We start from the raw sequence: 72,089 nt of genomic DNA, 5'->3' as shown, positions 1-72,089 counted from the left end.
TGACCCGAGAGAAGCTTTGAGCCCAGTGGCCTGTCCACAAGCAAAAGTATACTCCTTGTGGACATCCCCGTGTTTACCCCTATCATGTCCACCATCCCATTTCCAAGTTTGTTGGATGAAGGAACTATAGAACCCATTTAGAATTTATTTCACATTTAGCATAGTATTATTTAAACAACAACACAATTCAAAACAAAAATTACCAGTCACACATGGGGCACGTGAGCCATAGGTGTATGCTCTGTACAGACATCTACTGATGCCTCTGGACACATCTTCAGTGATGTTCCTGGAATCATCGGGTGTTTCGGGTCTTTCAACATCATACACCCTCCTCCAGGTGACCCAGCCGGGGCTGATCAGACCCTAGCTTGCATCCAGATGGCTAGCTACTTATGACTCCATGGCTCCCCTCTTTTGAGCCACAGCCATCTTGAACACTTCGAGACAAGACCCTTCAACTGGACAAACAACAGTATACCACACAGTTTGATGCTTAATTGAGAAAAAGCTTTTCCTTCCTCCACCATTGTGGCTGCTCTCATTGCATCTCCTCAGTTTCATGGACGTTGACGTTCACCGCATCTTTATTCTGTCTTAACAGTGATAAAGTTCCTCTTGTTGTTAGCTACCACCCCATGAACTTTTGTACCCAACGCAACATTCTCCACAACTTCGACCATCTCCAAAGGGATCCTGCCCCCAAACACATCTTTACCTCCTCCACACTCTCTCCCTCTGCTTTCCATAGGGAAAGCCCCTTCCATGGCTCCCTTGTTGATTCGCCCCTCCCTACTAATCTCCCTCCCGGCACTTATCCCTGCAAGTGGCCAAAGTGCTACACTTACTTATTCACCTCCTCCCTCACCGCCATTCAACGCCCCAAATAGTCCTTCAAGGTGAGGCAACACTTCACCAGCGAATCTGCTGGAGTCGTCTATTGTGTCCATTGCTCCCAATTTGGCCTCCTCTACATTGGCGGGACCTGTTAGAAATTGAGGACTGCTTTGTTGAGCACCTCTGCTTAAAGTAGAACTTCCTGGAAGTTAAAGTTTTTAATTCCAAATTCCATTCCCATTCTGAGATGTGGAATTTATTGTCACAGGTGGCTGTGGAGGTGAAATCATTGGGTATATATATATTTTTTAAGCATGTCGCACCAGACATTCAGCCATTCTTGTCTGGCACGTGGTGTCAGGATTAACTGGGTCACGTTATGAATGACCCTGACTCGACCCTTGTATTTTTTATGAGGCCGAGTGGCTAGCTCGACACTCAACCCGGCACGGATGGAAAGCGTGCTTGGGCATGGTCAAACTCGGGAACCTTTGCTCCGGAGTCCGGCGCTGATCTCACTGTGCCAGCAGCCGGCCTGTTGGGTATGTATAATGTTAAGGGTTTGTTGATTAGTCAGGGCATGAAGGGTTATGGGGAGAAGGCAGAATAATGGGGCTGAAAGGAAAAATCAATCAGCCATGATGAAATGACGGAACAGTCTCAAAGGGCCAAATAGCCTAAACCTGCTGCTATATCCTATGGTCTTATGTCAGTCCATGGCATTCTCTTGTGCAGCGATGAGGACCCCCTCACAGTAGAGAAGCAGCACCTTATATTCCATCAGGATGGCTACCCGATGACATAAATATCAATTTCTCCTTCCTGTAAAAAAATTCCCTTCCCTTCCCCTCTTCTTCTATTCCCTACTATGACCTCTTACCTCTTCTCACCTGTCTTTCACCTCCCCCGGTGCCTTTCCTCCTTCCCTTTCTCCTACGGTCTACTCCCCTCTCCTATCAGATACCTTCCTCTCCAGCCCTTTACCTTTCCTACCTGCCTGACTTCAACTATCACTGCTAGCTTTCTTGTTTCCCCTCCTCTATCTTTTTATTCTGGCGTTTTCCCTCTTCCCTTCCTGCACTGAAGAAAGGTCTTGGCATGAAACGTTGACTATTTCTTTATTTCTATGGATGCTGCCAAACCTGCTGGGTTCTTCCAGCATCTTGTGCGAGATACATTTCACATTGTCTGTCAGGAAGCACACCAGCCTTGAGGAATGCTTCGGGCACAGGGAACCAAATACCTTCCTAGTGCAATTTAGCAACGCGGTTCTACGTGATTTTATATCCTTCACATATTTTTTGTAAGTTTAGATTAGATTTATTTATTAATCACATGTACATTGAAACGTATAGTTGGGTTAACAACTAGCACATCCTAAGGATGTGCCGTGGAAGCCCACAAGTGTCGCCATGTATTCCAGAGCCAACATAGCACGCTCACAACGTTCAACAAAGCATCATGCAGCCAACATTCAACAAGCAAAGACAGCAAGAGAAACCCCTTCCCACTCCCACAACCCACACACAAACACAGGTGGGCCTCCAACCACAGGGCAGGCTGTCTCAGGGCCTTTGACTTCCAGATTATGGCCTCTGACTCGCAGACATCAGGCCTCAGACCCAGTGGTTTCGATCTTCAGACTCATCAACCTCTGGGCTTTGAATTGAGGACTTGCTGATCACTGGCCTCTGACCTCAGGACTTACCGAATGAATTCAGGCTTCTAATCCCAGGATTCAGGATTTGTTGAATTCTAACATGGTTGAAATGTTTGGAAACATTTGTTATCCCTAACTCAAGATACATTGGGTTCATCCCTGTTGTCATGTCAATGACCCACCCACCTCTCTTGGTTGTCAGGAGTCTCACCTCTCCATTAGACAGATTTTTTTTTTGTTGGAACAGTACTACTTTGTAAGATACTGACTATTGATGAGACCAGACCACTGCCAAGTAAAGACATTTTCATGACAGTGTTATATTCCTCTAATTTTGTCACATGTACAGAAATTGAAAATATGCATGCAAATAATAACAAATTATAAGTCTAGACTTTGACTTAAAAATAAGCATGTTTTATTATAACGTGTCAAATTTTCCTCTTATTCATTAAGTGACATAAATTGAGGAACATATATCATCTATGACAGTTTTGACCAGTATTAATACAGAGTAAACTACAATTAGCAGCTATGCAGCTATTCAGAAATGCTGCTTGTTTAGTAAGATAATGTTTCCAGTGCTGTTTTAAATTTTCCAGGGCTCTGGTGTCTACATTCCTTTAACCACATGCCCTGGTTTCTCTGCTGTCTTTAAACTCACCAGCGTCCCAATTCCCAGGTTCTCTTCCATCCTACTGATTTCACTTAAAAATATAATATAGTACTGTGAAATAGTAATGTGTGTGTGTTGGGGGTAATAATAGGAGTAATGATCAATTGCCCAGAAAATCTACCAGTTGGGCTTCACTAAAGTCTTGAGCATGCTGATTATTGTCATAGTCATAGTCATACTTTATTGATCCCGGGGGAAATTGATTTTCGTTACAGTTGCACCATAAATAATTAAATAGTAATAAAACCATAAATAATTAAATAGTAATATGTAAATTATGCCAGGAAATAAGTCCAGGACCAGCCTATTGGCTCTGGGTGACTGACCCTCCAAGGGAGGAGTTGTAAAGTTTGATGGCCACAGGCAGGAATGACTTCCTATGACGCTCTGTGTTGCATCTCGGTGGAATGAGTCTCTGGCTGAATGTACTGTGCCCAACCAGTACATTATGTAGTGGCTGGGAGACATTGTCCAAGATGGCATGCAACTTGGACAGCATCCTTTGGAGTTTTATTGTACTAATCATCATCATTATCAGGTGCTATGCCCAGTTTGAGCTTTGACTGCCATGGCCCACACACTCCTGTTTCGGGTCAAGTGGATCAATTCATTGGTATTCATTTCCAATTCTCTGGCTGCTTCTCCATATTGTACTAACATTGATAATAAAACTGAAAAAGCCTCTTAAATTGGCAACTCTGTTCAATCCACAAAACGACCAGTTCACCCTTTGGTGTACTCTAATAAAAGATGCATATCGATATTTAGAACTTATTTCAGAAAAGAATCATTAAAGAATCGAAGTATAGGATAATAAGAACCAGGGCAGTGAGAAATGGTTGAGATATGGAGCATTCAGCAATTCATGTGTCTTATCGCCAGAACAAAGGCACTTGGCTCCAGTCTGGACATGTGTAGTTGAATTGAGGTCAAACAGTAAAACCATGGTCCTACCAAATTATGAATTCGCTTGCAAATGTAAGATTAAAAAATAAACACCCGTTGTTGTGTTTATTGTTTAAAATTGTCAGGAAATTCAAGCGTGGTCATGCAATCTAAATGTGCTACTCTTAATATTAAAGACATGGGCTGAGATTTTAGGCAAATACGTTTGCTTTATGTCTCATATAAAGTTAAGTTAGTAGGCACATTGTGCCTGCTGGCATCTGGAAATTTATTCCCAAGCAGTAGCAGTGAGCATGCCAAATGATAACATTAGCCTATTGTATTCTGCTTCTGAAATTCATTCCACGGGCTTCAATAAAGGCAAAGTGCAACATGCTTATGCTACAACATAACAGGTCTTTAATCTCATTTTCTATGCACTTTACAATCGGTTTGATCTGGATCATGTCACAAACTGAAAGAATAACTGCTGATCACTACCCTACCACTGCTTTATACTCAAAGCAGTAATTTCTGGTCTGGAAGGTGCAGAGCAAGCAGGGAAACCCTAATGCAGTCGGCTGCACAGATGTTCAAAGTTCCAAGTAAATTCATTATCAAAGTCCGGATTAAGATGGTGCTGCTGAAGTCCAGTAACTACTTACTGGCAGTTAACAATACAAGGAATACGACAAAGTTCCTTATTCATAACACGTTTCTGTAAAAAAATATGATAAATGATCACTGCAAACAACGAAGAGGTGAGCAAAGGCGAGGCTGACTCGAGGGTTGAAGCATGTGGGTGCAAGGCGAAGTCAGGGTGAGGTCGAGGCACATTCAAGGCGAAGTTGAAGCATTTTGGAAGTGAGTGGAGTAGAGCAAAGTCGCGGCAGAGTAGAGGTCCATCCACCTAAACCGTGAGTGAGGTTTGATCGATCTAAATGCCAGGTCGGTTAGGGAAGGTCGGGTTTGGGCTGGAACATGGTGGCAGGGTACAAGCCCAGAGCGTGTTGATGTGTCAGGGCCCAGGTCTTAGAATGAGGAACAACCCGAAGTTTGGATAGTTTAAACTCTGGGCCAGATGGATTGAAAAGGCAGGGTGTCTGGAGAAGGGTCAAGGGTTGGGCCAGTACTGCTCACTGCTCCACTGAACTGTGCTGAACTGAGGCTGAGGATATGGCCCGCTTGACTGCTCCGGGTCTCATGTCTGCAGGTATCGCAAAGTTTACTTCGCTCTACACTGAGCTGAGGTTGAGGCTCTGGCCTGCTCTGGCTTTGTGTCTGAGGGCTCACTTTCATTCTAAATGCCATCTGCTTATTTTTATTGCTTGTATCATTTTTTTCCCTCTCTGCAAATTGTGTGTTTGACGGTCTTTTTTAACATTTTCTTTTTGAGTTTCTTTGTTTTGTGCTTTCTTGTTAGGAGACGAATCTCAAGGTTGTATAATGCATACATGGTCAGATAATAAATGTACATTGAACTTCAATCTTTGTACATAAATGTCATCATATACAACCCTGAAATTCATTTTCTTGAGAGCATACTCAATAAATCTGTGATAGATTAATAACCATAATAGAATCAATGAAAGATTATGCCATCTTGGGCATTCAGCCAGTGTGCAAAAGACAACAAACTACACAAATACAAAAAATGAAGTAATAATAATAAATAAATAAGCAATAAATATCAAGCACATGTGATGAAGAGTCTTTGAAAGTGAGTCCATAGGTTGTGGAAACGTTTCAATGATTAGACAAGTGGAGTTTCATGAAGTTATACCATTTGGTTCAAGAGCCTGATGTCTGAAGAGTTTTAATTTCCTGCACCTGGTGGTGTAAGTCCTGAGACTCCTGTACCTTCTTCCTGATGAGAGCAGTGAGAAGAAAGCATGACCTGGGTGGTAGATTCCTTGATGATGGATGCTGCTTTCCTGCGATAGTGTTTCATGCAGATGTGCTCAATGATGGAGAGGGGTTTACCTGTGATGGACGGGCTGTATCTTCTACTTATTGCAGGATCTTCCATTCAGGGACATTGGTGCTTCCTCATCAGGCTGTGTTGCGGCTAGTCAATATACTCTCCACTACACATCTATAGAGATTTGTTGAAGTTTTAAATGTCATGCTGAATCTTCACAAACTCCTAAGGAAGTAGAGGCCCTGCCGAGCCTTCTTCATGGTTCCACTTACGCTCTGGGGCCAGGACAGGTCCTAGGAAATCATAAAACTGAGGAATTTAAAGTTGCTGAATCTCTCCGCCTCTGATCCTCTGATGAGGACTTGCTCATAGTCTTCTGGTTTCGCCCTCCTGAAGTCTTGCTGACATTGTGTAAGAGGTTGTTGTTTTGACACCAGTCAGCCAGATTTTAGGTCTCCCTCCTATATGCTGATTTGTCACCACCTTTGTTTCAGCCTATGCCAGTGGTGTTATCAGCAGCCTTGAATATGGCATTGGAGCTGTGCTTAGCCACACAGTTATAAGTGTAAAGCAAGTAGAGCAGGGGGCTAAGAACACAGCCTTGTGCTGCACCCGTGGGAATTAGCTTTGGGAGTTCATAATGATTCCTCCAAGTTTTGACATTCAAAGCAAGCATAAAAGATATTGATCTTATCTGGAAGTGAAGGCCCATTGTTGCATATTTCACTTGATTTTACTTTACAAGAGGCAGTAGCATTCAAGTTGAGCATCCTTGTACTTACTATACACACAATTAACTTAGAATACTCAGTGTGCATCCAAGGAATTTGCCCAAAACTGCAACCAAATTTGCAGATTAGGGAAGAGATTAATTAACTATGTAAGAATATGTAACATATTGATCAAAATTGAAAATCTTTTGATAAATTCTAAAAGAGGTGATCTTCTACAATAGTTATTACTTTGGACAACATACTCTTGTATTTTGAAACAGGATATACAAAATGAACTGCAGCTATGAATCAGCCAATCTTCCCCAAAACTGAGGCCTCTTATATCAGTGTGGTGTAACTGGGTGGTTGATGGTTTCTGTGAATTTGTTGATACCGAAGGATCTGTTTCTATGTGATAATTCTTTAAGATTCAATAGCATTGTGGTTAGTGCAACACTATCACTGTTCAGGGTGTCAGAGTTCAGAGTTCAACTCCGGCATCCTCTATAAAGAGTTTGTAGATACTTTGATTTATGAAGGCAAGTGTGCCAAAAGCTTTTTTATGATCCTATCTACCTATGATGCCACTTTTTACAAGAAATTACGAATCTGTATTCTCAGATCCCTCTGTTCTATTGTATTCCTAATGCGCTACCACTCACAGTGTAAGTCCTACCCTGAATTTATATAATGATGAACTTCATAAGGAAGAGACACAGAAGTTTGGTTCTTTACACCTTTCTCTGGTGTAGAGAGAATGAACAAGGTCATTAGTTATGCACAGTGACCAACACCAAAGCGATATCTTCAAAGGCTACATCCACATAGACTCTAAACTTTTCTCAATTTATTTTCTTTCAATGTTGTTATAGCTCATAATGAATTCCTTCTTAAATGTTATTTGTAAATTTTGTAGTTCCATAAAGATGTATTCATAAGGCAATGTGACTGTTACTGCCAAATAAATTTATATCAAATATATTTAAGTTTGCAGTGAATTTGGGGAATGCAAAAGAGAATGATTGATTCCTATGAATAAATAAATAGATTCTTTGGTACAAAGTAATAACACATTAAATAATCTCTGTGCCCTCAGCCAAACTAATGTGCAATACCATGTTGTGCCTGGTACAGTATTTAAACAGGATTGATACAACTATAAATCTTATTAATATAAGGTGTGAGGGATTACGACAGCCACTTAGCTATAGAGGAAGGGTCTGTGAATGCACTGAAGGCAGTGGTCGGCAAAGAGACAGTTATTATGATAGGAATAAGGCAGTTGGAACAGACCTTGTGTAATTACCTTTGCTCCAGGGATATCCCTTTACCTTCCAGCTTGTTTACACCATGTCTTGGAATAAAATTTTTGGGCTTATTCCCATCCAGGTAGATATTTTCTCAGAAGAGGGTGGAGTTTTCTTGGTATACCAGCAAAAAAGTTCCTTCACCCATTATTTTTATAATCTGCATTTGTTGTTAGAGAAATGTAAATAAACATTAAGATTACCTCACTCCTGCTGCAGGAAGTTGCCTTTATATGTGAGTTGCTAGTATATGTAAAAATAGCATTTTATTTTCTGTAAGAGCCTATTGATAGGAAATTGTTATTAATCATGACACCAAATAGCAATAGTCCCACATAATTAATCCTACATATCTCCACCATTGTGGAGAGTGGAGTCTGGGAGGAAATTGGTTCTAATAAAGGATTGGAGGAAGATTTGCAGAGATAGAAGATAATGTAAAGATGGGAGATCAAGGTGTGGAGTATATGGAGCGACTCAGATGTGGAGTGTTTGGTTGAATGAAGAGATTGAAATGGGGTGCAAGGATGATTGTGGTAGAGGTAAATCAGGGAGTCAGAGTCAGAATCATGTTCATTATCACTGATGTATATGATATGTAATTTGTTGTTTACGGCAGCAGTAATGTGTGCAGAGATAAAAATTATTATAAATCACAAAAAGAAATAAATAAATGAATAATATTTTTAAAGGAATAACAAGGTCGTGTTCATGGGTACGTAGGCCATTCAAAACCCTGGAAATAATGGGCAAGAGGATTGAAGTGGCTTAGCTAGTCTTGAAAGCAATGGATGCAGTTGCTTTGCCAAGAAAATAGATGGGTGGAGCTAAGATGGTGCCAGACAGTGACTCCTTCGAGCTCATCCACAGAAACAGCTTATTTCTATCTTTAGTATCTCTCTTTTTTCCTTTTCAAGGTGGATGGGGTTCTGTCAAAGACCCTGATCTGGAGCTACACTCAAACTTCAATCCGTTCCGGCGATTGAACCAGCCCCCAGGGCTCACCAACCGGCCGCTTCGTCGATGTCCCAAGGACACAGCCTAGACAAGCGTGCCTGTGGGGTTCAGAGGCTTTGCGGCCTTGGAGACGAACTGATTCTATGCTGGTGCTGCTGACTGAAAGTTGCGGAAGAAAACAGAATATCGGGAACAGCGGATTTGCTGTTGGAAGCTCTGTACTTGGATCGCATGCTCCCTCCTTCTTTCTCTCCTTGGTTAGGGAGAGATTGTTGCCGATTCTCAAGTAGGAGAACTCGGAAAAAAGCGATGCAGTAGATTTTAATATCGTAAATCAATGAGTTGTTCTGCTTATATCTCCCCTCTCACTGATTGATGCCTCTCTGCCCCTTTATTAGGGAGAGGGAGAGAGAGAGCCTATGGTATGCCAAATTCTCCAGTGAATGATTAGTTTTTGTTGTACTGCAGATCATGGTGTTTCTTGGGGGCTTTGCTATAGCTTGCTTGGTGGGTGGAAGGTGCTGATGCTTTTTGCGTAATAAGTGGGGAGGGGGAGGGTTGATGCTGGCTGCTGTTTGTGCGTGGGAGGGGGAGAAAGAGGCTATGAGGTTCTATTGTGTTTTACCACCACTCATTCCTTGGGGCACTCTCATGATTTCGAGCATGTCTGCAAAGAACAAGAATTTCAGGTTGTATATTATATACTATTGATGTATTGAACTATTGGTTGGTTGAGAAGATCCAGGGGAAAGGAGGGATCAGGAAGTCATTTGGGGTACTTGAGGAGGTTAGTGGTAAGGGTTAATCGCAATAATCAAACACACACATCAGAACATCCACATTAGGAGCAGGATAGACACTCATCCTTTTAGACTGCTCTCTCCATTCTACTCCACCATTCAATTTGCTTACAGATTAGAACCTCAAATCCACATTCCTGTCTACCTCTGATAACCTTTCACCCCTTTGCTTATCAAGGATCTATGTGACTTTGCCTTCAGAGGTGTTCCCACCACAGCCCTTTGAGGAACAAAGTTCCAAAGATTGACAATCCTGACTCGAATGGCTGATCTTATTTCAAACTGTGTCCCTGGTTCTACCTTCTCCATTAAGGCAAGAATCTTCTCCACATCAGCACAGTCAAGAGCTGTCAGGAACACATGATTCAAGAAACTGCTGGGAAGGTGATGGACACCACAAGCGCAGTGGCTGTGGCCAAGAAACGATGAACCTTCTTCAACAAATGTCAGAAGAGGCCTCTTCAACCCCTCATTCAAGGCCTATGTCATTTGCTCTATTCCATAGTCTACACTATATGCTTCTCATATACACAGAGCAGTTTTGCACAAGTGACAACAAACAATCTTTTGCATTCTGTTGGATGTTACTGTCCATGTGCTTGAGTGCACAGAGGGAATCTGAAACATTGCTGTTGAAGTCCATTAATGCAGCACTTTTGGGACAAGCAGTTTTTCCGAACTGTCCAATGTTATTTTATTAACTTTCTAACACACTTTTAATTTTAAAAAGAGATGATATACTGTACTATCTCAGTGAGCCCAATAAGCTTAACAAAAGAGCAGGAAGCAAAACCAGGGAATAGAGAAAATTGCGCCCCATTGAATGGAAACTGAGCCCAGAAGCCAAGACCTTGGTGAGTGGAAAAGCATGCAGGAGTTGGAGAACTGGTCAGTGAATGGGAAGTACAGAAACTGGGGACCTGAGGAGTGAAAGGGAAGTGCAGGAAGAGGGAATGGAAGGCAGCGCAGAAACCAGAGACATGAGGAATGAATGGGGATGCAGGAATCAGGGACCTGGGGAATGAATGGGTGCAGGAATCAGGGATCTGGGGAATGAATGGGGATGCAGGAATCAGGGATCTGGGGAATGAATGAGAGTGCAGGAATCAGGGACTTGGGGAATGTATAGGGAGTACAGGAATCAGAAACTTGGAGAATGAATACAGAGTGCAGAATCTTGGACCTGGGAAATGAATGGGGATGCAGGAATCAGGGACCTGTGGAATGAATGGGAATGCAGGAATTAGGGACCTGTGGAATGAATGGGTGCAGAAACCAGGGATCTGGGGTATGAATGGGTGCAGAATCAGGGACCTGGGGAATGAATGTGGATGCCAGAATCAGGACCTGGGGAATGAATGGGGATGCAGGAATCAGGACCTGGGGAATGATTGGGGATGCAGGAATCAGGAACTTGCGGAATGAATGGGGTTGCTGGAACTGGGAAGCTGGGGAGTGAATGAGCAGTGCAGGAACCAGGGATGTGGGGAGTAAATGTTTGTATGAAAAAGGCAGGGAGTTAAGTTCTTTCTTGTTTGATTGAGGTGATTATCACCTGACACCTGCATGGAGCAATTACAGTATCCCTTAACCACTACTTAGAATAACTTATCTGACTATATAATGCTGTTGTATGCAAGACTGCATGCTGTGATACTACATTATGATCATAACTATATTTTAAAAAATATTTTGTTTGCAGGTATATCCTGAGGTTGTGACAAAGGTACCAGTAATGCAGACCTGATTTTAGATCAGCTTCAAGAAGCTGTAAATAGACATAAGCTGTATATATACATTGATAAAAATTCAGCTTTAAGTGGTTATATTAATTACATCTTCTGTATGGGAGATTGACAAAAGCAGAAACAAAAAAGGTTTAATTCTTTACAGTATTTTTTTAGAAAGACTGAGGCACTGAGTTATTGAAATTCTTTCATTGCAGTTGTGCTGATGGTAGGGTGCCATTAGTTTGACCATACATCAATTTGATGGCTTAGTTGCACATTTTGAAAGCAGCAGGTGTTTGCCTTAGAGTACTTATAAATCTTGACTTGTCCGTATTACATGTCTGATAGTGGCTGTTGTCACCAGCCATGGTTTTTACTTCTGGTCTGTTGATAAGTACCAGAGTCGTGGATATTTAAACAAGTCCAGCAGATTATTTGCAGGGTACCTTGCAGCTGGATGATGTGTTTTTTTATTACAAGGCCACCAAGTATTATACCAAATTCACCTATAACTAGGAAGCTCTCTATATCTTAAAAGTGGTAGCAAGTTTACCTAAAATACGACAGCTCAGATTTGGCGACAGTAATGAAATAACTGCAGAGAGATATACTCAGTATGTACACTTAGTACCTCCTGTACCTAATAAAGTGGCCACTGAGTTTATGATCGTTGTCTGCTGCTGCTAAAGCCTATTCACTGTGATATTATTGAGTTTTCCGACAGCGAAGTTCAAATCTCAAATGAAGACTATAAGCTCTATCCCGATATAGACAGCTGCAGGTACCCTCAATAAAAGGAGGTTATACTGTAACCACCCAATCTTCAAAGATTAGTTCATTTCCCTGCTTATCCTCCACTGCGAGTTTAGCTCCCAATACTCACTATTTGAGCAGTGAGACAACCCTCCCTGACAAAGAGGAGATACTTTCAGCTAACAAAGTGCTTTAAGCACAGTTCACTTATTTTCAGTGAACCACATTTAAATCCAAACAACATCTTTAAAACACATTTAAAACTCAGAGGATTTCTAACTGATAAAAGATTTCCAAATTACAAACCATTTCTAAAACACAAAGGATTTCCAAAACACAGGTACATTTCCTATGTAACGCTCAGGGCTATCAGCTCGTGTTTGTCTAGGGGAAACCCTGTCCGCCCGCCAAACCGTGTCTCACGTTTGCATAGTTGCTGCGTAATGCACCCTAGTACAAACTCACACATTAAATATCAGGCAGCACACATGGTACGATTTACAGATTACAACTTTATAAATCTTACTGGAACTATGTAATTAATAGAGACACAATATAAAAGGAAGGTAAAAGGTGCCAAACTTATCAGAGTTCAACCACTTCATGCACAACAGTTGGAGCTCAATTAGCGGGGTCTTCTTTCCACCGTTCGATCCCCTCCGACCTCCTCGACCCGCTGCCTGGGACCAACTACGGTGGTCAACCAGAGCGCATCCAGCACGTCCTTCCTCTTCAGTTCTCCTCCCGAAAAACCCGCGCACTGACATTCTCCAGGTCCCGCACATACAGATAGAATAACGTAGCTTCCATTGGTTAGTTCCTCCGTTATCTATAACTATAACACAAACATTTCAGATACAGAGAACACTACCTCATGGTTAACGTTACGAAGAAGCCATTTCATTATGACACTTCAGAGAAGCCATTTTATAATTAGCAGTTAACAGTTAACATTATAGCTAATATTACTGAGAACCCTACATCCTCCCCCCACCATCGAATTAAGTCGTGCCCTAGCGACATTCAGATAATTCGCCAACCCTTCCTGCAGAACTCACAGCCCAATCCAAGTGCAGAAAGCAGTGACATAACTCCCCAAAGCAGTAGAGATCACACGCTGCTACCCAGGGGCTACATAGGCCAGTCTCTCTGGGGGAATTCCTAATCCTCTGAGACCTCTGTACTCCCTCTTCTAACTCCTCTGGCTCAGCCACTACTGGGGACACTTTGGGGCTACCTGGCGAAACCTCCCACGATCTGTCACTCAAACCCCTCTGCAACTCGGAGCCCCCTGCCTCGGGTTCGGGCCTCCCTCCCTCTCCTCCAGAGTCCGGATGCACTTCCTGTAGCCCCCCTCACCTCCCCTGACGTAGTGGGAGAAGGACCTGGAGTCTCTTCCTCTGTCACGGGGGAGTTAGCGAATGGCAGCATGTACCATATATTCGAATCCTCATGCTCCGAATCAGTATCCCTTTCCGGGGCTGAGCTCAGCCCCGTCTCTTTCGCGGTGGGCTCTTCGCTCGCCCGCGCCTCCGCAGAGTCCTCGTACTAGACGTAAACTCCAATTTGGGTTCTTGGTCCACTTGCACCTCTTGGCCCAGGGGTAATAGGTGGCTCCAATGGAATATCTTGACAGGCCCCTTCCTGTCCTCCGGCCTCACCCGGAAAACCGGCAGATTTGGCATCTGACTTTCCACCACATACGGTGTGGCTGCCCAGTAGTCAGCCAACTTGTGCTTTCCAGGTGATCCCAAGTTCCTTATGAGGACTCGGTCTCCCAGCAGGAGTTGGGAGAACTTCACTTTCTGGTCATACCTCTTCTTATTTCCCTGATTCTGCCTGGTGGCTGCCACCCCAACCAATTTGTAAGCCCGTTTCAGCTCTCCTCATATCAGGCACATACTTCAGATAAGGCTTTGGCTGTACGTCACCCTTGTCAGTCATAAAAACAGATGTCAATGGGCAACTTCGCCTCGCGCCCAAACATCAGATAATAGGGCGAATACCCAGTAGCTTCATTGCGTGTATAGTTGTAACAGTGAACCAGGTGCCCAATATGTTGGCTCCATCTGCTCTTTTTGCTGATCTCCAAGGTCCCGAGCATGTCTAGCAAGGTCCGATTAAACCTCTCTGGCTGGGGATCGCCCTGCAGATGATAAGGAGTGGTCCTCGATTTCTCAACCCCCAGCATGCCCAGTAACTCATAGATGAGCTTACTCTCAAAGTCCCATCCCTAATCACTATGTATCCGCCGGGGAAGGCCATAATGCACAAAATACTTCTCCCATAACACTTTTGCCACTGTAGTCGCCCTCTGGTCCTTGATTGGAAATGCCTGAGCATACCTAGTGTAGTGCTCCGTGGTGACTAAGACATTTGCCGTGTTGCTGGCATTGGGTTCTATAGACAGAAAATCCATACACATCAAGTCCGGATGCCCTGCACTTTGAAGGTGTGACAAAGGAGCAGCCTACACAGGCAGTGTCTTCCGGCATATGCAGCGAATGCACGACTTGCAGTACTCTTCAACCTCTGACTTCATTTGAGGCCAGTAAAACTTGTCTTTGAGCAATCCATAGGTCTTCTCCACCCCCAAATGTCCAGAATCATTGCGCAGTGACTTCAGCGTAATCTTCCCATACTTCTCAGGCAGGACCAGCTGCCAACACCAAGTTCGATCCAGGGGGTGACGTGACCCCGTATAAAATTTGTTTCCTCAACTTCAGCCGAGGCCATTCCCTCAGTAACGGAGGCACCGAAGCGTGTTTCGTCTTCTCCACCCACGCTATATCCCCCTTTTCCACCACATACTAAACGGTGCCAATGCCCGGGTCATCTTGCTGAGCAGCTGCTACTTCCCCCGGACTCAATTCCAGCAGCCGCTTGGTCTTCAGAGCAAGAGTTGGGTCAGCAACTCCTTCAGCGATTTAAAAGCATCCCACCTCTGTCGAAAGGGCTCCAAGGGGTTGAGATAGTCTCCAGTCTCCCGTCCCCTTTTACTTTTCTGCCCTGGGGGGGGTAACCATGCAGAAGCTGGTTCAAGGGGTTACTCACTTTGATGTAGCCCTTCACGAATCTCCGATAATAACCACAGAACCTAAGGAACGAGCGCAGAGCGCTCACAGTCTGGGTCCTCGGCCATGTTGTCACCGCTTCTATTTTAGTCGGATCTGTAGCTACTCCATCCCGCAAAATTATGTGCCCAACATAGCTAACTGACGTCTTGCAGAACTGGCATTTGTCCGGGGAGAGTTTTAACCCTTCCTCCTTCAGTCTGCTTAGCCTTCCTTCATGCTCTTCCAAGGTGGATCCAAATACTATCAAGTCATCCAAATACACTGACACTTCAAGCAAATTCATATCCCCCACCGTCTTCTCCATGACCCTCTGGAAGGTGGCAGGGGCTCCCGATACACCCTGGGGCATCCTTTTGAACTGGAAAAATCCCAGAGGGCATATAAATGCCGTCTTCTCTTTATTGGCATCACTCATTGGGATCTGGTAGTATCCACTCCTCAGGTCCAGCACACTAAACCACTTCGCCCCACTCAGACAGGCCAGCGCGTCTTCGACCCTTGGGACTGTATACTGGTCGAGGACAGTGCACCGATTCAGAGTACACACATGCGTACCTTTCTGTTCTTCTTCCGGGCGAATACTATTGGGGACGCATAAGACCTTCAGGATTCAGAGATGATCCCAGCCTCCTTTAACTTACGCAGGCGCTGGTGCACATCTTCCACATCTGCAGGGGCCAGTCGCGCAACCTCTCTCTGAACGTAGTGTCCTCAGTCACCCGGAGGGGGTGGTGAGTGCTCTTGGAAAAACCCACATCGAACTCGCCAAGGGAAAAAACATCTTCCAGCATCAACATCTTCTCCACCAGCCTTTGCTTCCAACCCGGGAGCACTGGCGAGTCCCCAAAGTTAGAGGCCTCAGCAGTCAGCTTCCCTCTGTTTTCCAATCGTCACCCCCCAGCAGGCCTCATGGGGGCGCTAGACATTACCGTTGCTGGGAACAAATGCGCTAGCGGCATCTCTCCCTTAAAGGTGATTTCTCTCGTCGTGGTGTTCCTGATGATCAGAGCCATCCTGTTCGCCTGTACCACCAAGGGCCTCTGCAATTCGGGCATCACCAACACCCCAGCTGTAAGTCGTGACTGTACCTCGAGGTCTTCCTGGGCGTCCACTAAAAGGGCCTCGCCATCAAGCACGCTGGGAAATCTGGAGGTTCCCATCACTCTCGCTACTTCCTTGGGCCTTATTACCTGAGGCTTCGACTGGGTGCACCACACAGTCCCTCGCTTACATTCAGTATCCGGCCCAGGGCGGCTTCGCACTGCCTCAGAAGCAACTCGAAACATTAGGTGCACAGCCCGGGTCTCCAAAAAGCTCTCACCCGCCCTTTCCTGGCAGGCCCCCATGAGCCTCCGCACCACAGGGGTGCTGGTCCCCACCAGAATTGAAGCACAACCTCCCCCTCCCATCTCAGCCGGGTCCAAATAAACCAGCACTAGCGTCTCCAGAACTTTGGACACTCCCACATCGGATTCTGAAAACTCCAGTCTCACTGACAAATACCCATCATATGGATAATCACCGGCACTGACACCCCAAATCTCCAGTGCACTGAATGGGGTCAAGGGCAAATGCTTTAAATACCGGTTCTAAAATGAACGGTATAGCAATGTGAACTGCTACCCGGTGTCAAGTATGGCTTTAGCATAGATTCCCTCTATCTGTAGCAACACGCAGGATCGGGGTCCCACTAATCCTTCCGGAATCGAATCTTTTGCTTTCGGGGGTTCCTTGGTATGTCGCTGGGAACACGTTCCCCCAGAGACACCAGGCTGTTCCCCCACTGGGTCTCCTCTAAGTTTCCCGGCACCTCTCCCTGCTTGGATACCCGCGGACTATACCTCTGAGGGGCTCCCTGCTGCCCACATTCCCACTGGAGGTGGCCCTGTGCCCCACAGTTATAGCACACCCCCTGCCCCTCACGTTCTCTCCAAAAATGTCCCCCTTTCCCGCAGCTATAACACAAGCTACTGGCCACCCCTCTTCTCGCAGACCGCCACCACTCACAGCCCTCTGCGCTGTCCGTCCCCTGGGAGGGGGGCCCTGCCTGCCGACCCCTCAGTTCTCAGCTCGGCCACCACCTCCTTTCTCAATTTCCGGGTGGAGCCGGCTCCGCTCACTTCACCACCAGGGGCTACACCTGAGGATTCCACCTCACTGACAGAGTCCTCCTGCGGCCTCAACATGTTCTCATTCCCCCTCACGGCTCTGATCAACTGAACAAACATTGGAGGAGGGTGTGTTTTATAGGACACTCCAAGCAATCTTGTCCTCAGCCTGGGCACCCCTAACTACCTGATCTATGCTTAACTGATCCACCTGTTCAGCCCGAATGACGCCCCCCCCCCCCAGCCCCCCAAGCCGTCTCTCTGGCCGAAAGAGGTACGCGGAGAGCTTCTCACCCTGCTCCTGATGCATGTTTGGAAACTCCCCGAGGAGCTCCCAGGAGCTCCGGGTCAACCCAAAAGCACTTTCCAAGGCCTCCAGATAATCCTTTAGAGAGACAGTGGGCTGGTTATCCCTCACCCCGCACACTACCCCAGCTGCCACTCCCCACAAACTTTCAACCAATCGATGTCATTTTTCCTCATCCGAGCACTGCCACTCACTTAACAACTGTGTCGCTTGCTCTATCCACGTCTCATAAACTTCTTCCCCTTCAGGGGTGGGTGTTATCCCAGAGAAAATTCCTATCCTCTGGTGGGGCCCCCTCTGCCTTTCTCGCCAAGGAGGTAATGGCAGATGCCAATTCGAGACCTTCACCTTTCGCTAAGGCGTGGGAACTAACCAATATTTCCAAATCTGACCAATCCTTCCCTTCATCCTCCAGTACCGAAAGAATTTGTTCCCTAAGATTTCCTCCCCACTCTGCTGGTGATGCAGCTCGCTGAGCTTTGACCCCTCCCTCCCCGACAATTTGCAGATGCCATGGACCCGCCTCCCCTGGGACACCAATCTCCTCTGGCAACTCTGCCCCTCATAACTCTTCGCTTGTCTGCATCAATACCAGGCCTGTGCCTGTCTCTAAATCAAAGTTCCGTGATACAATTTCCACTTAACTGTACTGAAATCTCGTAGTATCACTTCATCTGATACATTAGCCTCCACCCCCCTCAACATGTACGCATTGCTTACTGGTACCCCCGCAGCCGCACACCATCGTTGAAAGGCTGTCTCCATGACAACTGTACTTTAAACAGAGTGATAACACAGCATCTACAGAATTCAACCCCGGACGATGGCCCCCACAAATGTAACGCTCAGGGCTATTAGCTCGTGTTTGTCTAGGGGAACCCCCGTCCACCCGCCACACCATGTCTCACGTTTGCGTAATTGCTGTGTAATGCACCCTAGTACAAACTCACACATCAAATATCAGACAGCACACATTGTACGATTTACAGATTACACTTTATAAATCTTACTGGAACTATGTAATTAATAGAGATACAATATAAAAGGAAAGTAAAAGGCACCAAACTTATCAGAGTTCAACCACTTCGTGCACAGCCGTTGGAGCTCAATTAGCGGGATCTTCTTTCCTCATTCAATCTCTGACCTCCTCGACCCGCCGCTTGGGACCAACCATGGTGGTCAACCAGAGCGTGTCCAGCACATCCTCCCTCTTCGGTTTTCCTCTCAAAAAACCCGTGCACTGACATTCCCCAGGTCTCACACATACAGATAGAATAACATAGCTTCCATTGGTTAGTTCCTCCACTATCTATAACTGTGTAGGCGCGTGGCCAAGTGGTTAAGGCGTTCGTCTAGTGATTTGAAGGTCGCTAGTTCAAACCTTGGCTGAGGCAGCGCGTGTGTCCTTGATCAAGGCACTTAACCACATATTGCTCTGTGACGACACCAGTGCCAAGCTGTATGGGTCCTCGGACAACATCGGTGGCGTGGAGAGGGGAGACTTGCAGCATGGGCAACTACTGGTCTTCCATACAACCTTGCCCAGGCCTGCACCCTGGAAACCTTCCAAGGCGCAAATCCATGGTCTCATGAGACTAACGGATGCCTATATATATCTATAACTATAACCCAAACATTTCAGCTACAGAGAACATTACCTCATAGTTAACATTACAAAGAAGCCATTTCAATATAACACTTCAGAGAAGCCATTTTATAATTAGCAGTTAACAGTTAACATTACGGTTAATATTACTGAGAACCCTACACCTATAGACTAAAAAGAATTGAAGATGAATGAATCATCTGCTGCAGAAATAAATGAAGAGAGTGGAACATATTCTAGTTCACCCCATTTTTTTGTCATTCTGCTTGACATTTCTGGACCATTCCTAAAACGCCTGGATTAATACTGGTTCTGTGCCACTTGAGTGACTTCACATGCATGTGATACTTTTTCAGATATCCTTTAACGCAAGTGGTCTAAAGGTTTCTGGATACAGGGTTCCCAGGTATGATGTGAAGCTGAATCCTGAGCACACAAATCTTCCAACTACTAACAGATCAGCTGTTTGATATGCTAAGTGATAATATCAATCTGATCTGTAAGGTTCCTTGAACTAAATATCTGAGCCAGTGTTGCCTCGTCTGAAACAAGACAATCAACATAACCCATTTATTTTTATTTATTTATTGAGACGCAGTGTGGAATAGCCCCTTCTGATGTTTCATATCAGACTTCTTGAGCAATAAGACTGAAGCACTGGGTTATTTATATTCTTTCATTGCTGTAGGCCTGCAAGTCTGCTTGGTTGCAAAACTGTCCTTTTAACTACAAACTAATTATTGCTTGCCATTTACTTTCAGGACTGAAGACCGGATCCCATTTATGACAAAAAGCTAAACAGAGAATATCGGTGGGAAGCTTAACCTAACTCTTAACAAAACTATGATCTTTAGAAGCTCACAGCTTCTGTGTCTAGAAAGCTGAGTTTGGCTAAAAAGAAAGGACCCCTGGCTCTGGACAAAGAATATCCATCACAATACTTCAAGGTTTGCATGTTGAACGTTCAGAGATGCTCTTCTGCACACCTCTATTGTAATTTGTGGTTATATGAGTTACTGTCGCATTCCTGTCAGATTGAGCAATTCTGGCCATTCTCCTCTGATCTCCCTCATTAACAGGGCATTTTCACTCACAGAACTGTTGCTCACTGGATTTTTTTTTGTCATAGTCACTTAGATCACATTTCTTCACCATTCTGTTGTTTGGTATTCATAAATGAACCTCTTTACCATGCCTGTATGCTTTATGCATTACTGCTTTCACATTGTTAGCTAATTAGATATTTGCATTGTTACATACCGCATGGATATCTTGCAACTGTCTTATGAGGATGATGTAATGGTCTTGAGGAGGTCACATGATGTAAATTTTCCCTCCGATGTGAGCTCACGTGATAACCTGTTCTCAACTGGTATATATAAGGGTAGACCCCTGGTGATGCAGTTAGTTTTCCCAGTTGAGTTTTAAGTTTAGTTCCTCAGTTACTCCATATTGCTGCATATTTTTTTATGACGCAGTTTCATTTTAAAATGGAGTTTTACTTTCTATTGTAAGGTACAGAAGTGTTGGGCTGGTAGTTTCACCAATCGCTGCCAGGTTTGTTGATGTATCTTTTCAGTAGTATTGGAGAGTGAAGAGAGGAACCTGAAGGAGTCGTTCGCGGTTTTGGAAAGGATCGACCATTATTGAATTTGTTCAAGTAGAGTGATCTGCATGAGGTAACCTCTACTAAAAGCAGCAGAAAAGATTGTGCAGTATCTAGTCTATGGAGGAAAAAGGTCAGTGCCTTTAAACTGTTTTATTTCCATCGTCGTGTGTCCTCCAGACAAGGCAGGTTCCGGCTGGGATCGGCAGTAACGTCGAGTCTTCGAGGAATTCTTTACTTCAGGAAAGTCTCTCCTAATTGACTGTATAAATCTCTTGGACTTTCAAATTTACCATTCTAAGAACTGTGTTCTAATTTACCACTTTAAGACTGTGTTCACATTTACCGCTTTAAGAACTAGTACTGAGTTTGGCCGTTTGTTAAATGGCCACATAGCAGGTTACTTCCGGTTAAGGTTTTCGTTTATTTACCTTTTTACTAATTTTGAACAGAGTTTAATAAATGTTTATTTGTTTATAAAACCTGACTCATTTCTATATTCATTGTTGCCGGTCACGTGACAGCATTAATTAGCTTCTATACAGGTTTACCTAATAAAGTAGCCACTAAGTGTACATTGCATGAAAAGTAGACACCATGGTGCCTACATTGTAAAGAGATTCCAATGTGAGCTATTGCAGCATGAAAATTATAGTGTAAGACACATACAGTGTGCTTAGTTTAGAGTGTGAGGAGTCTGGAGCGTGGAGCTATTTGCAGTATCAGCTGAATGCAGTGAGGTGCCTGCATTGTGAAATAACAGCAGTGTAAATTTTCTTTAGTGAGATCTATCTGTAATGTGCGATGTCTGGAATGAGATGTGTATGAAATCTGATCTGTATGGAGTGTGATCTGTCCATTGTGTGATCTGTCTGCAGTATGATCTTTCCATAGTATGATCCGTCCATAGAGTAATCTGTATGGAGTCTGATTTGTCCATAGTGTGAGCTGTATAGAGGGATAAATGAGGTTAGAATTTTCATCCAGTGACAAGAAGCAGATAATGAAGGTAGAATGTGACCTTAAAAGTAAGCTTAAGGACGTAGAGATTAAATAGGATTTTCATATATTTTTCCTTAGAGAAGAAGGGTGAACTGGGAGAAGTATGTACAGTAAGTTTATGAGAGAAATAACTTGATAGTCAAAATATTTTTCCTATGATTAGAGTATCAATGTTAGATGGTTTGAGATGGTGCTGGTGATACCCAGCGACATATTGGCAGCAAAAAAACAAAATAAAGAAAACTGCAAAAATACCTTCTTAATAACTCTTTATAAATAATGATTGACACTAACAATTGAGAAGCTGGCGGTGGCATTGGCGCAGAGAAGGCACGGTCGAGGTATGCGAAAGTGGAGGCGAGGTCCAAGTAGAGTCAAGGCAGGGTTGTGGTGACCCCGAGAGCACGGAAAGTCCCAATATCTGATTGATTTACATGCCGGGCCGAACCGGAAAGGTCGGGTACAGGCCAATTCGTAGCAGCAGGATCCAGGTCCCAGAGCGGCCCGAGAGTGAGGAATGACCGATGTTTGGATGATTTAAGCACTGCAGTGACACCTGGCTTTGTGTGTTTCATAAAATTTCAAGTCTGAAGCTATTTGCATACTTTTATTGTTTGCACAATGTGTGTGTGTTTGACGGTCTTTTTCAAAATTAGTTCGTTTGAGGTTTGTTTTGTGGCTGCCTTTAAGGAGACAGATGTCAAGTTGTATAATGTATAGGGTTAGGGTTAATGTATACATGCTTTGATAATGAATGTACTTTGAACTTTGAAAATGGTGGCGTTTTAAAGAAGATTTGAGATATGCTTTATACACAAGGGGTGGTTGACATGGGAGCATTGTCAGAGGAGGAGGTGTAAGTAGTTACAACTGCTACTCCTAACAGGCATTTAGATGGACATTTAAACAGAAAAAGCATAAAAGGATTTCAGGATTCAAGATTCAAGATTGTTTAATATCATTTGCAGTACACAAGTGCAAAGGAGAACAAAATGATTGTTACTCAAGATCCAAAGCAGCACAAGAAAACACAATAAAGTAAAAAGCACAATAATTTAAAAATATTGTCAAGTTAAGTTGAGTAACTTGACAACTTGGTCTAATGCAGGCAAATGGGTTAAGTGTAGATGGCCGAAAAGGTTCTGTTTCTGTGTTGTACACCTCTGACTCTAAGAAGCTGCTGCCTCTGTTGTTCAATGAGGTGGACTTTTTTTGCTTGGGTAATGGTGCTGGATGTTTCTTTGATTTTAATGATTGGCAGCTCATAATGCTGAATGAGCCAAAAGTTACCATAAAGTAGTTCAAACCAAATCTCTTCATAGACATTTGCAAGTGTTGTTTTTATCCTGTGGTAAGAAGGAGAAACCTCTTTGTATTTCAGAGTTCAGCCACATCAGTATAAGGGTACATTTTTATTTGCATCAGCATATTAATGCAACTTGTTGATGGTAAACTTACGATCAATATTGGAAACTATGAGTGTTTAAGTTAGCAGATCGATAGCTTTGTCCTGGATGACATTGAGTTCCTTAAGTGATGTTGGAGCTACATGCATCAAGAATATTTCATTCCACTCCTGATTTACTTTTTCGCTGGTAGGGGAAATGCATTTGGAAGTGACTTCACGGTGGATGAGCTGTTTTCACTAAATCGTGAGACTGCTGACTGAAACATGACAGCCATCCCAGGCAGGATCAGTATATGATTGGGTGGAACTGTACTGGTATAATGTAAATCAGTCTCAGTAACTTGGAGGATTCATTTTCAATTGGTAAACTGCCATGTTGGCAGAATTCCACCTAGAGTTACACTAAATAACTTAATAAGCCATTCCTTATGCCTCTTTTGAATTCTCATTCTTTCTTTCTTTATTGTTTTAGGGCACATTCCATTTATTAATGGTGTCTTGGTTCTGGTCCATTAAGAGCACAATTTAACTTGTCAGTATAAAATAACAGTTCAAAGTCAAAGCAAATATTAATCAAACAGTGCAAGTGGATTGCAGGAAAACTTCTGAATTAGCAGCACTGTAACCTGGAGAGATGCCATGACCCATATTTCAGCTGAAGATCTCCATTAACATGTAGAGGAGCAGAAAACAGCATTTTTATGGTTGGGAGGTAACTTTGCTTAAATAATTTCAGTTTCTGCAAAGAAAATTACATTTATATTGTTTTAATCCAGCTGATAATTCAGAGATGCTTTCTGATTGTCTCCTTCTTATATATAGCCGGAATAACTTGAGGCTTGTCACCCTCTGTATGGCCTTCACAGATTGTCACAGAAGCATTTCCACTGAATTTGTATCGAGATCAGGCTGTGACAAAATGGTCCAATGCTAGATTGGAATTACTAGGTACACAGACTTTCACTGGCTCTTTAAAGATTAAATTGGTATACTGGTCATATCTTATGAAGACACAGAACGAAGAGCCACTACCTCAGAGCTTCCAAGACCCAGATTCAATTCTGACCTCTGCACTGTCTGTCTGGAGTTTGCACATTTTCTCTTTCACCATGTGGGTTTCCTCCTACATCCCAAGGATTGGTAGGTTAATTGGTAAGTGAATTGTCTCTAGATTGAGGAGATGAGTAGCAGAATTTGGGTGGAATTAGTAGCGATGTGGGTGGATTAAAATGAGTGAGGGTAGGATCAGTGTAAAGGTGGCAATCAGCATGGACTCAGCTTGTCAAAGAGCTTGTTTCCGTGCTGTAGCTTTCAGTAACATTATGAGTATTTTTTATGGGGAGGGTGAATCCCAGAGAGTCTTGCCTTTGGATCTCGGGTTCCTTTTTCTGACACCGGTCCTCTAGATTTTAGCCACATCATTAAAAGTATTTATAATGTACGAGCCCCAGTGGTTTTCTAATCTATAGTGGGGTATCATGTAAAGTATTGATCGTACTAGCTAATGGAGCTGGACTTAGTACTGACTGTGATGCTGCCTGCGGCAAAGAGGTGTTGGCGTGCGAAGGAGGTGTGCAGTCCAACAGCGAGTGCTCATCTTAGTCACTTTTCTTGTGATCGCAAGACCCTGTTGGACATTGGTGGTGTGGAGTGTTGCAAGTCCAATTCACTGGTTTATTGGTGAGAAGCGGGTGGATGGTGGGGGAGCTATCTGGCCTCAGTCATAGCGAAGACTAGGCCTCAAACTACAGTGTCGCTAGTTTGCAGCCACCCAGAGGGAGGCATCGGAGTCAGGTGCTTCATCGGAGCACCAGATTGCTGGAGTTGGTGCTGCACCCCTCCTAATGTTCGCTTGGCAGAAAACAAGCTGTATTGTGTTCGACTGCAGATTGCTGCAACATTCATGGAGTCATTGACTTTTTATTATGTATATTTTTATGTGACTGTATTTCACTGCTCTCTTATATGTGCCTTATGCTGTGTATGATTGTTGGTACCATATTTTGCACCTTGATCCCAGAGTAATGTTATTTCATTTGGCTGCATTCCCTGGTATTCATGTATAGTTCAATGACAATTAAACTTGAACTTGAACTTGAAATTGAGTACTGCGAAGACAATATGGATCTGTAATGGACGTTTCTGGTTTGTTCAAGGTTCTCCTTAGGCAATAAACACAGGAGTAAATGCAACATGCAGTGACAACCAGTAGCACACAGCTTTCTTCCTGTTAAACAGTTAAAGGAACTTTGACTACATGCATCTATTTTCTTTTTTTAACTGAGTAAATGAATATTAAGGACTCTCTAATCCTTGTAACTGAACTCGTTGTTGTTGCTTGTTTTGACACAGCATCCATCTCTGGATTTATTGGTCACTCCTTAATTCTCTTTGATCATATTCTGTACCAATGTTTCTTCAGGAAGGAATGTATTCAAACTCACAATCTCCCTTGCTAATGTTTAGGTATTTTCTGCTGGGATCAAGAGACCTACATGAACTTTTCTGAAACTCTTACATAAAATTTCCTGAAGTTAATACAACTCCATTCTCTACAGTTTCCTAACTTACCTGGTAGTCTCAGTCACAGACGTGATCTGAACCTCTTCTCCATATAGCCTAGGTCATATTGTTAGTATTGAATTAACTTCCTGTAGAAAGGCAGACACTGAAGAGCAAGACACCACAGGTAAGGACAACAAAAAGGTTGTCACAGGAGACAGAGGAGTGGCTATGGGACTGCTTCGTGTATGTGGACCGGGCCAGGTTCAAGGTCTCATAAGGTGACCTGAGTGAATATGCCAAGGTTGTCATGAACTTTATAAAGTCAGTTGCAATGAGCATGCCCCCCTCAAAATCATTCAGAGTCTTTCATAACCAGAAGCCTTGGATGAACCAAGAGGTTCAAAATCTGATGAGGGCTAGGTTGGTGGTGTTCAGGACTGGTGATCCAGGAAAGTACAAGAGCTCCTTAGGAAAGCTGTCTCACTTGCAAAGTGGCAGTTACAGGCTAAACTTGAATCACAGAGGGATGCTCCACAACAGCATCAGGGCTTGAATGCCTGTACCCTTTACAAAGCAAAACAAACATATTGTAAGTGACAACAAGGTTTGGTTCACAGATGAGGTCAATACATTTTATGTTCACTTTAACCAACTGAACATGGAGGCAGTCCCTGATAACCCCATGATCTCAGTCTCTGAGGCTGATGTTAGATCATCCTTCCAGAGGGCGAATCCATGGAAAGCATCTGTCCCTGACAGTGTACCTGGCCAAGTACCTGTGCTAACCAACAGGTTCGAGTACTTATCGACTTCTTCAACCTCAAGCTTTGGCAGTCTGAGATACCTAACGTCAGCAGGCTTCCATTATATTGGTGCTTAACATGACTATCAACCTCTGGCACTTACATCCACAGAGACGAAGTGCTTTGAGAGGTTGGTCATGAATCATATAAATTCATGCCCAAGGAGTGACCTGGATCCACTCCAATTTGCTACTAACACAAGGGATCAATAACAGATACTATTTCATTAGCCCTTCACTCAGCTCTGGAATACCTGCACAATGAAGTGAGTCAGTCCTCATTACAGGATCAGAGGTGGGGAGGCTCAGTAGATTTAAATTCCTTGGTGTTAGCATATCAGTGAATTGGTCCTGAGACCATCACATGAGTGCCCTCATATAGAAGGCACAACAGCACTTCTACTTTTTTAGATGTTTGCATAGATTCTGCATGTCACCAAAAACATTGACAAACTTCTGTAGACACACAGTGGAAAGTGTCCTAACTGGCTGATTTAGAGCCTGGAATAGAAAAACCAATTCCCAGAAACTGAATAGACTATAGAAAATGGTGGATGCAGCCCAGTCATCACAGGCACAACCCTCCACATCACTGAGCACACTTACATGGAATACTACCACCAGAAAGCAGCATTCATCATGAGTGAGGCCTTAGGTCCCTCACCTCCAGGTTCAGGAACAGTTATTGGCCTACAACCATCAGGTTCTTGAACTCGGATGGATAAAATCACTCACCACATCTCTATCGTGATTCTACAGCCTACAGACTCACTTTCAAGGACTCTTTACAACTCATGTTCTCAGTATTATTTTCTATTTGCAGATTGTCTTCTTTGGCACGTTGATTGTTTGTCAGTCTTTGCCAGTTTATGTATAGTTTTTCTAAAATTCTATGATATTTCTTTACTTTTCTGTAAATGCCTGTAAGATAATTTCGTGATCTATATGTATTTTGAAAATAAATTTGACTTTGACTTTGACTTCTCCTACGTTCCCTTCCAGATTCAGGTGAACCAGATTGCTGAGTATTTTGTGTATCAGCATTTTTATAGGAGTCATTTTGCTCTGGAGCCAATCAGCAACTCCATCATTCATAGTAAAACGTGTCTGACCTTGCATTACTTGTTTTATTAGTGTCCCTTTCACTACACATACTGATCTCTCAGCTTCTCCATTTGATACTGGATAATATTTGATCCTATTTCACTTCACAAACTGTTCAGAATGAAACAATTAAAATGAAGTGATGAATTTTTTTTGAGTAGACTATACATTAAAAAATTGAATCTGAATTCTCTCTCAAGGTAGTGCTGACCCCACATGCTTTACCTCAATCCATTTTGAATGGCAGTTCAACACCAGGATTCACCCGCGTTCGTTCATAGAGAAACAATGAAATGGGCTTGTGGACCACTTCCATATGCTCTTGTTGGCCATTGTCTACCGTCATGACAGGTGGTGAGCCCACGTGTACCGATCCCTGTTTACGCTGGGCTAATTGGCAAAGTTTTCATCTACTGACTTCATGGAGACTTTGCTCAAATACGTTAATCATTGTCTTTAATTTTTTGAAAACATTCTACTTTTTATGGTTATCAATAGTGCATCCCTGCTAAGTAAGCTTCTGCTGTCACACTTTACAGGCTGAAGCTTCAAAGTATGATCATACATGTCCTCTGGTTTCTGGTTCCAAACTTGTTGGTTCCTATGATGCCTACAGTATGATGGTTAAGACTATAAGACAATAAGACATTGGAAGCATTCAGCCCATTCAGCTCTTCTATTCTATCATGGTCAATTAATTATTCCCCCTCCACTCTATTGTCCTGCCTTCTCCCTGTCACCTTTAATAATCTTACCATTTAGGAACCTATCAATATTCTCTTTAAATAGACTGTTGTGTATTTAATATTTCAGTAACCTATGAGTAGGTGTCAAAATGGTTGTTGTGATGTGTCTACTGTGGTAGTGTAGTGGGTAGTGCTTGTCGCTCTGATTTTCAGCTTCTACCCCTGACTAGCAGTTTTGTAAAAAGAGGAGCTGAATGTGTAAGTCTTTCCCTGTCAGCACGTAGCCTGTCTAGCGGCAAGCTTCGTGTGGTGCCTCCTTGCTGGCGACACATGGAAGCTGAGCTCCTTCAGACTCGGACTGAGCTACAGAGGACGGGGAGCAGGTCTGGTCCCTGCACACGTAGCACACAGGCCCACCAGTGTGAATCACATCCCCAGCTATGGGTAAATTGCCCCTCTGCCTCGTGAGAAGCCTCAAAAGGGACAAAGGCTACGGGAGTAAACCCAGACAGCAAATCTGGAGTGGAGTCTCTAATGTGGCTAAATGTCATTGAAAATCCTTCTGGCAGCTCCTGCAGCCAAACTGGTGCCAAACGTATTGCTTCATAAGCTTTCTTTGGACTACACTGGTGAGGCCAAGAGGGGCATCTTGATGACTGGGCATTTCAGAATCTCTATACCTTCTGCCCAGGCTTGCGATAATAATCATTATCACCTATGGTCCTTCGAGGCAGACAGATGCCAACAACCAATATATGAGTAATATCATAAATATGTTGTTTGATTAAACTTTCTTGTTCATTTAAATTAGTCATTGTGGGTTATATTTAAAAATACATGAAATGCATACATCATGATGCAATTAAGGATAAGCGCGCGACTCGCTCAAAGTTAAAACGAACTAAGAACCGTTTTCTTGGACTCCCATCATTCTTTCCAATTAGCTTTATGTTTTAGAGTTACAAAACCTAACTGTAGTGGCGATGAGGTATTTTTATAATGTACCCGAGACGACTACCTATCTGTTGAAGTGTAGCAAATCATTTTAGTTAAAAAAAAGAGCAGCGAGAAGCAGTCTAGTTTTAAAAAAAAAATGGGCAGCACATTTTCTTCACAGAAGGAAAGATGACTGAGTAAAATTAAGGCAGAAAATGGAAGAATTCATAGGTTAATAAACAGAGAGTCTGGTATCAGGCTGTCTTTCAGGAGGGTGAACCTTTGCAAGGCAGTAGGCCCTGATGGAGTGGCTTGTGCCAACCAAATTGCAGGTGTATTGACTATAGCTCAGCATTTAACACTATCATTCCCACAGTCCTGATTGATAAGCTATAGAACCTAAGCCTCTGTACCTCCCTCTGCAGTTGGATCCTCGACTTCCGAACCTCAAGACCACAATCCGTGCAGATTGTTATTAATATCTGACGATCAACACTGGTCCACTTCAGGGATATGTGCTTAGCCCACCACTCCTACTCTCTTTATACCAATGATTGGGTGGCTGAGCATGGTTCAAATGCCATCTATAAACTTACAGGTTGGCAGAATCTCAGATGAAGAAGAGAGAGTGTACAGGAGTGAGATATACCAGCTAGTTGAGTGGTGTCACAGCTACAACCTTGCACTCAATGTTAGGAAGATGAAAGAGCTGACTGTGGACTTCAGAAACAGTAGGACAAGGGAACATGAACCATCTTCATCGAGGGATCAGAAGTGGCTAAGGGTCGAAACACGCTGTGAAAGTTGGGAACCACCTGATGACATCTGCTCCTGGCTGAAGGCTACGGTTACCTTATAAGGTAATGGGAGAATGCACTCTAACAGGTGTATATAACAAGCAGTTTTAAGTCTCTGGATGTCAAAATTGCTGAGGATCTAACCTGGTCCCAACATATCGATGCACTCATAAAGAAGGCAAGACAGTAGCTATATTTCATTAGGAGCTTGAGGAGATTTAGTTTGTCACCTAAGATACTCAAAAACTTCTACAGATCTACCATGGAGAGCATTCTGACAGGCTGTATCCCTGTCTGGTACGGGGGTGCTACTGCACAGGATCGAAAAAAGCTATGGAAAGTTGTAAAATTAGTTCTCTTCATCTTGGGCGCTAGCCTCCATAGTATCTAAGATATCTTCAAGGAATAGTGCCTCAGAAAGGTGGCGTCCATCATTAAGGACACCCATCACCCAGGACATGCCCTCTTCTCTTTGTTACCTTGAGGAAGGATATACAGAAGCCTGAAGGCACACACTCAGTGATTCAGGAACAGCTTCTTCCCCCCCCCCCCGCAATAGATATTGAACCCATGAATGCTACCTCACTTTTATTATTCCTGTTTTTGCACTATTTTTAATTTAACTATTCAATATACATATATATATATATATTACTGTAATTGATTTACTTATTTAATTATTCTTTTCTATATTATCATGTATTGCAATGTACTGCTGCCACTAAGTTAACAAATTTCACAACAAGTGCTGGTGATATTAAATTTGATTCTGATTCTGATTTTGAGTGAGTGATAAAAATCATAATAAAAGGAGCATAAATCGCTGGCTACATTAGAAAGATTGACAAGTCCGATTACAGAAAAGATAACTGAAATGTGTATATGAAATGGATTGTGCAGTATTTTAAAGCAAATAAAACAGCCAATGAGAAGCAAATAACAGTTTTGCTGAGTGTATTGGGTTTAAAGGCATACTGTTACTTCAGAGTTTAACTGCTCTAACCAAACCAGCTGAAATGAGATTTGCTGAATTCATGAAAGTAATGCAGGAACATTTAAAACCAAAACCATTGTTGATTGCAGAATGTTTTAGGTTTCATAAGCAGAAGCAAAGGGAAGGTGTTACCAGGTTCGGATATGGCCCGAGTGCGGAGTGAGAGACACTGAAGCAGGTCGATAGTTCACAGACTTTAATACGAACAGTGTTAAAGGGAAAATAAAACCATAAATGCTAGGCCAAACCGGGCTGTTAACTAAAACTCTCAAAAGGAAAATGAAGCCTACACTGCGGCTGAAAAGAACATATGAACATTAAACGAATACCGTTGGACTTCAGAGTCAGTTGACTTGACAGTGCAATATCTCAGGGAAGGCCGAAAGCAAAACAGCAGAGAAGTGTTGCTATGCTCTGTCCAAGTCTTGACAAGCACTACTACGACAAGCATGGAGTTAAATACTATCATGATTAAATAATAATTAGCTGACATGTGCAAATTCACAAGCACAATTGTGCAGCTGAATCCGTGGTTGTGACAGAAGGGGAGTCCACCCAGTGTACATGACTGAATTGAACAGATTGTCTGAGCATTCTTAACGATGCACTGAAAGATCATTTAGTTGGTGGAATCTTGCAATAAAGCATTCAAAATGGCTCCGAAGTGAATCGCAGCGTACATTTAAAAGAGAAAGTGAAATAGCTGTATCAGTGGAAACAGCAGACAGAAACGCAATCAATTTGCAATCAGAAATGGAAGTGAGCGAGAACAAAATTGCAACCTGTAACAGAAACCTGTCTGGCTGAACAAATTTTGTTACCGTTATGGTAAGGGCTCATATACACCACACAAGTGCAAGTTTAAAGGTGAAACTTGCAGAAAATACAACAAAGTAGGACACCTACAAAGAGCATGTCAAGGCAGACAAAAATAAAAGGACTACACAGGAAAGAGAAATAGATAAAATGTCAAGTTGCAGTTTCAAAAAGAGCACAAATCTGCATGTTGTTGATGAAAAATTTGATAACAATGAGAGTGACACAGGACTGAGTAGCCTTGAGATATACAATGTGAAAACTATCAGGGGTTAAGCAATGCGGCTTACACCAGAAATGAAAGACAATTTAATTCAAATGTTCAAAGTTTAATTTATCATCACCATCTGTATGCAGTATACAACTCTGAGATTCTTCTCCAGGTAGCCATGAAACAAAGAAAAGCCATGGAAGTCAGGTTAAAAAGAAAAAGCCAACCCATAGCTCCCACATAAAAAATGAATGGCAACACAATCATCAACCTCATCACCACCCCAAATACCTTCCATTTGCACAAAAAGCACAAGAACATTGGCCCCCCCCAAACCCTTTCCCTTGCACAAAACGCAACAAAAACATCAGCCCCAAATCCCCTCCCCCTGCATAAAAACCTAACACAAACAAAATAACATCAACTCCCAAACCCCCTCCTGCTGCACAACAAAAAAGAGAAAGAATGGGCAAAAAACATGTAAAGACTGAAAAGTTGGTCTACAGTCCGAATCCATAAGTGCAGAATCTTGGTGACAACCTCTGTCATCATCAAAAGAGCGAGGCCCATCCCTAGGTCACAGCAAGCAATAGGATGCTCACAGGCTCCTTCCCTGGCAGCAATCAAAAAGCATTCGCATTCTGCATTCACCTCTATGTTTCAATCGGATTCGGTGCTTTAATTGGCGAAATGGAGTCAAGCATCAGCTCGCACGCATTCTCGTAGTTTCTATGCCCCGAGGCTTGTACTCACTTCCCAGAATGTAAATAGAATTGGACACTGGCTCAGCTGTTCCAGTCATTCCACAAAATGAGTTTGAACGGCATCTTAAAGAAACTAAACTGAAAGCCTGCAGATATCCAGCAGAACTTATACTGGAGAGAAGATAACACTTGTAGGAATGATGTTTGGAACAGTAAGATTAAACAACCAAAAGCCACTTTGGGTTTTGTATATGGTAAAAACAGGAAGTCCAGCTATGTGGGGATGGGATTGGCTGAGGCAACTACAACTTGATTGGAGATCCATCCACTAATTACATGCCACATCCCCTGTAAAAGAGTCAACTGAAAGTGAATTATGAAATATACTGCACGATGCCAAACTGTCTTCATGCTGGATACCATGAAATGTTGCCAAACAGAGGGCAAACAAATGTTGATGCCAACCTCTGTGCCTCTGGTTAGGAAGCATATTGAACCAATGAAGGACCATGCGGCTTAGAGCAATTGTGAAAGTGACAAAAACAGTGGTCCAACTACAGCAGTTTTTGTAGGCAACATGTCTGAGAAAGCTTCTGATATGTTAATCAGGAAATTACTGGCAACATCTGGCTTGGTTTTAAGCTGGAAGAGAGTTCCAGAAGCTTCAGGGAAATTGCCAGCATTTGGCTTTTGTGAGTTTAAAGAACAAGAATCGATTCTGCATGTATTAAGGTTATGAAACGAACTTCAAGTGGGAGACAAAAAGCTGCTTGTGAAAATAGATACAAAGACCAAAGCCCTGCTGGATGAATGGAAGGTAGAAAGGAAGGGAATCAATGGAAATACGAAAACAGAGGATCTGTCGGATGATGTTGTGGGATGAGGAAACCAAGAAGAGAGATCACTTCATAAAGGGAGCAACAGAAAGATTAAGAAGAGAATACTCCAATGAACTAAATGCACCTTCCCGAGATCAAGATGCACAAACTTGAAAGACGATAAAGGAGAAGAAAGAGAAGGACGACATAAGTGCCATTGAAATAGGAGAGGATTAATGAGACCTAGTTTTTCAAGAAATTAGTAAGTTTAGAGATACAAGAAGTTAGAAGAAGGAAAACAAAGGTGATAAAAAGAAAGACGAGTTAAAAAGAAGAGGTGATAGAGAGGAAGTACATCAGCAAGAGAAAGGTATGAGAGAGAGAAGTAATGTGAAAAAGAAAAAGAGCTGGATAAAGAGAGAGAAAGAAGCCAGGACTGGATCACAGTAGATTCAGAGAGAAAAGCCAAGAAAAAGAAAAGAAAGGTGGAGAAATCTGTCAGAACCATTTCCTGCAGTCTCAGAATCAGCTCCTACAACCATCATGGAGGAGGCTCCCAGAACCTGAGATTATTTTACAGCCACAAGTCTCACTTTCTTAGGAGTAATCCCCCTTGTCAGGAAAGTTATTATCCCACATGAGTAAGGAATCCTCCACAATGATTAAATCTATAGGCCTGAAATGGACAATTAAAAATTTACTATGCTGTGAATGTAGTAGTTGTATTATATTGTATAGTGCGTATATAGTTGACTTGCATTTTATATTGATTTGGAGTTTATACTGAGCAGGGAGTAGAGCTATGTATTTAATATTTTAGTAATCGTTGAGTAATCTTGTTCATTTAAATAATTCATAACAGTTTATATGTAAAAATGCGTGAATTTCATACGTCACGGCGCTACCACATGATAAACACGTGCCTCGCTTAAAGTAAAAATAAACTAAGGTCTGTTCTCTTCGACTTCTGTATTTTCCTTTCAATTGGCTTTATGCTTTATAGTAAGAAAACATAACATATACCAAATGACTTGGCCTCCACAGCCCTCTGTGGCAATGTTTTCTACAGATTCACTCCCTTCTGGTTAAAGAAATCCTCAACTGTTATAAAGGCATGTCTTTTTATTCTGAGGCTATGCCCTCTAGTAAAAGAGTCTCTCACCACTGGAAACATGCTCTCTACATCCAATCTATACATGATTTTCAATATTCAATAGTTTTCAATGAGATTCCACACCCCCCAATCTTTCTAAACTGCAGTGATTACAGGCCCAGAATCAAAAAACGCTACTCATACGTATACATTAACTTCCCAGCAAACAGATTTTCTTTAGCATGCATTGCCAATTCAACATATGTATTACTTTCTCAACAGCCAGAGTTACCGCAGCATGTATTATGTTTACAACAGTCAGCGTCACTACAGCAGGCATTAAGTTAACATCCACCAGATTTATTAGAGCGTGCATTACCTTCTTGTTCTCAGTTCTGAAATCAAGTCCCATCATCTTGTCTGCATATTGATGTGGTAATATCTGATGGTGAACGTCAGATTACACCACTGCCTTGAACATGCATTACCTACTGTTTTTGATGACATCATTAGTCAAGCAGCTTCAGTTCTTGTCCATCCTTATTGCTGTGTAGTGCATAAGTCTTTGTGGTTTCCAATTCTATAATTAAGTAACGTGTAGATCATAAAGGCTATTATGGAGAAGACATGGGGAGCTCTAAAGGTGCTTTTGATTTTCATCTCACAATGTACACGTGCTCACTGATACATAATTGATCGAATATATCATGAAATAATGTCAAACTTTAAAAAGCCAGCAGGATTTATCTGCAAATTTGCCATCAGGTGATTTATATCTGTTCCACACTTTGAAGCAGTACTGCATTGTCAGATTAAACTGTGCACTCAGTGGGGAGAAGAAGCAGATTATTAGTAAATCCAGAAAAGGATATCGTGCACAGTAAGACTAAGATTTGCATGACAATGCGAGTGAGTCAGAGAGGAAAAGAATGAGAAGAAAGAAGAAGGAAGAACAGAAACTAGAAAGGAAGAGAATTGGTACAATTCCATAGGCATGTTGGGCCAAGTTCACCTTTTATTTATTCCTAAATCTACTCACTTTCAAACCTAACACGAAAACATTCTGGTAAAGACAACAATTGAAGTGGACAGGGAAACCCTGAGGCTGAGGCTCAGAGAAACAGCAGAGAGAATAGCATATTGAAGCCGAAATTGCAAATGCAGTGGTGTTCAAATCAAGCCCTGGTAATTTTCAATAATAAAAAAAAACACAGGAAAAACATCGGGTCAAGCAGCATGTATGGAAAGAAAAAAAAGAGGTAACAATCCATTATGGGTTGAGATCTTTATCACTGGCAACTTCCATGTCATTGAATGATAAAAGTGGTGGGCAAGTGCTTTGATGTTGGAAAAGGCCACGGTTTGTTTGGTTTGGCGTAATTCACTTATTCTCAATTTATCAATACTTTACATAACACCAATGAAGATTTGGGGCACAGATCTTCCAAGCTATTTTTCACCATTATTTAAAGCATAACATTACACCATAACAAAATCCCCATAGTACATTTCACCCAGCATTTCTGATTTAAGGAATTCCGTATAACAAAAGATTTTGCAGGATTCATGTCAGTGATTGGTTGAAAAGAAAACTTGTCAGTCATTACCCAAACCCTAGAGTTCAGCTCAGAATAATTGTGGTGTCTGTTCCACTTTGGGACCTACATCACCTGAAATGCAAACATCTTGCACTCCCCACCCCCAACTACTCATCTACTAGTACCACTGATACAACCACTGAATTCCCAAAGCCTTTCCACTAGTTAAAGTGTAAAATATAATTGTGAGGTGGTATCCAGAGAAGTTAAGGTAGCAAGTCCCTACAGCATGACCTGTTACATGAAGTTGAATGGATTGTCTTGTCTTCATTTCCGAATTTTCCTCTATGTGACATTATCCTGTCCTGGGGCTTTATTTCTTCGCCTTCGTCAATACTGAGCTAAGCTCTTGCCTTGACAGCTGTTTCACTGCTTGGACCACGGTAGTTCATGAGGTTCAATCATCAGCAGATCCACTACAACCAAGGACATTCTCTCAAGGATAATGTTTTATATCAACTGTACCTGACCATGATACAAATGAAGAATAGGTTAATATTGACCCAAGAGAAAGGCCACAGAAACCTGTATTTGTAAAAGCCATGTTGTACAAAATGTCTTTCATTAAAGCATCAAGATTTATTTACAACGTAAGGGTTAAACGGTCATCCCATCATTGTTTCACAGTGCTAGATTTAACTGAGGTCACTGCAGGATTGCAATGGATGAACTCTGTCTGTATTAAATTTGTTAGCTCTGGTACCTGTGTATTATTAATGTTATATTGATAAAGTGTCACCCACTTGGGAATTGATCAATACTGGATGACTTACTCATTCTCTCTCCCCAAGTTTAACGTATTAATGACCTCAAGGGGCACTGAGTGAACACAAACAAGTGAAAGAATTGAATTCTCTAGCTATCTGATTACAGCTTATTCAAACAATCAATAATCCTGATGTTTAAAAAGATCAAGGGCTCCCACAAGTCTAACAGTTTTTTTCTCTCTCTTTCTCCTTTAGCGTATATATTTCAAAACCTGAATTGCTTTCCAGCGTTGAACATTTAGTAGATTTCATCATCAGATGGGTAACAGCGGCAGATACAGATCTTAGTTTGGATGCACTGACAAATATTTCCAATCAGGAACTGTGGAATGATCCAACAAATCTGTCAGTGGAGTAGTGTATTTAATATTTCAGTAATATTTGAGTAATGTTGTAAATACATTGTTTGATTAAGCACCACACACAAAATGCCAGAGGAACTCAGCAGGCCTGGCAGCATCTATGGAAAAAGGTACAGTCGACTGTACTTTTTTCCATAGATGCTGCCAGGCCTGCTGAGTTCCTCCAGCATTTTGTGTGTGGTGCTTGGATTTCCAGCATCTGCAGATTTTCTCTTGTTTGTGCTTGATTAGCATTCTTTCTTTGTTTCTATTATTCATTGTGGGCTATATGTAAGGAGTACATGAAAGGCATTCTTCATTGTACCACCACTTCATATGTGAGTGCCTCACGAAAGAAAAGGAAAATAAAACTAAATTGACCCATTTCCTGGCTCCTGTGTTTTTTTCTTTTGATTACTTTCTGGAGTTTCAAAACTTAACAGTGGTGACGAGGTTAAAACAAACCTGAGACAACCACCTGCCTGTTGAAGCACAGCATGCATTTTTTTTTGGAAGGGGAGAGAGACAGTCAAGTTAAAAAAAAAGGCAGAATAGGAACGAAATTCATGAATCCATAAACAATGAGTACTGGGTGATAATGATAAAAACAAGCAGAAAAGGCTGGCTGCATCAGAAAGGGAGATGCATTTGATTCAGCAACAGATAACTGGATGATGCATACTGAATGAATTGAACAGTATTTTGAAGCAAATGATATAGCCAATGAAAAGCAAGTGCCAGTGTTACTGAGTGTAACAGGTGGAAAAGAATAGAGCTTGCTTAGAGGTTTGAATGATCCAACCAAGCCAAAATGAGCTTTGCTGATATTGTTAAAATAATGCAGGAACATTTAGAACCAAAACCATTGTTGACTGCAAAATGAGCTAGGTTTCATAAGTGAAATCAAAAAGAAGGTGAGTCCATTTCAGCTTATGTGGCTGAATCTGAGAAATTGCCCAAGCATTGTCAGTTCAGTGAAGGGTTTAATGAGGTACTGAGAGATTGTTTAGCCTGCGGAATCTTACAAGAAAACATTCAAAAATGGCCCCTAACTGAAGCACAATTAACAGTTAAAAGAGCAGTTGAAATCACTGTATTAATGGAAACAGCAACCAGAGACGTACAGTAATTGAGTGCAGTCAGTAATGAAGGTGAGTGTGAACAAAATTGTAAAGGAAAACAGAAACCTGCCTGGCTGAATAAATTGTGTTACTGTTGTGGCAGAGGCTCACAAACACCAGACAAATGAAGGGTTAAAGGTGAAACTTACAGAAAATGCATCAAAGTAGCACACTTACAAAAATCATGTTGGACCGACAAAAATAATAGGACTGCACAGGGAAGAGAAAAAGATAAAAAGTTAAGCTGGAGTTTCAAAAAGGCACTAACCTGAATGCCATTGATGAAAACTCTGATCATGATGAGAGTGACGCAGGACTGAGTAGCCTTCAGAATTATGACGTGAAAACTTACAAGGGACAAGCATAATGCCTTAACCAGAAGTGAACAGCAACTTGATTGAAATAGAATTGGGAACAGGCTTGGTTGTTTCATTCATTCCACAAAATGAGTTTGAATGGCATTTCAAAGATAATGAAACTGCAGATATCCAACTAAGAAAGTACACTGCAGAAAAGATAGCTCCTGTAAGAATAACATTTGTAAAATTGAAACACTAGCAACCGACAAGCTTCATTGGGCTTGTAGCGTATATGGTAAGAAAAACAGGAGGGCCAACAATATGGGTCCATGATTGGCTAAGACAATGGCAACTTGTTTGGAGATCCATTTACCATTTGAATGCCACATCTCCTGCTATAGAGTCAGGTGAAAGCAAATTAAGGAATGTACTGGATGTTAAGGAAGGTAAAATACTGTTAAATGAAAATGCCATACATAAGTTTTACAAAATATGTACATTTCCTTATACCATCTGTGATAAAGTAGCCAGTGAACATGGGGGATGAAAGAATTCTTTTGAAATTTGAGTGGAGCCCATGGCCAATGCCAGTGGTCCCAGTAGCAAAGAAGAATGGGTCTGTCAGGATCTATGGTGATTTTAAGATCACCATCAACCCAATGGTGAAAGTAGATTAGTACCCTCTGCCCAGGATAGAGGATATCTTTGCAAACCTTTCTGGAGAGAAACACTTCAGTAAAGTGGACTTAGCTGAGGCCAACCTCCGGAAGAAGATGGAAGAAGAGTCCAAAGTGTTTCTCACCATAAGCACTTACAAAGGCCTTTATTGCTATAATGGGCTTATTTTTGGAGTAGCATCTGCACCTGCACTCTGGCAAAAAGCTAGTGACCAGGTGTGGCAAAAAGCCCAGTGTTACCTGCATAACATAATTGTTACCAGTAAGGATGACGAGAAACATCTCCAACATATTAAGACAGTATTAAAAAATTAGAAGATTGTGGGTTCAGAGCACAATGCAACAAGTATGAATTATTTAAACCAAGTATCACTTCCTGTGGTCACACCATTGATGCACAAGAATGACACAAGAGTACTGAGAAAATTCAAGCAGTGGTGATACCCCAAGGCCAAAGGTTCTATCACAGTTGCAGTGCTTTTTAGGATTTGTCAATTACAATAACAGGTTCCTGCAAAGCATGGCTACTGTGCTTCACACCTTGAACTTACTACTACAGATCAGGAAGAAATGCCAATGGACAAAGCAGTATGATGTGGCTTACCAAAAGACAAAGTAAATAGTGACTGTACTTGCACATTATGATCCACATAGTCTAGTGAAGCTTGCCTGTGATACCTCGCCTTATAGTATACAGTAGGTGCAATCATGTCACATGTTACTAGTGATGGAAGTAGAATCCCATTGTCTTTGCATCATGATCCCTTAAATCTGCAGAGAAAAATTACACACAGGTTGAAAGAGAGGCTTTGAATCTTATTTGGGGGTGTAATATGCTTCAAACAGTACCCTTATGGGAGAGAGTTTACCCTCATTACTGCTCATCAACCACAGTTATCCATTTTCAATCCACAGAAGAATGTTCCATGAGCAGCAGCAGCACAAATGCAGGAATAGGCTCTGTTTCCTTGAGAACACAAATCACAAGATTGAAATCAAGGGGACAACTGAACATTGAAATATTTATGGAATGTCCTATTTACCCTTGAAAAAGAAAATGCCAGTATAAATTTACAAAACAGGTCACTCCTCTTGACATATTCTTCCTAATGCAAATCAAAAGTCTCCCTGTTACAGCAGAGATGATCCAAAGGGAAACCAGAAAATCACTCATACCATTTTAGGTCTACCTGGCTACTCATATAGACTGGGATGTGCAGCAGAAATCCCAGCTCCCCCATTTTCACTAGCATCGGCGTGAACTTGCCCTTGATGGAGGTTTGCCTTATGTGGGGACTGTGAGTTGTTGTACCATCCAAGCTCAGAGCTGAAGTTTTGGAGGAGCTGCATATCAATCATCAAGGCATGGTCAAAATTAAAGCATTGGCTCTAAGCTTTGTTTGGAGGCCTGTGATAGATCAGCAGATTGTAGAGCTTGCTATGTACTGTTTGGGATGCCAACGTGTCCAGAGGAAAGGTGCCCAGAGCTGTCAGAACTACCTCTTGCAGTCCCAGAGTCAACTCCAACAACCAACAATGAGGAGACCCAGAACCTGAGGTTGTGTTGAGATGTATTTAATATTGAGTTGGAATTCATAGCTAAACAGGAAGGAGGATACTGAATTTAAAGTTTCAGTGAAATTCAAGTAATGTAAATATTTTGTTTGATTATGCATTCTTTGTTTACATACATAATTACAAGTTATATGTAAGAAGTACATAAATAGCACATGTCATTACACCACATCATATGTGAGCGCTTCACTGAAGAAAAGAGAAGTAAAACTAAATCGACCCACTTCTTGGTTCCTGTGTTTATTCCTTCTGAATAGTTTTTGGAGTTACAAAACATAATAAGTAGGCTGTAAAACAGATTTCTCTGCCTCATTTTGTAGGGGGGGGGGACTCTGAAAGAGGAGGATCTCTGACCACTATAGTGTTCTCTTTTTCCCTTAAGTAGATTATGATTTTGGTAGTCCAATCGGATAAAACAGAGGGAAGATATCTTCATGTATCAAATGCTTGTGATCATTGGATGATCTTTCAACTCTATTCTCTATTCTGTTTCTTTCTCTTTTCTCTCAGCCATTCCGACTCTCACATTAGCCCATTTGTTGCCCATGTTACTCCATCTAGTAATAAATATTTATTGCATCTTCTTCTGCTCTTAATACACTTTTCCTCCAAGTCCTCAAAACCATGTAACTTTTTTTGAACTTATTTTTCTGCTGCCTGTGGACTAGCAGTTTGTGATTGTTTAATGGCTAGATCTTGACTAATCTTTCTGCCTTTTGCAACTCTCTTCAAGTTCACTAAATTCCTGGTTGTGATGTGGCAGTGATTATAGAATTGTTCATCTGTTGTGTTGCAGCTGCCACTGGAAAGATGAGCCACTCGAGCAGGGCACTGCTCTCATTTCCATGCATCCATCCTTCAGGGGATGAACATCAGCTATGCCTAGGCCAAGAATGAATCAGTATACTTCAATAGGTTTCAAGGCTTCAATAGGTACATTTAATGACAGAGAAATGTATGCAATATACATCCTGAAATTCTTTTCCTTCGCAAACATCCATGAAAACAGAGGAGTGCCCCAAAGAATGAATGACAGTTAAATGTTAGAACCCCAAAGCACCCGCCCCAGCTCCCCCTCCCACGCATAAGCAGTAGCAAAGCAATGGAGATGTCAGGGATACGTTTTTTACACAGGGAGTAGTGAGTGCATGGAATGGGCTGCCGGCGACGGTGGTGGAGATGGATACGATAGGGTCTTTGTTTTTTTTGTTAATTTTTTTATAAGTTTTTACAATGCAGCAAAAAAACAGCAAAGAAAATAGGTTTATACAGTACAAAACAGACATATCAAACGTACACTTTGTAACAGTTAAGGAAAAGCACCCATAATAGAATCATATAAAGACGATGGGGTCTTTTAAGAGGCTCCTGGACAGGTACCTGGAGCTTAGAAAAACAGAGAGCTATGGGTAACCTTAGGTAATTTCTAAGGTAGGGACATGTTCGGCACAGCTTTGTGGGCCGAAAGGCCTGTATTGTGCTGTAGGTTTTCTATGTTTCTATGTTTCTAACCCCCTGCCCCCCACAACCAGCAAAAAAGCATTGGCGCCCTCCACCGAGCACTCAAACATGCAGCAAAGCATCAATAAAGCCACAGACTTGAAGTACCCCAAAGACTACTCGTTCACCCGGTAATTCAACATACTACAGTCTCTCTCTCTCTCTCTCTCTCTCTCTCCCTAGTAAGGGAAAAATAGGTGTCCCTGTTACATAACAAGAGTGGAGACATAACAAACAACTAGCCAATTTATGGTGTTAAAAGTCTGTTGCCTTGCTTCTTCTGAGCCCTGTGCCTAAAAAACTCGGGTCTCTGGGCACACAGCCAGCTCGCTGCTTTTGATCTTCTGTATCCTACGACACACCAGGCGGCAGCACCAACCTCGAGACTGCTCAACTCAGAGCCACGGAAGTCCGACACCCTGAAGGCGTGCTAGTCTTCTAGACCACGTCCTTGGCATATTGAATGGCAGCCAGTTGTGAGACCCTGAGAGCGGGTCTCATTCCCACAAAGAACCAAAGTCAGTGTGTAACTCCAGGTCAGGGTCTTCAAAAGAATCCTGAAAAGGAGAAAACAAAAGAGATATTAAAGATAGAAATAGAGCTTTTTCCAAAGTTGCAAGAAACAGAGTCGCTGTTAGGTGCTATCGTCCTCCTTGTGTAATGCCCTGGTTCATATTTTTACTGTTATGTTGTATGTATTTCATTTGTGCTGTATGTATTCATTTTGGTAGTTCTGTGAGAACTGCTCGCTTTCAGCTTGTTTGGGTTATTGTTGAAGATAAGTGAGAGGAAAAGTGTGTGCCACCCAATTAGGGTGGTAGAATTTAGGGGAGATTTCTCGGGTGAGGGCCACTAAGGTTGGGCTTGGGGGTTTTGTTTGAGAGGAGATGAAGAGAGATGGCGCAAGAGAGGAGAGGTCATAGGATTTGACCCAGAGCGGGACCGTGGTTTGACAAAGCCCATGGTGAGATTGATGGAGGATTGGTGACTTGGAGAAACTTTGAGCTCCAACTTGTGGGCATTATCCTGTTTCATTAAAATGGACACTTTTCTTTTTTTTGTTTCCTTTTTAACTAACCCTTTAGTCAAATTAAGAATCATAAAGATAATCTCTCAAATGTGTGCGGAGTCCTGTCTGTTATTTCGTGGCACTAATTTGTAATGCTAGCGAATTACTCAGTATCCACGCAAACAGTGGTTTGGGGTGGGAGCACGCCTCAGTCTCACGAGTTTGGCGGGGCAGGAGATTGTTTTCCCTAGACGTGAGCAGCCAATGAAACCTCTTGGAACTGTTTACAGCTTTGGAAGGCGTTCAGCATGATCATGATGGACTAGAGGCTGAGCTGTTTGACTCAAATGTGTGTGGAAAATCACAGCTTTTTTGTTAACTTGAAAGAAATACAGACTCTGACATCGGTAACACAATGACTATTCTGAAGAGGTGTATCAATATGTGGTGACCAAACTGTTCTGATGTCTACAATTGCCCACTGTAGATATTGCACGTCCATATCGCGGTCAATAGCGCAAGTTTTGGATTATAATCTGCTACTTTGACTTGGTAATTCCAGACACAGCAATGTTCAGAGCACTACTAAATTACTGGTGACGGAGCAACTGAAAACTGGGAAGCTTGTTCATTGTATTGATGTTAGCTGTTTTATGCAATAGTACAAGGTCAAAGTTACCCTCTAAAGAATGTGCCACGCTCCTCATTGCACTTTGAAAACATTTTTTTGAAGTCTAAACCCAGTTTTTCATTTTCTTTTTCCAATGATACTTTATTCAGTTATTACCATATCACATTAATATAATATTGCAGTACTTCTTGATACACACTGTTTACAGTTTCAAATTATCACACAGTCATCACTATCCAGAATGCACTCGAGCTACTGAGGTTCCCATTGGCCCTAGAAATTCGTTTTCTCCCTCGTGGATACCACATGCTCCGTCTCCAGTTGCACACGAGCATAGATGTAACCCCAGATGAGAGGCAGGCAATTGGCTCACCAGAACCCTTGACTGTCCACTGTTACATAACCGGCAACAATGAATATTAATCAAGACAGGTTTTATAAAAACAACCAAACATTTATTAAACACGTATAAACGATAAGGAAAAAAACAAAGGAAAACTTTAACCGGAGGTTAACAGGTACGCAGCTGGTCACCAACTTCACTCGGCTCTGGTTCTTAAAGCGTTAAATGTGAAATCAATTCTTAAAGTGATACTGTCAGATACAGTTCTTAAAGCGATAACTTTGAAAGTCCAACAGTTTTACACATTCAATTGGGAGAGGGTTCTCTGGAGAAAGATTTCTTCACCGACTCACCTTTCCTGCTGATTCTGTCCACAGGATTCCCAATGACAAAAATAAACAGTTTAAATTGATTGACCTTAAATTCCTTTAGAGAGAGAGCACTTTTTTGCATGAACTCATTGCACTATTGCAAGAGTTATCTCAATGCAGCTTCTCTCCAACGAAGACTCAATAAGGTTGATCCTTTATTAAACTGCCAAACGATGCCGACTTCTCTCGATCCTTCATTTCGATGAATTCTTCACTCGCCCTTCAAAACTGTCGGAACTGAGTAAATTGGCACTTCCAGCCACCAATTTCCAGTCCAAGTAATATGGAATCTTTCAACAGAACGTACAAGTGTTTTAAAAATGAAACTGTGTCACAAAAACAAACGCAACAGAAACGGAGGCACAACACGTTCTACCTGGAAATCTACAAACTTAAAACTCTACTGCGTCACCTGAGTCGACCCTTATATAGTCACGGGGCACATGTCATCACGTGACCTCACATCAGGTGACCTCCAAAAGACCATTACAGCATTCTCACACAAAAACAGAGCTCCTTGAGCAAACAACACCACAACCTGGACCTGTGAATGTTCACCTTGACCATGCCCAGGAGCAAAGTCGCCACAAGATTTCCTTCACCTACCCAGCAAAAATCGGACAAAAAAAATTATTAGTCTCAGCGATTAAATGGCTACTTGATGAAACTTCAGCACCATTAGTGACGAAGAAGATTCTGTATTCTTTTCTGTGAAGAAATACTTCTGACCTCAACTATGAGTGTTCCAGCTTGATTTTTATTTTTGCACAAAAGGAACAGTTACTTAGAAGCATAGAAACATAGAAACATAGAAAATAGGTGCAGGAGTAGGCCATTCGGCCCTTCGAGCCTGCACCGCCATTTATTATGATCATGGCTGATCATCCAACTCAGAATCCCGCCCCAGCCTTCCCTCCATACCCCCGATTCCCATAGCCACAAGGGTCATATCTAAATCCCTCTTAAATATAGCCAATGAACTGGCCTCAACTGTTTCCTGTGGCAGAGAATTCCACAGATTCACCACTCTCTGTGTGAAGAAGTTTTTCCTAATCTCGGTCCTAAAAGGCTTCCCCTCTATCCTCAAACTGTGGCCCCTCGTTCTGGACTCCCCCAACATCGGGAACAATCTTCCTGCATCTAGCCTGTCCAATCCCTTTAGGATTTTATACGTTTCAATCAGATCCCCCCTCAATCTTCTAAATTCCAACGAGTACAAGCCTAGCTGATCCAGTCTTTCATCATATGAAAGTGCTGCCATCCCAGGAATCAATCTGGTGAACCTTCTTTGTACTCCCTCTATGGCAAGAATGTCTTTCCTCAGATTAGGGGACCAAAACTGCACACAATACTCCAGGTGTGGTCTCACCAAGGCCTTGTACAACTGCAGTAGTACCTCCCTGTTCCTGTACTCGAATCCTCTCGCTATAAATGCCAGCATACCATTCGCCTTTTTCACCGCCTGCTGTACCTGCATGCCCACTTTCAATGACTGGTGTATAATGACACCCAGGTCTCGTTGCACCTCCCCTTTTCCTAATCGGCCACCATTCAGATAATAATCTGTTTTCCTATTTTTGCCACCAAAGTGGATAACTTCACATTTATCCACATTAAATTGCATCTGCCATGACTTTGCCCACTCACCTAACCTATCCAAGTCACTCTGCATCCTCTTAGCATCCTCCTCACAGCTAACACTGCCACCCAGCTTTGTGTCATCCGCAAACTTGGAGATGCTGCATTTAATTCCCTCATCCAAGTCATTAATATATATTGTAAAGAACTGGGGTCCCAGCACTGAGCCTTGCGGTACCCCACTAGTCACCGCCTGCCATTCTGAAAAGGTCCTGTTTATTCCCGCTCTTTGCTTCCTGTCTGCTAACCAATTCTCCATCCACATCAATACCTTACCCCCAATACCGTGTGCTTTAAGTTTGCACACTAATCTCCTGTGTGGGACCTTGTCAAAAGCCTTTCTTCTCTAGTCTATCAATTCCTTCAGTTATTCATTATTTAGATCTCTCCTTTATCTCGATGCTGTACAAGTTGTGTCAAAGAACCTTATACTCACAATGACATATTTCATGATTCTGGGAACCAGTGATGTACAGCAGCTGATGATAATGAACTGGGCTCCATTTTAAAATATGCCCAGAAGTTGATTTTGTCATTGACAGAAAATACAGAAAATTCACTCAATGTGGTAACTATACCTCTGCAGCAGTGTAGCAAATGATGACAAAATTACATAAGAATGATCAAAAAAAGAACAATTACTAATAGTGGAGAGAGAGTGGAAGCTAGCTCCACTGTCCCTGGGAACAAGCATACTTATGTGTGTCAGACTTTGGAATTTATTAATATTATGGAGGCTTATTTGTGTACATAGATGACCATCAGTCAGGTGTTTGCAACCCAGAGCTTGTCTATAATTCAAATATAACATTCCAAAGTTAGATTGTCCAGCAATAAAGGTAATGTTTTAAAATGAGGTCTGGTTAACACCAGAGTTGGGCTGGAATTAACGCTAACATTTTGTTAGCCGTTAAAATTATTTTTCATTGATTGACTTCTGTGCCTGCAGCTCTAAATCTCTCTGCTCCAGAACCCCAGGTATCTGCAACTTAGAAGTTACCCTAATAATCTCTTTATTGGGTCTAATGTGAGTGATACCACACCTCCCGTTATTGTTGCAAAATCTTTACAGGCAAGGATATGTGTTTCTTAGTCAGGGTTTCTTCCTTGCCACTCTTCCATAAATACCCCTTTGGTCCAAGGCCTTAGATATTGTAAAGCCATGAACTTCGTTTCCAGCTGCAGCCATTGACTTCAGCAGCTCACTCAGAGTGATGGTTGGCATCACAGTAGCCTTTTTTACAAGTGCCTTTTCTATTGACTTGATCTAAGCAGCGTGGCTGTGGTTTCATATTTTTTTTCTTTTTCACAATGGACTGCACTGAGCTCTGAGGTGTTTTCAGTGCACTGAAGATATAGTTTGATGCACAACAGTGCTCCAGCCAAACTATAACTTCTGCAATTAAGAATGGCAGCTTATTTCCGGCTTTTCTGAAGAATAAATAAAATGTCTTAGGAGATACTGTAAAGATATGGAAGAAGGTCTTCTGGTTGAATGAGACTAAAGCGGAACTTTTTAGCCTCAACTTTTTAGTGGTATGTGTGACGTAAATCTAGTACTGTGCATCAGCCAAGTACCTCCGTCCCTACTGTAAAGTATGGTGGAGGTAGCATCATGCTATGGGGATGCCTTTCAGCAGCAGGGACTGGAAATCTTGTCAGGATTGACTGGAAGGTGACTGCTGCTAAATTCAGAAAGATCCTGGATAAAAACCTGTTAGCCTCTGCCAGTAAGCTTAAACTTGGGGGTTAGGGAAGTTTATCTTCCAGCAGGACTACAACCCGAAGCACACTGCCAGAGCAGCTATGGAGTTTATTCAAATGAAGATAATTTATGTCCTTGAGTGGCCCAGTCAGAGTGCTGACCTTAACCCGAATGAACACCTCTTGCAAAACCTCAAGGCTGCCGTCCACCGCCACTCCCCAGCCAACCTGGCACAGCTTGGGCAATTCTGTAAGGAAGAATGTACGAATCTTGTTGTATCATGTTGTGCAAAGCTGATAGAGACTAATCCAAAAAGACCACTGGCTGTATAGCTGCGAGAACAGGTTTAACTAGGTAATGAGCAAAGGGAGATAAATACTTTTGAACTGCTGACCTTACAGTTTTAGTTTTTCATGCTTTACAATTTTTCCTGTTTTTTTTGGCCTCTACTGTGAAAAAGGAACACGTGATTCACAAATAAAGTTTTCAGTTAAATTGATCAAAATCCCTGGTTGTAATACTTATTTATGTCAACATGAATTGGGGGCTGAATACTTTTACAAGGCACAGTTTGAGGTGCAGATAATGGAGACTTAAAGTGTACTTGTGTAACACAGGATGTAAATTTAGAGTTCAGAATTTGTAAAAACAGCAGAAGTCTTTTAATCAGCAAATTAGTAATGTTCTGGAAGTCCAGAACTGAAGGATTGCTGATATCTCAAATGAATGGTGAGACCACAGAGAAACTTGAAAACAAGGATGTTTAGTTATTCGGCAATGCACATTAGCAGTGATGGGTAAAGTCACAGGAAATGAATTTTAAAGAGTTGAAGCTTATAGAAGATAGAATGTGAGAGGATGAGCAGGAGAGCAGCCTAGATTGTCAGGTTTATAAGTATCAAGGAATAAGGATTTCAGCAGCAGATCTATTTAGACAGAGTAGTGTAGGGCATTAGCAAAGGTAGAAAAAGGAAACCTGCATAGGCCTGGATACAGTGGGCATGGAGACAATGTTTTCATTAGAAAGGCAGTCTAGGGTTAGAGTACATAGGCTCTGAATAAAGGGACAACCCTCTAGAATGGTGATGAAGAAGAATTTCTTCAGCCAGAGGGTGGTAAATGTGTATAACCTGTTGCCGTGGAGGGCTGTGGAGGCCAAGTCATTGAGTATATTTAAGACGGAGTTTGATAGGTTTTTGGTCTGTAATAGGGTTAAGGGTTATGGGGCAGGGGGCGAAGGCAGGAGAATAGGATTAAGAAAAACACGCAGCCAGGTTGAATAAAGGAATGGGCCTACTGGTATAATTTGCTCCTATATCTTATAATCTGATGATCTTAATCATGCTGGTTTATGGAAATTTTGTCTAAGCTGGCCTTGAAGTGAAACAGGAACAGAATTTGTAAGCTATCTGGATCATTTGGGATAATTGCCACAGATATTTGGAGTCTTTGTCTGGGGATCAGACATGGTATCAATGGGTGATGGCACTGATTTGGTCTTTTCACTGTTTAATTGGAGAAAATATCGTGGGAAATATATTTGAGGTCTGTTTTCATAACATGCTTTATGCATCATTCTTTGACAGGATGTAGCCGTCAAATCACACTCTTACTACACTCACAGTGACCGCAATGTTCTTATCCTACAGATCAATCATAATGCATTACAGTTTTGATTCTCTCATTTTGGGTGGCACAACCATTCCAGGATAAAATGTCAAAATGAATCATTAAGTTTAGCTCCAAATATAAAACTAAATTAAGGCTGCTGAAATAAATAAGTACAGGAGCTTCCAACGAGTTCTTTAAAATATCTCCACATTCCTATGCCTACCCACATTTTTTGTCCGATACTTCTGTTGTAAGTTGGTGAATCTGGGTCAGTTTCCACCACAACTTTTCACACATGGGTCATCGACTGATTTGAATTTGAGATCATCAAACTTGTGATTACTTCCAAGTTAAAGAGTGCCCACTGAGAAACTGGACGGGGCATTTCTGCACACCACTCATGTCAGAACGTTTGTTTACCTTATACCAGACGCAAACATGATGACATTAGTGACATAGCATGCTCATTTCCATCCATACCCAAAGAACCTATTCATGGCCAGACAGCACAGAAACAAGCCTTTCAGCCTATTCTGTCCCTGCCACTCATTCTACCTATGAAGTTCAAATGATTGCCTACATTTGGTCTGTAGCCTTAAGATGCAGTATAATCACAGTATACATAATTACATCATATGATATTTTTGTTACTTAAGGGTAGATTCTGTTACATCACTAGAAATGAATTAGCAACTTCAGAACTCAGCATAGGCTGCTCAAGTACCTTCCAAAATCTACCAAGTGTGCTATACATACCAAGCAATGTTTTCCAGAGCATTTAGCTGCTGATATGCTTGTTCCAGGAGGGGGGTCACAAGAGATACCAGAATAACAATTCATTAGCAGCCTTTTCAGGAATTCCAGCAGCTGCAAAACCAGTAGTACTTAACTCTGCACGATGAGGGAGACAATTTGCCTAAATAAAAATTTATTTCAACAAAAATATAGTATGTTCAGGATCATCTTTATACCAACAAGTAACACAAAAGTTGGAAATTCCAATATCTGGATCTGAACTCTAAGACCCTAATGTTTTCTCTATTGCAAAATATTGCACATAGGTTTTGACGTCCTAGTTCTACATGACTGGTCTCTGTGGGGATACAGTCCGGCAGCTGGACCAAGTTTCTGTTCTCTTTCAATATGCAGACGTATTCTGGATGATTTACAAGAAGTTCTTGCCAGAGTTGGCTGGATTAAGACCACCATCCAGGGCCAGTGAAGGAGTCACCTGGGATGGCAGAATGACAGAACTGCTTTGCAAGACAATATGAGTGATGAGTGCCCCTCAGGGGTCTGAGCAGCCAATAGTCCAATGTTATGTTTTTACATTTTGCTCAGACCACTCCACCATTGTGTCTACCTCCAGAGCTGTTCAACCTAGCCATGACAGCATTCTGGTCATGATTTTTACCTAAGTACTCTGAGTCTGCTTGGGCAGCAAAGAATTGTGACCCCTTCCTATTTTCTCTAATGAGCCTGGATGGTGGGGATCTTTGATTTAAGGTGCCACCTTCTTGAGGCAGCATCTCCTGTAGATCATGAACACAAGAGATTCAGCAGATGCTTGAGATCCAGAGCAACACATACAAAATGCCGGAGGAACTCAGCAGGTCAGGCAGCATCTATGGAAATGAGTTATCAGCCGACGTTTTGGTCCAAGACTCTTTATCCAGATTGGAAAGGAAGTGGGAAGAAGCCAGAATAAGAAGTGGGGTGGGGGGGGGGTGTTGGTAAGAAGTTCAAGCTAGAAGGTGATAGATGAAGTCAGGTGGGTGGGGGATGGGAATGAAGTAAAAAGCTGGGAGGTGATAGGTGGAAAAGGTAAGGAGGTTGGAGAAGAAGGAATCTGATAAGAGAGGAAGTTGAGGGATTACTAGAAGGAGAAATCGGTGTTCAGGCCATCAGGTTGGAGGCTACCCAGACTGAATATGAGATGTTGGTCCTTTAACCTGAGCATGGTCTCATCACGACAGTAGAGGAAGCCACAGATTGACATGTCAGAATAGTAACGGAGATTGGAATTAAAATGATTGACCACCAGAAAATCTAGCTTGTTGCAGATGGATTGAAGCTGCTCAACAGAGCAGAACCCCAATCTATGTTGGGTCTCACCAAAGTAGAGGGAGCCACATTGGGAGCTTTGGTTATAGTAGTTGACCTTGACAGATCTGCAAGTAAAGTGTTTCCTCATCTAGAAGGACTGTTTGGGCCTTGACTGGAGGTAACAGAGGAGGCGAAGGTGCAGGTGTAGCACTTCTGGGGCCTGCAGGGATATATGCCAGGAGGGAGACTGGGGTGGTGGGGGAGGGGGAGAAAAATGGACCAGGTAATCACATAGGGAGTGATCCCTATGGAAAGACAAGAGTGCGGGTGAGGTAAAGATGTGTTTGGTGATAGAGTTCTGTTAAAGGTGAGAGAACTTGCAAAGAATGATGTGTTGGATGTGAAGGCTAATGGGAAGGTTGTTATGTTTTGTAACTCCAAAACATAAAGCTAATTGAAATGAAAACACGGAGCCAGGGATAATGTGTACTTCGTCCTTACTTTTTGTGAGGCATGCAAAGATGATGTAGTGGTGTAGTGTTGTATGACATTCACACACTTCTTACATATAACCTGTAATGAATCCAACATTACCATTTTCAATATTACCCAATACTGAAATATTAAATACACAACACTCCTCCCTGCATAGCTAGCTATGCTCCTACTCAATATAGAATGCATCTCAGCTTATGTATACATACAGTATACTATATGATACACATACAACGCAGACATTGACTGCACAGTAACTTTTAAATTGTCGCATTCAGGCCGAAGGTGTTTAATTGCTGTGAAAGCCTTCTTACTCTTGTGGGATAACTTCTTTCCTGACAAGGGGGTGGTCACTTTGCTTGGCAGGTGAGCCTTGTGGTTGTGAAACAATCACAGATTCCGGGGACTCGTCTGTGGTAGTTGTAGGAGCTGACTACAGGAGAGACTATAGGAAGTGGTTCTGACAGCTCTGGTCACTTTTCTTCTAAACCAGTTGACACTTTTCTCCTCAGCTGATCAATGTGTCATTTCCAGATGACATCAAATACTCACTTTAAATCACCCCTGTAGTCCCTTGCTTGGACTGCTCGCCCAAGAGTGAAACATCAAACCTCCCTGTCTGAGGAGTCTTCAATCTGCCTCAGCTGTTCGTCCTGCATACTCACTGTGAGGAAATCCAAGTGTGAGCATAAGGGATGACCTAGGAACAGTATAGCTGGTGAGTTGTTGACTGTGGAGTGCGCTGCATTGTGATATGCAAAGAGGAAATTGACGAGCTTCTGATTCAGCGTTAATGTAGTGTGTTCTGCTGAAATTGCTCACAGTATTTTCTTTAGATCCCGGAAAAACCTTTCTGCCAAGCTATTTGTAACTGGATGGTACAGTGCAGTGTTAATATATCTTATTCTGTTAATTTTCAGGAATGGCAGAAACTGTCCCGCAACAAACTGTGGTCCATTGGTCACTGACTAAGTGTACTGGAACAACAATCCTTGAGAAAAGGCTTCTCAACACAACAACAATGTGCTAGGCTGTAGTAGAGGCTACTGGGTACACATCTAGCCATTATGCCCAAGAAATCTGTGCCCATGAATGATCTGGCAACATCCACATGAGTCCTCTGCCAGGCCATTCCCAGGGATGAACAGACACAGTTCTTGACATCCTCTGGACGTGACAGTGCATGGTGAGCTGCTTGAAATGCTGATCCATTCCAGGCTGCCAGACAAAGCTTCTAGCCAATTCTTTCACTTTGACCTAGATGACCAGCATGTAGCTCCTCCAACACATTAGCTCTCAGCTTGGACAATACCACTACTCTCAATCCCCACATCGGCCCATCAAGGGCAAATTCATCCTGGCTCTGGTAAAACTGTGGTTACTGCAATTTGCTGCTGCACATTCCAACCATTTTCAGTAGTCTAACAGACCTGTGACAGTGTGGGAACTTTTCTTGTTTCCCTTTGGATCATCTCTGCCATAATAGGGAGACTTTGGATTTGCATTAGGTAGAGAATTGTAAACTCTTGTAAATTTTTCAGGTATTTCCTTTTCCCAGAATAAATGGGACAATCCATCAGCATTTCCATGTTTAGTTGTCGTCTTGAATTAAATTTTGTGATTGTGTCCTCCAAGTAACAGAGCCCATCTTTGCATTTGTGCTGCTGCTGTTAGCGGAACACCCTTCTGTGGATTGAAAATGGATACTAATTGGTGATGATCAGGAATGAGGGTAAACTCTGTCCCATACAAGTACTGATTGGAATGTTTTACACACCAAACCAGACTCAAGGCCCCTCTGTCAATCTGTGCAATATTTTTCTCTGCAGCCATAAGGGAATGTGATGCAAAGGCTATGCGGCGTTCACTTCCATCACTCATAATATCCAGCTTGACTCCACCTATACCACAACAGACAAACTTCACTGGATGATGTAGATCATAATGTGTAAGGACAGTGTCTGACATCACAATTTCCTTTGTAATTTGGAAAGCCACCTCACAATACTTTGTCAACTGCCATTTCTTCCTGATAAAGAGGTGGAGACAATGAGTTCAAGAGGTGGAGCAGGAACCTGTTATAGTAATTGTGGTGATATGACAGCAGAGAATGTAATTACATGAATGAAATCGTTTTTTTCCAGACTTAGAGTACCTGATGAAGTTTTCACAGACAATGGTCCACAGTTCAAGGATGAGTGCATGAGACATTTTGCACATGAATGGGACTTTGTTCATACAACATCTAGTCCATTTTTCCCTCAATCCAATGGATTGGTTGAGAAGTCGGTAGGAATTATCAAGAAACTGATGCACAAAGCAAAAGATAGTGGATGTGATTTTTATAAAGCTTTGTTAGCCTATCATAGTACTCCACTTGAATGTAGATTTTCACCTGCTCAGCTCTTGATGGGATGCCGTTTGAGATCGAATCTGCCGATAGATGAGAGCCTTCGGAGAACAGAGAGAGGTGAAGAAGTGAAAAGATGGAAAGATGAACTCAAAGCAAAGCAGAAAACATACTTTGACAGATGTTCTCGTCCATTACCTGAACTGCACCAAGGAGATGAAGTGAGGATACAAGACAAAATGAACACATGGACACAGAAAGCCACAGTACTTGAAGAAGTACAACCCAGATCATACATGGTCCAAACAGAAGAAGGAGCAGTGTGAAGAAGAAATCGCAAAGACCTTCAGAAAGAGCCAACTTCAGAGTTTCAGTTAACTGATGCAGACCAGACAGAACATGGAAATAACAACGAAACACAAGAACTGTGTGAACGACTTAGAAGGTCTACTCGTGTTTGTAAACCCCCAGAGAGACTGATAGAGACACGTTAAATTATACATTTGCTCTGGTCAGTGTTGCTAATTGTTTTTCTTTTTAAGGAAAGGAAGATGTGGTGATATGACGTGTAAGAACGTGATTGGAGAGAGTTCTGAGCATGCGCAGGGATGATAGAAAGATCGAGAAAACTTGGTATTGTAAAAACATTGTGGTTGTTAAAGAAAAGTTCTATTTCTTCCAGAAAGTGGTTCTTTATTAGTAACCCACAGTATGTATGAATATAAAGAACACAACAGTAATTGTTAAATCCTAAAAAGGACCTCAACTGTGACATGTCCTTTGGTCTTGGGGCATCCACTACTGCTTGAATTTTCTCAGCACACTTGTGTAGACATTGTGCATCAATGGTGTAACCACAGTAGGTGATGCTTGGCTGAAAGAATTCACAGTGGTTGCATCATGTTCTGATGTTCTAATCTTTTTAACACTGTTTTGAGATTTTGGAGATGCTCTTTGTCAACCTCATTGGTAACAATAGCAACACTGAGTGTCTGGGCAGCCTTGCAGAATCTGGTCTATAGCTTTCTGCCAGCGTGCAAGTGGAGATAGTACTCCAAAAATAACCTATTATAGCGATCAAGCCCTTTGTGAATGTTTATGGTGCAAAACATTTCTTCCAGCTCCATCTGTAGGTAGGCCTCACCTGTCCATTTTACTACTGGCTACTTTATAACGGTTGGTATAAAGAACAAGAAGGGCATTGTAAAACCTGGGTGTAGCATTTTCATTTAGCACTATTTTCCCCTTAATATGTTTGAGCTTTCCAATGCTATCCTTGAACACCGCTGTGACATCATCCAGTAACTTTCTTAATTCACTTTGTTGACTCTATTGTGAGTGTGTGGTAGGCAGATTGTGGCTGGATCTCTAATCAAGTTGAAACAGCTGAACCAGTGTCCAATTCCATTTTAATTAATTTGTCATTCACTTTTGGTGTAAGCCATATTGCTTGTCAGTTGTTAGTTTTCACATTGTAAATCTCAAAGCTATGCAGTCCTGTGTCACTGTCGTCATGTCAGATATTTTAGCAAATGGCATGTTCTTTTTGACACTGCATTTTGACCTTTTAACTTTTTATTTATTTTTGTCTGCTCAACATTCTCTTTGTAAACGTCCCACTTTGCTGCATTTCTGCAAATCTTGCCTTTAAACCTGCATTGTTCTGGCCTATGTGTCCCCTGTCATAACAGCAATACAATTTGTTTAGCCAGGCAGGCTTTTGTTTTTGTTCACACTCACTTTCAGTCCTAACTGCAATTCAATTGCATCTCTGGCTTAGTTTCCACATAAGCAGAAATAGACTCCTTCTTCCTTTAGATTTTGCTTATGAAACTCAAAATATTCTTCAATGAACAGTGATTTCAGTTCTAAATGTTCCCGAGTTACTTTCTTGATATCAGCAAAGCTCATTTTGGCTGGTTTGGTTGGAGCTGTTAAACCACTAAGCAAACTGTAAGCTCTAAATTTATTATTATTATCGCCTGGTACTCATTGTTTATGAACCCATGAATTTTGTCCATTTTTGCCTTTATTTAAACTCAAACATACTTCTCTCCACCCTTGCGCAGAAAAAAAAGTCTTTCTGAGCTTCAACAGGTAGGTATTCGTCTCAGGTCCGCTTTAAAACTTATTCAACACCATGGTTATGTTTCATAACTTCAACATATAAAACTAATTGAAAGAGATATATGGAGCCAGAGATAATGTGTATTTTGTTCTTAGTTTTAGTGATGTGTGCACATACCATGTAGTGCAGTAATGATGTGTCATTCACATTATTTTTACATATAATGTAATGAATTATGTAAAAATCAAGGAATGCTTAATTAAATAATACATTTTCACTCTTACTCAAATATTACTGAAATATTAATGCACAACATGGTAGGTTAAGAGAAGAGGAACATTATCTCTGTTAAGATGGTGGTAAGATAGGCAGATGTCTGGGAAATAGAGGTGAGGACAGTGTCAATGGTGAAAGAAGGAGGACATCTTTGATGTCCTGAAAAGGAAAGCCTCAACCAGAGAATGGATGTGGCAGAGATGAAGGAACTGAAGATTCTTGTAGATGCTTTCAATTGTGTGCATGTCATTAAGAGTCACTATTAATACTGGTGGGGGGTTTCCCATTCCTGCGAGAAACAACTTGACCCATTTGCTAGTAGCTTCCAGCTTGGTTTCAACACCTCCTTCTGAAGATAATCCTACCCTTTCACTATTCCAAGCATCATTTTTTAGGCAACAGTAAAAAACAAAACAATGGTTCAGTATACGAAAGAAAAGGACAAGATCAGAATTGTGTACATAAGTCTGCCTTTGTACTGGCGTTGCCTAGTAAACTTGTCTTTCTTACGCCTTTTGTAAATTGACCACTGCATTTATCTAACCAAGAACAATAACAAATGCATAGTGCTCCATCAATAAACTATAATACAAGGCATTATAGCTATTGTTTAGGTCATTCATACTGATAGATCGGATGGTTTATAAAGCAAAGAAGGAGTCTTGGAAACACTAAACAAAAGAAAAGGAAAAGTTAAGCTTCCAGTAATTAAAGGCTACACCTGCAGTCAAAGACTACTAATCTGCTATTCCTCAATCCACATTTCAGACCACCAATCTATAAAAAACAATTAGCACCCTACTTTATAGGAGGATTGAAGAATTCTATAAGAACATTGTATTCTTGCTCAGTAATTAAACTAACCATGATTTCTGTGGTAAGAACAGCAATGTGTTATTGTTATTCCTTTTTCATTCACTATATGGGGACTCAGGTTAGCTGCACTGTGACAACAAGTACTTGAAATCTGCTGAGTGGTGACAAGGAGTAAACATACTTCCTTTATTGAATTTGGATCAGTGCTGGGCAAGAGGATGTCACGCTGATTATTCCTTCAATCACAAACATAATTCACAACAAAATATAAGATTATGATAAGTCATTATGAGCTATATATTATCACGTGTTGATTGCTGCATTATGAGCTATATGCTTCAATACGTGACAATCTATTCTTGTGAATAATTTAGCACAGGATATAACTTAATTTAATATATGCATTAATATCTTCAAAGTATAGATTATCAAGGATTCTGATTAAATTCCCTTTGTTCATGCTGGTCAACTTGGATTAGAAAGGAGTAACTTTAATTTAGCTTGCTGGCAGAGTGAAGAGTTAGAAAGTTCTCTTTCATATTTTCAATTCAACTTGCCACTTTCTCTTCTTTGCATATCCACTATTTCTTACAACCTCTATCACACTTGCAACCAATATCTCCTTTCCTCACTTCACACTCAACCCCTGCAGAAGAAAACTTAACACAAAATTACAAATTGGTATTCTTCTCCCTGGGAATATCAATTGATGTTCTTCTCTTCAATACAACAGCAGTGGTCTAGAACTAGTAGAATAACTGAATCTTGTCAGTGATCGCAGACAAACATGGGCAGCTGATGCACAGGTTTCAGATAAACAGAGCTTTCATCTACCTCATTCTCTCAGGAGAATCCACATTATCTGGGGATCCTCATGACTGCTCCTCAGTGATCCCATATTCCCCCATCTTCATGTTTATGAGCCCATGGCATTAAAGGAAAGATACTAGCCTGGGTAGAACTTTGGCTATTTGAAAGGATGCAAAGAGTGGGAATAAAGGGAGCCTTTTCTGATTGGTTGCAATTGATTAGTGGTGTTCCACAGGGGTTTGTGTTGGCATCACCTAGTTTTACATTGCATGTCAATGATTTGGATGATGAAATTTATGGATTTAAGGCCAAGTTTGTGGACAATATGAAGATTGGTGGAGGGACAGATAGTGCTGAGAAGGCAGGGAGACTGCAGAAGGACTTGGACAGATTAGGAGAATAGACAAAGAAGTGGCAAACTACAGTGTCGGGTAGTGTATGGTCACACACTTTGGTAGAAGGAATAAAAAATATGAGGTGCAAAAGGGAATTGGGAGTCCTTATTCAAGATTCCCTAAAGGTTAATTTGCAGGTTGAGTCAGTGGTGAGGAAGGTAAATAAAATTTTAGCATTCGTTTTAAGAGGACTAGAATATAAAAGCAAGGATGTAATTCTGAGGCTTGTTAAGGTAGCAGTGAGGCCTCACTTGGAGTATTGTGAGCAGTGTTGGGCTCCTTATTTAAGAAAGGATGTGCTGACATTGGAGAGGGTTTGGGAGAGCTCACAAGAATGATTCCGGAAATGATTGGCTTGTCACGAGGAGTGATTGCTGGTTCTGGGCTTTTGTTCACTGGAATTTAGAAGAATGGTGGCAGGGGCTATCACATTGAAACCTATCAAATATTGAAAGACCTAGATAGAGTACATGTGGAGAGGATGTTTCCTGTGCTTGGGGAGTCTAGGACCAAAGGGCACACTCAGAATAGAGAGACTTCTACTGAGAATGGAAATAAGGAGGAATTTCTCTCAGAGAGCATGGTGAATCTGTGGAGTCCAAGTCATTGGATATCTTTAAGGTGGAGGCTGATAAGTTCTTAATTAGTCAGAGTGCGAAAGGTTATGAGAAGAAGGCGGGAGAATAAGGTCGAGAGGGAAATAGATCAACCATGATGAAATGGTGGAGCAGACTCGATGGGCCAAATGGCCTAATGCTACTCCTATATCTTATGGTCTTTCACCACTCTACAATGGTGACCTAGAAAGAATCCCACCCTAGTCTTTTTCCCCAATTCCTCTTCAGTTACTACTGTAGAATTGTGGAAAAATATCTGAACATAAGCTTGTTACTACTAATATCTATCTCCTTTGAAAATGAACTGGATAAGTATTTTCCGCAAATATTTAGTTTGCTTAATGTGGACAGATAATAATATACCTCATTGAACACTCCAGCCCTAGGGGCATAATAAGGCTGATGTTTGTTAGCTGCACTTGCTTCATATCACAATGGGCAGATTGGTTAATTTCCTCAATCATCTGTGGAAGTAATGAGTTATTTAATTCTAATACTCTGTAACTGGTTTCAGAGAATGAGACTCCTCTAATATCCAGTTCAAAGGAAAATGCAATTGCTTAGAGTTTCAAGATTAATCTAATATAGGCAGAATCATGAAATTATATATCAAAGCATTGAAACAATAACAATGAATGGAGCCACTCAGACCATAATGAATATTTCAGCTTGTTAAGGAGGAACTGATAGGTCACTCTCCCTTGCTGTTTCCCCATAGCTCCATATTTTTTTTTAATCTATTTGAGTCTTTATACAATTCCTACTGAATTTGCTTCCATAATGCTTTCAGATATATTCCCATTTATAATAGTAATCTGCTGAGTAAAATTGAGTTGCGTCACCATCTTATTGCATGTTATCTTAATCCTGTTTCTTTTGTCAAGTGTTCCAGCTATCAGTGGAAAGGGTGTAGAATTGTTGAATCATAGAGCAGAGGAGACCAGTTGCATCACATAGTTTTCATTCTCTATAGGACTGGCCACACAATTCCTCTACCAGCTCAGACACCAAGAAATGGTTTCCTACAATAACATGCTAAGAAGATATTTACTGGTTACAATTCCTCCTTTGTCAAAATTTAATGTTGCCTGTCTTTGCAGACTGACTTTCATGAAATCTTTTGAAATCAATGTACTCAACATAAAATGATTTGATCAGCACAACACAATATCCTGCTGGGCGAGGAGTGATCATGAATCTAATAGTATTCAGTTGCTACTATTTTTAAGCTATAAGATAGCCTGTTCAAAGTTAAGAACTCCACAGTTTTTCGAAAAGACAAAAGATCTTATTGCTCCTTGTCTAGCTCCTTGCTGGCTCATGCACGCTGGCAGGAAGAGGTGGCAGTTCAGGGATAATGGATTCAGATTTCTCATATCAGTGTTTTGAGTTTTCTATAATACCTATCTGGGAGAGTGATGGCTTTGTACTGTTAAAACAGAAACTTTAATGAGACCATTCAATAGTTATGTTTATTAATTTATGTTTGATTATAACTCTCTTCACAAGAATGACAACATTTCAGAAATGGCAAAGAGATGAAAAGAGATCCGTTTTCTAATGTTAGCTACTTTTAAGTTTTTTATTCTCATTTAATCAATGTTCCTCAAATTTCTAAACACTGTTATAGGGACAGCATAAAGAATTTCTTTAGTATCTCCATCTTTATCTTTCCCCCACATTATAGTTTTCCAGTCTCTCCCTCCAATTATATTATGAGCATTAATAGTAATATCTTATTTAAAAGCTTCTCCCATACATACGAAGGGTGATTATTAAGTTTGTGGCATAAGGTAGAAGGAGTTAATTTTAGAATACCTAGCACATTTATTTTTCAACATAGTCCCCTCCTACATTTACACACTTAGCCCAGCAGTCGTGGAGCATACGGATCTTGGACCTCCAGAAAGTGTTCAAAGTAGGGGTGATTGATAAGTTCGTGGTCTAAAGTAGAAGGAGATAAGTTATATAGCTCTCATTACATGAACATGCAGTTCAACTCTTTGAATGATTATCCAGAAAGTTGAAGTTAATGAACTTATCAATCACCCCTCGTAATGTAAAGTTAATCTCTTATTTTATCTTCTTTATCAAAGCAGTCATTATTTGCTGATTTCCTAAATGTTTCTAAATCTTTGGGGTTTATTGTTATTAGGCAAAACTTAAATATCATCATATATAATAGCCTCTTTATTGAACATTGGCTGGTTCATTTCTCCTGTCATATTTTGTTCATCACATAATTATACTCTTTGTAGCCATTTTATTATGTACACTTGTGCACCTGTGTATTAATGCAAATATCTAATCATTCAATCATGTAGTTCCTTAAGGTTGTTATATCCGAGAGTGAATTTGGGGACAAGCTCCCAGTACATCTGCCGAAACAAATCTTCTACTCACAGCTTAAAGAAGGCAAACGCAAAAGAGGTGGACTACAGAAGAGATTCAAAGATGTCTTAAAAGCCAACATGAAGAAATGTAACATTGACATCGATTGGGAAACCAATGTCAAGGACAGAAAACTCTGGCAAGCCATCATCCGAGAAGGAAAAGCAACTTTCAAAGCCAACAGATGTGCAGAATTAGAAGAAAAGAGAAGAAAATGGAACTAGAGGCAGCAACAAACAAAGCCCGATCTGCCATCTGGAACTACATGTCCTGAATGAGGAAGAACTTTCAAAGCCAAGATTGGACTCATAAGTCACTTGAGAGCCCATAAGTAGATCAACAGAATGAAGACCATCATCCTCAACCTCGAGCGATAGCCACGGCCGACCTATTAAACGCTCACAATGGCACGTGCCTCAAATAGCCTCTGACAACCAAGTCCAGCTCCTGGCCTTCACGTGTGGCTTGGCTACTAAGCCTGGTGGAACCATTTCTACTAACAGGAGAAGGAGCAAAGGCAGGTTACTGGAAAACTCTGATCTCAAACCTCCACTGCCTGGTGGCTCTACCCACTCATGGGGTAGGCTTCTGGAGTAAAACCGAGAGGAAAATCCAGAGCTGAAATCCCTGAGGTACTCCTACAGTGAGTTCATTGCTGACTGGAAACTCCTGCGACGCTGCTGGTACCAAATTGTATTGGTCTCTGCTGTTCCTTTGGGTTCATCAGTTGTGTGGATAGGGGAAGCTTACTGCATGGATAACAGCTTGCTCTTCATGTTGTAATGCCCCGGCTTGCATATCTAGACAGTGTTATGAACCCATAGGTTCCATTTGCTGTGGACTATCACTTTAAAAGAGCACTTCAGTGAGGCAGGACTATGATGTTGTTCACTGACTGATTCGCAACGTGTTTACAATTAAAACAAGGACACAGTCAGTCAGGAGTCAGAAGAGAGAGAGAGGAGCAAACCTGGAAAAGGGTAGTAGCTCCAGCTTGTCGAAGCTGGGGTTTTGGAACTCTGCTATACCCACAAGGGTGGGTTGATTATCGATCCAGTGCACATCGAATGTGTAGTTGTCACTTTGTATAATCCATAGGAGTGGATTAAGGAATGTCTTGCGGGACCACTCAGTTAACCCTTGCCTGGGTATGCAATGTGGTACCCCTTGAAGACGACATCCCTGTGACAGATCACTTTGGTGGTAATTCGTACGTGGATTTGGAACTGCTCGACGGAGGATCATCAACAACTGAAATTTACTAATTACTATCGTGGAACCTGTGGAATTGAACATAATAGCCTTCTCTGTACATTTACCCTGGATTACAAATACCTCTCTCTTACCATTAATTCCATGGATGAACTGAACTTCCTGTCATAAGGCAGTGGCTGGGAATAGACCCAACTGCAAGACACAGACACTGAAGTACAAGGGACAGGACTAGGATACAAGGCAATGGCAAGGACATGGACAGGAAAACCAGGAACCTGGAACAGGACTGAACAAGAGAGCTTGGAGCCCGGGCTTGGACTCCGAGCCAGAGACTAGACAAGGACCCAGTACCTGGGTCTTGCCTCTGGCTCGGACCCCAGAACTAGGCAAGGACAAGGCTTGGCAGGCAGGCAGGAGGAGGCTGGAGTCTTCAGGCTTGATGCTAGAGATTAGAGGCAAGGCTTGGCAGGAGGCAGGAGGATGGAGTCTTCAGGCTTGAAGCTAGAGGCTAGAGACTTGGCTTGGCTTGGCAAGAGGCTACAGGCTAGAGACTTGGCTTGGATTGACAAGAGGCTAGAGGCTAGAGACTTGGCTTGGCTTGGCAGCTTGGAGGCCGGTGTCTTCAGGCCTGAGGCTAGGCAGGAGGCCGGCGTCTTCAGGCCTGAGGCTAGGCAGGAGGCCAGCATCTTCAGGCCTGAGGCTAGGCAGGAGGCCGGCGTCTTCAGGCCTGAGGCTAGGCAGGAGGCCGGCGTCTTCAGGCCTGAGGCTAGGCAGGAGGACGGCATCTTCAGGCCTGAGGATAGGCAGGAGGCCGGCATCTTCAGGCCTGAGGATAGGCAGGAGGCCGGCATCTTCAGGCCTGAGGATAGGCAGGAGGCCGGCATCTTCAGGCCTGAGGCTAGGCAGGAGGCCGGCATCTTCAGGCCTGAGGCTAGGCAGGAGGCCGGAGTCTTCAGGCCTGAGGCTAGGCAGGAGGCCGGAGTCTTCAGGCTTGAAGTTTCGCAGGAGGCTGGAGACTTGAGACTTGAGACTTGAGACTTGAGGCGAGGCTGGAGGCTGGAGGCAGGAGACTTGAGGCGAGGCAGGAGGCTGGAGGCTGGAGGCAGGAGACTTGAGGCGAGGTGAGGCTGGAGGCTGGAGGCTGGAGGCAGGAGGCAGGAGACTTGAGGCGAGGTGAGGCTGGAGGCTGGAGACGAGGCGGGGCTTGGCTCCTCCTGGGCAGGGCATGGTACTCCTGGGCAGGGCGCAGTACTCCTGGGCAGGGCGCGGTTCATCACCCGATGGAGGCAAGGGACAGGAAGGGACAGAACCAACCCCAGGTAATGGCAAGATGGTCTGGCTTACCTTGGCGGAGGCAAGGAACAAGAGGGAGCTATGTACAGGGTGGCTCCAGGACAAGACTGCAGGCAAGATGAGGCGAGAGTTACCAGCAAGACAAGGCAAGGCTTCTGGAAAAGCAAGGTGAGACGAGAACTTCAGGTGAGGCGAGAGTTACTGGCAAGACAAGGCTGGGCTTCAGGCGAGGAAACCGAAGGCAGGGGAAGGGATACAAGGAGTAGGGACAAGAATAATCCAGCATCCACACCTTGGTCTCTGAAGGTATTTATGCAGCCAGCCCCTATCAGCATCAGCTGACTCGATTAGAGCTCAACAAGCCAGAAACAGGGTAGACAGGAAAACCTGGAGCAAGGGTCGATGGACTGGACCGTGAACCGGAATACGGACTTCACGGACCGGACCATGACACTTCGATACTTTACCATCTCAATACTCTAAGCCTTGTTCCCCCAGGCTCAATAGTTTGGGAGTTATATTTACACACACATACACATAACACTGTTAACTTTTGTTTATCTTGGTTAAGTTGCTGTAATATAAGAAGATACTAATAAAGATAGTGGTTTTAACATCAAAACCAAACTCCAGTGTGAACTCTGTTGCTGCTGGTTTGTTTCTAAAACATTACATTTCGAAACAAAATTGGGGGCTCACCCGGGATATGATAAATTTGGGGGCTTATTGATTGATTAGTTATCGATTTGATTGGGGAAAACCCCTTCAATTTATTTGTATGTGGAAATCAGCAGCAATGGATATTGATAAATTTCTGGAAGTGCCAACTCCTGTGGCAATAGAAACAGCCAAAAAGGATGAATTGCTGACTTTTGCTAATAGGTTGAACCTTAAGGAGGTGAAGGGGGCTATGAAAAAGCCAGAAATTCAGAGGACAATAGTTGAGTACTCTATATCTATGAAGTTGATTGATGAGGAAGTTTCCTGTGAGTAAAAAAGGAGATCCAGTTATGACTGGAATAATTAAAGTTTGATATGTTTAAAGTAGAGGCTGAGGAAAAAGAAAGACAGAGGCAGTATGATGCCAGAGAAGCAAACAGACAGAGGCAGTTTGCAGCTGAAGAGGCAGACAAACAGAGGGAAGAAGCAGAAAAACAGAGGCAGTTTGTATTGTATAAGTTAAAGCTTGAGTAAGAAGCTGCTGCCTCCGAGGAGTTGGTTGTACCAGTCATTGCCAGCCAGGAAGTTAAACTAGTTCCTCCATTTGATGAGAGTAAGGCTGATAAATACTTCCAGCATTTTGAGAAGGTGGCTCAAAGTCAAAAGTGGCTGGAAGAAGCTGGTCTCTCTTGTTACAGAGTGTATTTCGGGGTAAAGCTCAACAAACTTACTCTGCTTTGTCAATTAGAGAGGCAGCTGATTATGACATTGTGAAACAGGCCATTCTCAAAGCCAATGACTTGGTTCCAGAAGCCTATAGGAAAAGGTTTTAGAAATTTGAGGAAACCTGTGAACCACGCTCATGTGGAATTTGCTTATGACAAGTTTGTGTGTTTTGATCACTGGTGCATATCTGAAAATGTGAATAATGATTTTGACCACTTGAAAGAGTTGGTTTTAATTGAAGAATTTAAAAGGTACATCCCTTATGACATAAAGCCATATTTAGATGAAAAAGATGCTGCCACTTTGCAGAAGTCTGCTAAATTAGCAGATGAGTATGCTTTAACCCACAAGGTTAAGTTTACCCCAAGTAAGAGCTTCCAAAAGAGTAGCAGGGATAACCAGGGTAAACCAGATCTTAAATCTGAGACTAGTGACAAAAGGAAGGATGAAGGGAAGCAAGTGAAGGAGAAATATTCTGGTATTACTTGTTACTATTGTAAGAAAGCTAGTCATGTTATGACTAGTTGTTCCATCCTGAAGAAGAAAAAGGAAAAGGAGGCAGTCCCAAATGCTTGTATTCAGCATTGTGAAGCACCTATAAACCCACAGGGGTCTGAACATTCTGATGAAGCTTGGTAAAAGACTGAGAGGTCTGACCAAGTTAAGAAAGGATTCGATCATTTTATGTCAGATGACTTTGCGTCAGTGAATGAAGGGACAACCCCGGTACCAGTGAAAATTCTTCAAGATACTGGGGCTTCTCAGTCACTTATATTAGACAGCATTCTAAAGTTTGGTGATGAGATTGATATTGGTGAGGTAAATCTTATTAAAGGCATTGGGGGCAGCATGGTTTCTGTGCCGTTGCACAAGGTAACTTTACAGTCAGGGTTGGTTTCGGGACCTGTTAAGGTAGGGCTATGCTCCAGTTTGCCAGTGGAAGATGTTACTCTGCTGTTAGGGAATGACCTGGTAGATGGCAAAATTGTTCCTGCAGTGCAGTTGACAACTAAGCCAACCACTGATGACCCAAAGATGGATTCTAACATTTATCCTTCTTGCGCAGTAACTCAAAGTATGGCTAAGAAGTCAGTCAATGCAAATAGTTCTGTTCAGCATGATTCTGCTACCCATGGTAGTCAAAATCAGGATTCAGGTGGTGATGACTTGTCAGGGACTTTTCTACCCTTTTTGTTTCAACAGGATTCAGGTAGTAAATCTGATGAGAAAGATTTATCCTTGACGAGGAAGGAGTTTATAGCAGAACAGAACCGAGACCCTGAGATAGAAGTTTAAAAAAAAACAGCTCACTCAGATTATGAGAATAAGAAAGTGCCAGTAGGGTATTATATCAAGGATGGAGTGTTAATGAGGAAGTGGAGACCACTTGCTATACCTGCTAGTGAGGAATGGGCAATTGTTCACCAAGTGGCAGTTCCTAAAGTTTATAGGAATGAGATTTTAACTCGGGCCCACAGTATGCCCTTAGGTGGCCATCTTGGTGTGAATAAAACTGTAAACAAGATTATGAAAGAATTTTACTGGCCTAATTTTAGGAAAGATGGTGTGACCTTTTGCAGGACTTGTCACACTTGTCAAGTTGTGGGTAAATCTAATCAAGTCACTCCAGTGGCCCCACTGTAGCCTATACCGGCAATCAGTGAACCCTCTTCCAAAGTTATAGTGGATTGTGTTGGCCCATTGCCAAAGAATAGATCTGGCCATCAGTATTTGCTGACTATCATGTGTACAGCATCCAGATTCCCGGAAGCAATACCTCTCAGAAATATCAAAGCTAAAACTGTGTCAAATCTTCTCATCAATTTTTTTACTGATCCAGTCTGATCAAGGAAGTAATTTTACATCTGGATTATTCCAGCAGGTAGTATATGAACTGGAAGCTAAGCAAATTACGCCGTCTGTGTTCCACCCAGAATCACAAGGGGCTTTAGAAAGATTTCATTCTACCCTCAAAACAATGATTAAGACATATTGTGTTGAAAATGAAAAAGACTGGGATGAAGGGGTACATTTGCTTTTGTTTGCAGCAAGAGAATCAGTATAGGAATCACTGGGCTTTAGACCTTTTGAATTTGTATTGGTCATAGAGTGAGGGGCCTTTGATCTTGTTAAAGGAACAGTGGATTAATAAAGACTTATATATCAATTTGTTAGCCTACGTGCTGAACTTCAAGGACAGGCTGTACAAAGTTGGAGAATTAGCAAAACAGAACTTGAAAACAGCTCAAGGGAAAATGAAGCACTGGTTTGATAAACAAGCCTGTCTGATAAAAGTTCAAGTAGGAGATAAGGTTTTAATACTGTTACCTACAAGTTCAAACCCTCTTCAGGCGAGATTTTTAGGTCCTTATGGATTGTGTCTCAGGTTAATGATGTGAATTTCATAATAAAAACACCTGATCATAAACAAAAAACACAGCTTTGTCATATCAATATGATAAAACCTTATTATGAGAAAATGACCTTTGGTGAGACACATCCAGCTGCTCATGGTGGCTGTTGACAGCTGCAGTGAGACTGAAGACCCTGGAATGAAATAGATGACTCGTCTGAGACTTTTCGTAAGCCAAACATGGTCCCAGTTAGGCGAATGAACTTGGTTGTTTTACAAAATATTGATAATAAGTTGGTACACTTACAACCGTAGAAAAGACAACAAATGAAAGAAATAATTTTGAAGTTTAAAAATTTATTTTCTGATGTTCTGAATCGAACCACAGTCATGTCACATAATGTGGGTGTTGGGAATGCCAAACCGATTAAGCAACATCCCTATCGTATGAATGTGGAAAAATGTAAATTGGCTGAGGAAAAAATTAAATATATGCTGAAAAATGGTATTATTAGGTCTTCAACTTCAAATTGGAGCTCACCTTGTGTTATAGTACCCTTATTGCGTTCACCAGCAATTTTTATGTGTGTTGCCCGATGGTAATATTAAGTTTTGCACTGACTATAGGAAGGTAAATGCAGTAACAAAAATAGATGCTTATCCCATCCCTAGGGTGAATGGTTGCATTTTTAAGGTTGGGAAAGCTAAACTTCTTACAACGTTTGATCTGTTGAAAGGGTATTGGTATGTTCCATTGACGGACAAAGCTAGAGAAATCTCTGCAATTGTAACATCTTCTGGTTGTATTAATACAAAGCTTTGCTGTTTGGGATGAAAAATTCTCCAGGAACATTCCAGAGAATGATTAATTCTGTAATTCAAGGGTTAGAACATACAGATACCTATATTGATGATTTATTCATGGGAAATGTCACTTGGGAAACTCATATCTCTGCAGTAGAAAAGCTGTTTGATAAGCTTTCCCAGGCAAACCTTAGAGTTAACTTAGCTAAGAGTGAATTTGGCCATGGCACTGTGACCTATCTTGGTTATGTGGTTGGTCAAGGTGAATTAGCTTCTGATCAAGCAAAAGTTCAGGCAATTTCTGAAGTTCCCTTTCCAACTGGGAAAAAGGCTCTCAGAAGATTTCTGGGAATGGTTGGATATTATTCCAAGTTCTGTAAGACCTCTGCTGATATTGCTCTCCCTTTGACTATCCTCCTGAAGAAGGGTGAAAAGTTTGTTTGGACAGAACCTTGTCAGGAGGCATTTGATCAATTCAAAGTCATTTTATGTCATCAACCTGCACTCAGGGTACCAGACTTTGCAAAGCCCTTCTCTATAGATGTGGATGCCAGTAATGAAGCTCCAGGAGCAGTATTATTACAAAGAGGTAATGATGATGTTGAACATCCTGTAGCTTACTTTTCAAGGAAATTCAATGAACATCAAATAAATTATTCCACCATAGAGAAAGAGTCATTGTCACTTATTCTAGCTTTGCAGCATTTTGATGTTTATGTTTTCCCAGCTCAGAAACCACTTGTGGTTTATACAGATCACAATCCATTGGTGTTTTTGAGTAAGGTAAAGGACAAAAATAGAAGATTGTTATACTGGAGTCTGATTTTGCAAGAATATAATATTCTGATAATCCACATTAAAGGCAAGGACAATATATTTGCAGACTGTCTTCTCAAATGTTAAGCATGCAATGTATTTTTAATAGTGAAGTAGAATCTGGTATTTGTATACACTTTTGCCATGTGTTATATGGTAACCACACATGTATTGTTTTACATACTGTAGTTTGCAGTTAAGATTTTGCTCTTTTAGACCAAAATTTTCTTTTTTTGGGGAAAGTGTTACAAACCCATAGGGTTCGTTTACTGTGGACTGTCACTTTAAAAGAGCGTTTCAGTGAAGCAGGACTATGATGTTGTTCACTGACTGATTCGCAGCTTGCTTACCTTTAAAACAAGGACACAGTCAGTCAGAAGACAGAAGAGAGAGAGAGAGGAGCAAACCTGGAAAAGGGTAGTAGCTCCAGCTTGTCGAAGCTAGGGTTTTGGAACTCCGCTATACCCTCAAGGGTGGGTTGATTATCAATCCAGTGCACATCGAATGTGTAGTTGTCACTTTGTATAATCCATAGGAGTGGATTAATCAATGTCCTGCGGGACCACTCGAAGTTAACCCTTGCCTGGGTACATTATGTGGTACCCCTTGAAGACCACACCCCTATGACAGATCACTCTGGTGGTAATTCGTATGTGGATTTGGAACTGCTCGACGGAGGATTTTCGATAACTGATATTTACTAATTACCATCGTGGAACCTGTGGAATTTGACGTAATTGCCTTCTCTCTACATTTACCCCAGATTACAAATATCTTTCTCTTACCATGAATTCCGTGGATGAACTGAACTTCAATACTTTACCACCTCAAGACTCTAAGCCTTGTTCCCCCAAGCTCAATAGTTTGGGAGTTATATTTACACCCACATACACATAACACTGTTAACTTTTATTTATCTTGGTTAGGTTGCTATATTATAAGTAGATAATAATAAAGATAGTGGATTTAACATCAAAACCAGACTCCAGTGTGAACTCTATTGCTGCTGGTTTGTTTCTAAAACGTTGCATTTCGTAACAACAGCTAGGATGCAATATCCACAGTCAACTCTGAGCAGCAGAGGCCTGGATCATGTGGTAGCAACTTCAATGCATAACAGCATGCAGACATGGTTTAGTTTTTTTCAGAAGAAACGTGATCTAAGTGATTTTAGCCCTTGAATAATTGTTGGTGCCAACTGAGTGATCTGAGTATCTCAGAAACTGCTGATCTCCTGGGATCTTCACGCACAACAGTTTCTGCAGTTTACAGAGAATAATGTGACAAAGGTCATCCAGTGAGTGGCAACTCTGTGGGCAAAAATGCCTTGTAAATGAAGGAGTCAGAGGAGAATGGCTAGACTGGTTTAAGCTGACGGGAAGGCGACAGTAACTCAAATAAGCACATTACAGCAGTTGTGTGCAGAAGAGGATCGCTGAATACACAGCACGCTGAGCCTTGAAGTAGATGGGCAATCGTAGCAGAAGACCATGAACATACACTCAGTGGCTGTTTTATTAGGTCCAACCATACAAGATAGGGTTAGTATGTTGGGGGCATACAATGTTGGCATTGGAAGCATGGTGACAGTTGCTGGCTGCCCCCAGCACATGTTGGACTGCATTGTTCATTGACATAAACTGTGTATGTCACTATATTTTTGATATTTCAATATACATGTGACAAATACAGCTAACCTTTTTCTTATTTTATGGCAGAAGACCATAAGATATAGGAGCAGAATTAGACCATTAGGCCCATTAAGTCTTCTCTGCTATTTCATCATGGCTGATCCAATTTTTCTCTCAGCCCCAATCTCCTGCCTTCTCCTTGTATCCCTTCATGCCCTGATCAATCAAGGATCTATCAAACTCTGCCATAATATACATAAAGTTTCAATTTTTTAAATTATGTATATTTAGTTCAGTTTTTAGTATTTTCTCTCCATCTAGA

This window comes from Mobula hypostoma, chromosome 24 (genome assembly GCF_963921235.1).
Source record: "Mobula hypostoma chromosome 24, sMobHyp1.1, whole genome shotgun sequence".
Classification (NCBI taxonomy): domain Eukaryota; kingdom Metazoa; phylum Chordata; class Chondrichthyes; order Myliobatiformes; family Myliobatidae; genus Mobula; species Mobula hypostoma.
This window is presented reverse-complemented; position numbering follows the sequence as displayed.